Consider the following 72089-nt stretch of genomic DNA (forward strand, 5'->3'; position numbering starts at 1 on the left):
CATCCACCCAAAATAAGAATCTCGCACCTTCTCCAGGAAAATGTACTATGCTGAGTTCATAAAAGAGAGCTATTCAACAGAATACATAATTTCAAAATCCATATAATTCTGAATAATGCATGGAACATCTTTGTCAGTAATAAGGCTTTCAAATTAAGTTTTACTCTCAACTGATTTTCTTTCTGTACCTTTTCATTTCTATGTAGGACTCAAACTGTGAAATAAGCATTCACATTCTTACTAGTAGAGACACATAACAGTAGTCCCACCACTAATCAACTTACTCATGCTAACCAAAAATGTAACAATATAAAACCATATTCTCAAGAGCTTCTTTTGCTGCTGTAGCTTGGCCTGCTAAGGGAACCTTCAAGTAAGCTGTAATTTAAACATACTGGTGCTTCAAAATACCTGTACTGTCAAACACCACATTGCAGAGCCAATGAAATTTTTATATAACCCATGCCTTTATATAACTCAGGACTCACATATGTTGGTTTTTTTTGGTGTACTTTAGTCTTAAGTAAATGGCAGAGTATTACAAAGAACAGCAACAGTTAAAGGAACAAATAACAAAAGGCATGTATTGTGCTATAAAGTGTTGAATAAGGATGAATTTAACTAAGCATCAACAAAGGGCAGTTAAGTGAGATTCTGACACTCTGAATGTAAGGGTCCAATCTATTCCAGTTACAGAAAACAGAAATAGAAAGGATGGAGTTTAAATAGGGAGCTGAAGAAGTCTTATTTTTACTCTCTCTTAAAAAGTCAAAAGAGATGCAACTGCTGCTACATTTGAGACAGACAGGTCTCCTTAACTCATTACTTGTTCCTCCTATGCTTGGAATTGATTAAAGGTTTAATTCTCACCAATTCAGTAAACTTAATCTACATCACTAACTTTCCAGTTCATTAATAGATTAGACATGGAACAGAAATTTCAGTTCAATTATTTAGAATTAATCTGTACACATCTGGACAGTTGAGAATGAAAAGGGTCATCCTGCTTTTTAGTGACATTTGTACTTGTCAAAGCTGTCATCCAAAGTATCACTTCAGATGTAAACATGGTCTCTTAATGTCTGCTACAAATTAGAACTTTCTCTGTATTTACAGCAAGATGTTTTTTTCAGTACCAGGCCTCATCTGGTTTCCTCATCTGTAGGCTCACCCTGTCAGCAGGAGGAAAGAGTGCAGAATGATAAAAAGAGAAGAGAAACCATAAGATGGTTTGGTTGCTGAAATGCAAGACAATCCCAGGATCCTGTTTTGCAATGATTTCTTTGTGTGTGCGTGTATGTGGAAATGTGCTGCAAGTCATTTGCTGTTGTTGCTGCTTCCTCTTCTTGTTCGTACAAAAATATCTGAGTAAATTTCAGTTTAACATAAATTCCCAAAACAATAAATCACAGCACAGTCTGTGAAGTTTTGAAGATCTATTCCTTAATAAAAGGCAAATAAAATAATGCTTTACGCACAAAGCCTTTAGCATAACTTCTGTCAATTCCATGGAATGTGGTCCTTTTTAAATATTCTTTTACAGATCAACATTCATATGAAAACGCCATATATCCATCTTCTGGTGAAAATTGGACATTTTCACTTAGGAATGTCTGTATTGTTCTAATGAGAAGGATAATTAGTGCCACTGATTATTTTAATTATCTTCCTCCTTCCACAGAAGCAGAATTTAAATTTATATCTTGAGAATGCACACTAGCTATCTCACAGAAAAAGGAATCCAAAGTGACTGATTAGATTCACAGCAAGCAGTTCCAAGGACTCTAATAAACAAGAAGATACACTTTCAGAGAGGTTTTCTAAATGTTGTTTTGCAAGCTTGCGTCATACTGAATACATCTTTTTCTCATACAGAAGAGCAGCACGCAAATTGATGTCTTCCAATGTCCAGGCTCATGGTTGTGTGTCTGTCCTAATACCTAATGGTCTGATAATATCTGGTAGCTCCTGATAATTACATACATACATCACACAAGCTGCTATTTTCCTGTGATTTACTTCTCAAATGATACTTTTTCTCCCTGTCTACATTCTGCTGATCTATCTTCATTATAAGTTGACAAGGGTGACAGCAGGTTATGTCACAACGGTGTCTGTAGGCTCCACACAAGAAAATATGCACTCTATGTGATGATCCCATGGAGAAACCACCTTGTAAATTTTTATTTTCCTATCTGCTACTTAAGAAAAGGCAATTAAGCCACTGCAAATCTGAGTATCTGAGTCTGTTGGAAAGGAACGAGGGTGAAAACGGTCAGTTTAAAGAACGTGTGCCTATTATGTGCATGTTCTGTTTCTGTTCTGGACGAAGCAGCACCGACAGCGGTACTCCCGCAACGACCCGCGCCACGCCGCGGCGCCTCTCCCGCCAGCACATGCAGCACAGGGGCGGTGGCGGGGGCCGTTGCCATGGTTACCACCCTTTCGCCAGCCCGACCGCGCGGGGGGGGGGCTCGGAAGTCTCGCGAGCTTTGGCGCGGGAGGAAGCCGCGGCGGGGGCGGGTCAGGGGTGGTTTTGAGGTGCTGTTCGGGCTGCCCGGGGGCAGCGGGGCTGGCGCGGAATTAGGGAGAAGTGGGGCTCCCTGGGAGCCGATCTGAGGGGTGGGGGGGCGACGCTGCTCTGTGGCTGGCGGGCGGGAAACCAGGAGAAATGAGTTTAGTTTACGATTGGGAACGAAGCGGTCTGTTGAAACACCGGCCTTCTGTCTCAAGTCTGCAAGCCTAAACGTCTTAGCGACTGTTCTCAGCGTTATGGTCGTGTGCGTTGCCGCTTGGCTTTCTGTTTTTATTCCGTTTAAAAATTATATCTCACTGTTTCGGCGTTGCTTGGCTTGTTGATAGCGCGTTTTTACTGAGCGTGCGTGGAGAGTGCAGCGAACAAACGGCGTTGTGTGTGCGCGTCATCTTACAGCACACGGGGTGACCTGAAAGGAAAACATGAAACTCACGGAGTGGGATTACGTTTGAAGCTGCTTGTTTAGCAATGAGTTCCTGCCCCCTCAGGGCTGCGCTGTTCCATTTTGCCCAGGTAGACAAAGCAGTAGGCTGGCTTATTTTTCATGCCATGTCCATACAACAGTCAAAGTCTTAATGGATGTAAGCCAGAATTTGAGGTTGGGATGTGTGCAACACTTCAGATACGCAGCCCTGAAAATTACAAGGCTAAACAGCATGCCTGAGCAATTCGTACTGGGCTCTGACATCACTGCCTGTCTTTTTCTTTGTTTATTTTGGGTTTGTTTTTTTTTTTTTTTTTTTTTTTTTGATGAACAACAGGTTTGAAGTCACTAGAACAGTCCTTACGCTTTTTTTCAGCTGAAGTAGAATGAATGACATGTTCACGTTAATTATAAGGAAGGTTACGTTCGTTTGGTTCTCTGTGTTTGTAATTTTAGCTCTTCCTGTTTTTGAAATGAACAATTATTTTCATGGTGGTAGACAGCACAGTGCTAGATGGATGCAGAGAGAGAGAGAAGGAGCTACTGAGAAAAGGTTCTTACTGAAGCTATTTCAGTCTTACAAATGATCTTGTAAGACAGCTGTGTTTTAGATTGTGATCCCTTGAAAGCTGAAGCTGTGAGGGGAACCTTATTACAGGATCAGAGTGTACAGCCACCTTTCAATTGCATGTGTATGCATTGTTTATTTATTTATTTAAATTTCTTCATATTTTTAAACAGGTTACCTTGAAGAAAATTCTGCGTTGCAGTTTTATGGTGTCCAAGCAGCTCATCTATTGATACTTAGTAAATCTGTAGTAAAACATCATCTGAGCTTGCCATCATCTGGATCCAGAGGTTACTTTCAAGAAAATGTGGACTGCCAGAAGTCTCTGTACTGCACCAATACAATTACTTGAGTTGAAAGAAGGCAGATTGTGCAGTTCCATTCTTCTGAAAAACCAGCAGTTCTGGACTGGAATTCTAAACTATTGTACCCTAAGAGCACCATATGGCAGAGCTAAATGCCAGGTAAGTATTTATTTCCATAGTGTTCTAGGTAGAAGTGATAAGCATCAATATACGATGTTGGTTTCTCTTTCTTAATAACCTATTTGCCTAAGTGTTTTTTCTAATCACGAGTATCTTTTGATGCCAGTAAGAGGCATCTCTATGATACAAAGATGCCTTTCATAACTAAAGGTGAAGCTGCAGGCAGCAAGAAGTTTCAGGAGAACCAGTGTTTTAATATGATTTTTCTGTGTGTGTGTGTGTCCTGTAGTTCTAAGCAGAGAAGGAGAAAATTTAACTTGTTTCGAGTTATTCTCTAGGCAGTACAGAATGATAACTGACAGAACTAATAAGTGGTGAAAGTCATTTAGTGAATAATAGGAGCAGAGTTCTCTGGAAAATTGTCTTTACTAATTCAGTATTCTGCAGAGGGCAAAAAACTGTGCTGTCTGTGCTTACCAGATTGGGAAGAGTAGATAAAAATGCATGAATTTGGTTATTAAAGAAATATGTGGATATAAACAGAGTCAGTGGGAAGAGACACAAAATTAAGGCTTGTCTTAGAGTCTTGACCATTCCAAATTGTAATGTTTATCTTTTTCTAGATGTCTAATTAATTTAATCTTTAAAGTATATATTACAACGTATAGCTTATAAATAGTCAAACTTTCAAATAGTTTAATAAAGGCTAAAGTATTATGGAAAATTCTTTCAGGTGGTTATATGACTATTTATAGGTCTATATAAGGATTGAAACTGGATCATCACTGTTGTCCTTTTTAACCCAGGCCATCCTATGATTCTATGATAAACAAGCTTTATTTTATTTATTTATTTATTTATTTTTTCCCCTTATATGTATTCTTTATTTTGCTTTTAAATGGTAATGTTTGATTGTAATGTTTTAGGTTTCCAAGATGAATGAAAACCAGTCAGTAATAGATACTGCAGTTGCTATTAGTGCAGAAGGAAGTAAAAGAACTTCTGGAAATAGTCCCACTGGAGAATATGATGGAAAACAACACACATTAGAAGGTATTGAAACTTTTTTCATTATCTTAAGAAGTGAGCTTTTCCTGGCTTTTCTAGACATCTTGTGTTAATGATCAAAATGATCTAAATCATGAACTTGACTGTCTGAAATCATGTGTTTTGTTTAATTTCTTATTTTAAGGGAATTATATGCAACTTCTATAGCTTGTAGGCACTAGTACAGTTTTCCTAAGAATCTTAGTGTCTACTTAGATTATGTATCAATTTTTAAAATTATTATGTTTCTTTTTTTTCCATCTGTTCAAACTTATACAGTACTTATTCATTGTTGCTGGATATATGCAAAACTTAGTTTTGCCATTCTCCTGGCAGCACTGTAACTCTTAATTAGAACAGTTTGCTGAACTGGCTATCATTTTGTGTGAGCCCATTTTTGGCTGAGAAAACAATCTATTGGGTATTTACTGAATGCTAATGTCATGTGGTGCTAGCGAGCACTTTTTTTCCCTTTTTATATAAATGAAAGAGTATTGAACATGTGAGTGGTGATTTTTAATTTGGCTGAATTTAAGATTATCATGTCCCTTAGTAATTACAAATATGACCTTTATTTTAACAGTGCTGCTTAGCTGAATAGTTCTTTCCATACCTTTGCTTGCTTTCTCATTCCTAATAACAAATTTTCAAATGTCCCAATATGCGTCATACATAATAACTCAAAGTACTTCTGTGCTTCAGGGTGCTTAGTCATTCTCATTCTATGTATATTTAATTTTTGTTTCAAAAGGCTTTCTAGTCAGTTGCTTAGGGCATTTGCAGCTTTTGTTTAGAAACAGGCTGACAAGGACGTAGTTATGAGTGGTTAAGGCACTGAGATCATAAAATGTTTATATAATTAGATTGCTCAGGAAACAAAAGTATGAAAAATTATTTCATGTTTATACCAACTAGGAAAACAGTAATCACGAAAAGTTATGTTGTAACATAACACAATTCTTCAGTACAAGCTCCTTATATGGCTTTCCTGAGATACAGTTGATTGAGGTGCAACTGGGTATAGAGATAGATGATTCCCTTCCAAATATTTTTCTCATCACCAATTAATTCTTTTTGCAGATGTGAGAATCCTTTAAAAAACAAATCCATGTGGTTATACTTATTCCTGAATGCTTTTGCATTACCTGTGGAGCTGGGAGTTCAAGCAGCCCCAGTGTCCAAAATTCTTATATTTATCTGCTCTTACATTATTTTTTTTTTCTTGTAGGCAATAGAACTATGCCTATCCCTTTAGCCAGTTAAAATGTTTTGAAATATGTCATTCATGTAAGATGAAAATATTTTTGGACAGTAGTAGCAAGAATACTTGCTTTGTCCAGTGCAAGTAATATTTCTACAGTGAATACACCATCCAGAGCTATGCTGAAATGCATTTGCACATCTTGTAAGTTGCACTGAATTATTCTTATTGGCTGTTATTCTTAACAGTTTAGCCATATGATAATTTTTTAGTTAATATCTCGCAAAGAGCAAGAACTTCCGTTAAACAATCAAAGAATATTCTGAAGTCTTGCATGTCACACCACTTTTAAGACAAGATTTCTGCTGTTTACCCAGGTGAAGAAATGGTCTACGTTGAGATGTGACAGTGTTCTCATTTGTGGTGCTCTGTTAGAAACTGGCAGGGAATAGTCATATTATACACTTGATTACATTTCTCCATATGTCTCTTGAGAATTGTTATAACCCTGCTGTTCCTTTTGATCAAAGAGCAGTGATTCACCAGATCATAAAAGGAAAAGAATGTTTGAATCATACTGTCTTTCAAATGTGCCATTCTAACTTGCGAATCAAGTACTGCCATGAAAAATTTGTAAGAATCAAAACAAATGAGACAGTTTATATTCATACAAAGGTGGGTATGTTGGTTTCCCTTCTCTGATTTTACAGGACATTCATCTAGTGCTGTTTCATCTCTTTCTCTTACAGAATACTTTACAAGGTGAAACAACGTAGCTTAACTACATCTGTCAAGCAGATAGTCTCTTACAGAACGGTGACTTTTATTCATCTGAGTCATATTTGTAGGATAACTGTTTTCTTACAGGTTTCTTGTTGTGGTTTGATTTGTTTCTCTGTATGTGTACACAACTGTTTTGTGGTGTTCATGCTTGTTAACGGATATGGAAATGTTCCATATGTGAAGGGGGATAAGGCATGGTTAATAAGTTGATAAACTACCTTATCATAGTGTGGTTCAGCAGAATGAATTGTCTTATAAAACAGTAAATGATATGCCCTGATGCCATGAGATCTCTTTTGCAACAGAAATAGTAATCCTTCTGTTTAGGCAGAGGGACCCATTAATGGTCTGATTTTAAACATGGTATATGTAAAGCAGTAATGTAGCATGTCTTCTTCTCTTGTGGTGTAGAAAGCTGCTGTTTTCCCACTACTTTAATTTCTGAGCTGAAGAGGCAACTTAAATTAAAATCTGTTGCTATATGTATGTGAAGCTTCATCAGTACTGACACTGTATTGTCTCTAAGTGGTTTCTAAAAGAAAAATTTCATCAGCTATGCCACCACAAACCAGAACAATCAGGTGTACTCCTGAGTGTACTGATGTATTCAGTCCCATTCTTACTGATTTGTATCCAGATACAACAACTTTGTATTTTAATTCAGCATGGACAATGTCCGTGTATCTGTGCAATATAATGGAGAATATCTTGCTCTCAGTTTTGTAGTCATTTTCAGAAGAGCTAATAGAATATATAGCTTTGTATATATGTGGTTTATTTAAAATAAACCACCTCTATCAATCTGAATTCTGTGCTTTTTTTCTGTACTTGACACCTTCAGATTGCATTCATGCTTTTATGAGCAAACTTTTGCTTTGTATTTATATTTTGCCTCAGTGTTTTTATATTTTTTAACAGTAATGTGTTTGCCTGTTTCCTTTCTAAATAAGGAATGACTTTATGTAGGAATTTATCTTTTACTAAATACTAGTACTAGTAAGTAAATGAGTTCCAGAGATGAAAGATAAAAATTATTTCCCTAGAGAATTCTACTAGATTCAAGGTTGTATGCATAATGGAAGCATGATGATATTTAGTGTTTCAGCATCCGTTGACACTTCTAAGACACTACTTCTGTATTTCTTTGATGAGATGGATGAAAATGTGCAGATATTTTATATATAGAAACATACTTTTATGTCTTGATTGAAGAAGGAATTTGTGCTAAGGAGCGTTTTAGAATGATTGCTCTCAGGTTTGGAGATGCTAAACTCAAGCTAATTGATATATTGGTTAATCAAAAGTGCTTACTACTCTAAAGTAAACAGTTTTTTAACATAGATATTATATATATGTTATGTATTCTTTCCCAAAAACACAGTTGTAAGTTGTAAGACAAAAGTAACTGATCCTCTTCCTGACTGCATAACTTTATTTCCACAGGAAAAATGAAACATGTCAATCTGTCATTTGCATCGTGTGGGTTTCTGGGTATTTACCACTTGGGGGCAGCAGCTGCTCTTTACAGGCATGGTAAGAAGTTACTGAAAGTTGTGAAAGACTTTGCAGGAGCTTCTGCGGGATCCCTGGCTGCCACTGTCTTATTAGCAGTACCAGAAAATATAGAGGTAAATTTATAAACTCATAGGTGTAGGACATAATCATCTTCAAAGATTATTTTAAAATATTTAAGTTTAAAAATTTTTGATTTTTAGAGGTAATGATAGAGGTATCCTTAATTTTTGACCTTCACCTTGCTTTTTGTAAAGGAATAGGACTCATGTGCATGTTTTCATCAGCAAAATCTGTGAAGCGTGGACAAAAACCCAAGTATTTATGCAAATGATGGTGCTCAGTTTATGGTATAAAATTGTGTGGACTGTGTATTTAAGCTGTGCAATTACAAACTTCGTGTCTGAATGTTGAGTTACATGCAACCCGGTGTGTCAAAATATATCTGTGTTTTACTTATTCATTGTACATGACGAAGTTGATCATTTTTTTTCTTGTCTGTAGGCAGACTGTTAAGCGGATGTGTAGCACTGTTCCTTTGTGGAAGGATATGTAAATGATGAATGACTCTGTCCTTATAGCCAGAGCACCACACACAGGCTCTAATTTTCACAGGCTCCTTACCGTTTGTTCTTGATTAAACAACTTCAGATAGGACATGTTTTAGACTCAGTACAATTTAAAACTTAATAGCAATAGCTGCACTGTATGCCAGGGGAGAATTAGCCCTCACAAACTTTTATTCTAGCATGTCACGTAGTTGTTAGTCCTGCTGTAAGGCCTTTGATACAGTCTCCCACAACATTCTTGCCACTAAATTGAAGGGATATGTTTGATGGTTGGACTGTTAAATGGATAAAGAATTGATTAAATAGATGCATCCAGACAGTTAAACAGTTAAGTGTCCAAATGGAAAACAGTAATGAGTGCTGTCCCTTATGGGTCTGTATTGGGACCACTTCTTCTTGACATCTTTATCAGTGTCATAGATAGTGGGATTAAGAGCCCAGTTAGCAAGTTTGACACTGAGATGAAGTGGTGTAGTTGTTACATAGAGACAAGGGGCTGATGGAGTGCATCTTTTAGCGAAGGACATTGTGACACTGGTGGATGAAGAAGTTGACATGAGCCAGTATGTGTGCATGCAGCCCTGAAAACCAGGTGTGTTTCAGGCACACATAAAAAGAAGTGTGGCCAGGAGGGAGATGATTTAGTCTCCCGCTCTCATGAGACCCCACTTGGAGTACTGTATCCAGATCTGGGATCCCCAGTACAAGAGAGATTGGGACCAGTTAGAACAGATTCAGAGGAGGGCTGCAGTAAATATCACTATATCTAGAACACCCTGCTGTGAAGAAAGGCTGAGAGTTGAAGTTGTTCAGTCTGGAAAAAAAAGAAGGTTCCAGAGAGACCTCATTACAGCCTTTCTGTGCTTAAGGATGGCTTATAAGGAAGACAAAGAAAACTTTTTATCAAGGCCTGTAGTGACAGAGCAAGAGGATGCAGTAGTAAGTTAAAAGGGAATAGATTTAGACTGGATGAAAGAAAGAAAATCTTCGCTATGAGGTTGATGAGCCTTTCTGAGAAAACACTGTTTTCTTTTTCTAGTTTTGTTTTGCTTGTTTTAAGGCTTAGATTTTGCTCAGTTTAAGGCTGCTTTTCCTGCTGTGCCCTTAATGGCTTTTCTTTAATGTACTTAGAGGAGTAGGCCTTGCTGAAATGTTAGTAGTCCTTTTAATATTTTTAATTATCATAAACGACATTTTTGAGAATGAGGGAGAAGACTGTTGGATAACTTTTTTTTTTTTCCCTAAGTTCCCTTATGGTTCAGTCTAACGAACATTAGGTAAATTTCTCCAGCCCTCTCTGTAAATAGTTCAACATCTTTTGATTTGAATATTGTCAGCCCAGATCACATGTTGCTACTGAACTCTTTGTTTTGCTATGATACAAGCATAACTTGCAGTTGGCCGTACTTCTGTTTTTTCTGTCTCTTAATAGCCAGCTCTTCTCTGGCTTCTTTTTACCTCCACCCCTGCAAATGGTTTCTTTATATGACTCAATATTAGCAAAATTCCATTCTGTTGTCAAGATAACACTGTATGTTACTTGTTCAGGTGTAGTCTGTCGTTTCTAATTAATAGTTCAGTTTCAGTTTCGCTTGGTGTAATACTTACCTCTGCCCCTGATTTCTTGTATGGTAAGCACAGCAGCTAGTTTTTTTGTTTGTGTTTTTTTTTTTTTTGTTTTTTGTTTTTTTGTTTGTTTTTTTTTTTTAAGCCCAAGAAAAATGTTTTTAATTTTTTTCTAGGCAAAACATTTGTTTCTAATCTGATTCAACGTAAAATATGTTTTTAAGTCAAAATACGAGAGGAGTTTTTGATTCTGGGAATTAAGCTTATATCAGGTTGGATTTTGCCCTGACAGTATCATTTTAGCATAAACTGAAGAATGTGTCATGAACTTTTTACCCCTTCTCATTTTCTTAATAACTTTTAGTCACTCTATTACATTGCTTAACTGTAAATTGAGAACTCTCTGGGAGTTAGTCAGAAATATTTCCTAATTCTTAGGGCATGTAAATAAGGACAGTGTTGTATAGTGAATAGAAAATACTTAATATTTTATTTTTATTTAAATTTCTACAAAATGTTCATATCTAGATAATTATTACATTAATGAACAGCATTTGTAATTGTTGAAATATCCACAAATATAACTCTGACATCAGGTAGATTTTCTTTTCTTTTTTTTGGAATGATGGCTGTGTTAGATAAGCTATAACTAGGACTTGCTCAATCTTCTGTTCTCAAACCTCTAATACAAACTTTTATGAACTAGAAGAGAATGTAATTCTGAAGATTTCTCGTCTTGACTATTGTTAAGATGTAACAGCTTGCAAATGCATTTCTGTAATATCTTGGATTTTTGTCACTGTTGAAAAGGCATGGGACTTCAGAGTAGTAAGGACAGATTTTCATACATATGATGGCTTATAGAATTACATATGAGTACCTATTTCTTTCAGTAGTATGTGATCATGTTAGATGTCAAGTTTACTTAAATCAATAGAAGTAGTTACCATTTCTAAACATGTTCTCAGTCACTATTTGAAATTTAGATGCCCTGTTTAAAGCTTCTGACACTAAAAATTATAAATAATTCATAGTTTCAAGGAGATGTGCCTTTTGACAGCAAGGACTGAGAGTCTAGGAATATGATCTGTTCTTAGCATTTAGATGGAAAGTAGTTTTGTGTTATTCACTTAGATTTGCTGTTGTCCAACTCCTTTTTACTCTTATTTCCCTGTCACTTCAGTTACTTTATTAAGGCACTTCAGTTACTTTATTAATTAAATTTATTAATTAATAATCCTAATTATGAGATGCTTCTATAATCTGTAGCAGTTTGGGGATTTCTTCTGTCCCCTTAGAGAGAGGCCAAGGTGCTGAAGGTTTGAATCACTGTCTGAATATGCTTCTTTCTTGTGGATTTACTACAGAAGCCTTGGAATAAACTGAAGGCCTGTGGCATGTAACTGGTTTTATATATTTGAATTAGATTCAATGGTGAATGAAGTGCTGCCTAGACTAGAAGTGAAAATTTAACCTATGTGTAATGAATTAGTGGCCATTGCTGTAAGAGATGTGGAAGTCTTAATTTTTGCTAGTATTTTTGATAGATTTACTAGTAGAGCATTTAGAAAGTGGGTGCAAGATCTTAATTTCTGCATTTTATGGGTTTATGAGTTGTGGTGCACGCTTCAAGCTATTTGTTTCACGGTAACTAAAACTAAGCATTTAAGCTTATGTAAGAGAGCTTTTCTGGCTGTAGAATCTACAGCCCGGTTTTCTGGTCTTTTTTTGTTCATTTGTCTTCCATCAGTTGTAGTAAACATAGTATTTCATTCATTAAATGTATGTCAATAATTTTTGTTTTTTATCAAGGAGAAATTATGATGTTTTTAATGCTTACAGCTGTCTTAAGATACTAATGTCTGGTTTTAATACAAAAGTAGTCTTTAACTCCTTTTACTTTCTTAGTGTTTACCTACTTTAAAAGGTGCTTGGAATACGAATCTTCATTTCTGGTAATGGTATGATCCAGAGAACTGTTTATTGAGCAATAGTAATACCTAGAAAAGTAGCCTTGAACTTTTCTTGTCTGACAGAATAGTATGTTTGGGAGGTTTGGCTTTTTGTTTTGTTTTGTTTTTTCTCCATTTAAATATATTTGTTATTAATGAATTAGAGATCTTGTTACATATATTCTCTTACGAATTAGTTTGTGTGACAGGATCAGCAGTTTATTAAATATATCTTGATGCAAACCTCTCCCACGTGGGAAAATATCTTAGTTTGGCCTTGTAGGTTGTTCTTGATTAAAGTGTTAGCTGTTAGTATGGTCTAGATACCACAGTTGAACTTACTTTCTATAATGAAAACTATGATGAAAGCATCTTTAATGGTGAATATTTTAATTTTCAGAAATGTCAGCAGTTTACCTATGAATTTGCGGAAGAAGTCAGAAAATTGGACTTTGGTGCAGTAACTCCTGGTTACGATTTTATGAAAAGACTTAGGTACCGATCTCAAAGCATCTATAAATCATTTCTGTGTGATGCCCTCTAAGTAAAAATGGAGAGTAAAACATATGGTTTTTTTCATTCTGTGGAGAGCTTTATCCCTCAGTGTAGTTGTAAGATTTTTACATGTGAATAATACTCAGTGCTTTCTTTATTCTAGGGAAGGCATAGAATCTATTCTTCCTTCTAATGCTCATGAGATAGCTGAGAATCGGCTCTATGTGTCCGTTACTAATGTGAGAAATGGGAAAAATTACTTGTTTTCAAATTTTGCCTCCAGGGAGGATCTCATTAAGGTAATGATTTTGCATAGTTCTGCTTTAAATAAAAGTAAATGATTTTCTTCAGTGCGTAAGAGTGTTATTATTAGGTGTATAATAAATATTTTAATCAAATAGTCACTGATATTACAGTGCTGCTATTTAGGTAAACAACAAGCAGAATTTGATTCTGGAGATTTTGCTAAAATTTAATCTGTGTCTTTCATTTGTTTCAGAAGTATTACATTGTAGGCAAGGCCTTTATAAAAATAACAGGATAGCTGTTAATTACCAATAAATGGTTGGCTGTTTTGTAGGGGAGAATAATATAAATAATCCTAAAGTTTTATAACAATTCTGTGAATCTTTTTGTATCTCTTGATTCACTGATATTCACTTAAGTTCAGTTGTAAGAGGGAGTGAACAAAAGGAATTCCTGTCTTGAAAATAAATCCCAGTACTTCGTGGGGAATAGACATAATGCCATATTAAGTATCACACATAAACTATATTTTAACCATTATAGCATATCTTTTATGGCCCATCTCTTCTCTTTTGAATGCTGTTTTAAAAATCTAGATCAGGATTGTAAACATAAATGGGTTTATGAAATGGTAGGAGGAATTCACATGCACGTAAAGGAAATGTTCCTTCTAATAATCGGTTGTATTGTAGTGCAGGATATAGCAGGAAAAAAAAAAAAGGAGGAAATATAATAAGTAGGAAGTTTTAAGGAAGAATTCCTTTTTTTTAACATTTTTCTGGATGCTTTGAGGGTTGGGGGACATTATTTTACTGTTTTGTCAGGGAAAGGGCCTGTTTCTGAGGAAATGTTTCCATTCTTCAAAAGTAGAAGACAAAACCTTTATGTTTAAGCTCAGATAAATACGTGGTTCTTTAGATCACTAGGAATAGAAATAGGCAAGAAAAAGTGTGAGGTAAAGCCTTAATTCAAATTTGTATGGAGCGAAAAAGTGCTTAACACTGAAAGTAGATTAGTTTGTTGTAAAAATGGATACAATTCTAGAGAGACAAAAACAACAACAACAAAAAAAAAAAAACCCCACAAAATAACAAACTTTTATGTTTTTTTTCCATAATCTCTATGAATTATTTGCTTGTTTGGACCTGATGGCCTTTTGCCATTTTGCTCCTTGCGTTTCTCATTCACCCTCATGCATGTGGGCCAGATTTACCTGTACTGAAATATTTGACACATCTGACATACCTGGAATATCTAGCTACATACAGATCCCATATCTAGGTAGCTCATTGGGTTCACAAACATATACATAGATGCACATGCACAGATTCATAGATATTCTTAGGAATGGATAGAAAGGTATATGAATATGCATACCATATTTCTGTACGTACCAGAAGAGGTGTCCTTGTCTAAAATAAATCTGAAAACTGCTCTAGACAGCAGCTTGTAGAAGAACAAGTAGTAATTTGTTAATACATTAATATAATGTATTGAACTAATGAATGATGTGCATAAATGAATTTCCAGACTATTTATAATGTTCTGAATATGTGCAGGAAAATATTTATTGGTTCAGAGTTGCCTTTTCTTCACTGTTCTTCTCCAGTTCTTCTTTCTTTTATCTAGGTCCTGCTAGCAAGTAGTTTTATACCAGTATATGCTGGAATGAAGCCAGTCGAGTATAAAGGAGAGGTAAAGTTTCACTGTGTTTAACTATTTTTTTTTTTTCCCAACAACATCCTTCATTTATGATATAATTGCCTGATCTCAGAGATGTCAAGTGGGAGTTGCAGTTTAGTTCCAATAACTTTTTTTTCCTATATAAATATAATAACATTTCAAGAATAATTTTGTTTTGGTTTGTAATTATTAGAACAACAAAAAAAAGTCTTTCCAAAAAGTGTTACTACTTCCTTTTCGTTCATCATACACGTCCAAATTCTGCATTTAGCATATCTTTCATCCACGCACACACATGTGCACACACACACACAAAAACACAAAAACAACACTAGTCATTCTAACATTCATATCTAACAGTTATATTTCTGTTTAGGGACTTTGAGTTCCTTTCTGATGTCAGAAAACTTCTCAGTTTTAGAGCTTAAGGGGCACACATGGATGTTTGTCGTTCATTCTGACCCTACTCAAAGGGGAGTGTCTTTGTTAAACTTCGTACATTATTCTTTCAATTAACAAATTGAAAAGCTGGATCAGAGATCTGTCTAAATTGACTGAAAGAATATTTTACTGGGTGCACACTGCTATTAGCATTTACCAAAGTTCTGTGGTATTTACTGAAATGTCTGCAGCCTCTTAGTGAACAATTCTCATTCCTGCCTGGCTTTAATGTTTTGCATTCAGAAGTTAAGTCAGTGATGTATCAGGACAGCTAATTCTGTTATTTGAAAGCTGCTTGTCCTTACCAAACCCTCTTCTACACTCACATCAGATGTATCAAAGGTACTTGAGAAGGAGAAAGAGATTGCTTTTACTTTTATTTGTTGGAATGGATTAATTCGGGATGCCCAACTTTTCTCACAAAGTCTACTTGTGGCTTGGGATTTATTTATTTAACTATCTATTTATTTATCTATCTATCTATTTATTTATTTGAAATGACTATTTCAAATCGAAGTGAAAGTGACTACTAGTCCAAAACACTTTGAGTACTGTGAGAGCAAAATCTTAGAAGCTGTATTGCATTTCCATGGATTGGTGTAGTGAATGACAGGGTGTGGGTAGGTAACTGGGCGCCCAGATATTGCAGAATAGAGCTAAGCATATGGAACAGGCTACGTATGTCACCTGCGTGCACATCACCAAGTCATCTGTGGTGGGGATAAATGTGCTAAGTTGCATGTTAGCATAGTTACCACATCAGTCTGTTCCTAGCATGTTTTCTTCTGGTTTGATAAGCCCAAAACTACCCTGAAGCAAAAGGATGAAAGCATGTGTAATATAAAGAGAACATCTGAGAACTTGGCCTGCTAGTGATCTTAACTAGACTGGGCTACATTTTTGCCTGGATCAAGTATTTAAGATTGTCTGAAACTGCACTTCCAGTGGTCTTGTGCTATGCAAACTTGGACATACTGGCTTTTGTTAAAACAAACTTTTACTAAAAGCAGCGAGACACCTTTCTTGTGTGTGATGGGCAAAATCTGCTCCAAGTAAAATTACCTTATTTTGAGTTAAGTTGGTGTCCTCTGAATGCTGGGAAGATTGATCTTTGAACTGAATAGATGTCCCTTAGTGATTGAGTGACTGTTACGTGATGATGAAGCTGTAGTTTCAGTCACTGTAGTTCTTACAGGATGCCTTTGTAAAAGTTGCCTACTGGTAATGAGTAGATTCCATTAGGTCCAGTCTCCATCTTTAGCTTCTGTATTTGTCTTGGTTTTCATTGCATATTATTTTAGAACATTTTCTGTCTTTGGACTGTACTTACGTAATAAAGGAACTTATTCAGAAGTTATGTGGAATTTGCTTCGTCAGCTATGAAGCATTTTTGATGAATTGGTTAATAGAATTGCAGGAAGCTGGAGCATTGCATCTGTTTGTTTTCACGTGGAAATATTCTGGTTTTAACTGTAACACGGAAGACTTTGGAGCCAAAATATTTTGATAGAGAAATAAAAGTATTTTGATAGAGATTTCTATCTCTAGATACTCTGATAGAGTTTCTCCCAAGTTGAAAGAAAAAGAAATGCTACAGAGAGTATCATTCAGGAATTATGTAATTTACACAAGATAGTGCTTAACAAAAGGAATTGCTTTTGTCTCAGTAATGTTTTCAAATTTTCAAAGAACTCTTTAACTTGTATTAAGGGGAGAGGGAGGAAAAAATAAATAATCAGAATTTGTAAGTGTAGAATATCTTAAAGGGTGTAAAAAGACTAAGCTAGACTTGTGAAAGGGGTTAATAAAGTCTTGTATTATGATATCTTAAATTTGGCCTAGATAGCAATTTCACAGTTCTCGTTGTAGAAATCAGAATTTAAAACAAACAAACAAACAAAACTTCAAAATTCAGGGATTATTGTATATAAATCAGCTATCTATGGCCAAAAATAAAAAGAAGCTCAAGAATAGATTAAAACTGATAGACATTGGTGTTTCAAGGTGCATCTCAACTTTACTCACAGTATAGTACAGTAGTACTACTGTAATGGAGTTTGAGAAATCTGAAAGGTAGTTTTAGATGGCTTTTTTATACCTTGTCCTCTAAGGCAAAATAATCTCCATACTTGTCTAATTTTTTGTGGAAAATGAAGGAATTCAGTCGAGAGTCAAGCTCTTAAAGCTGATTATGAACTAATAGGATAAGAAGGGTCATATTTATATTGAATATATACATATATCTGTAGCTTACATTTTAAGCTAAGGAGCATAAAAGAAATTTGAAATGTCAGATTTAATCCAAGAAAGTGAAGAAGTGCGCAGTTGTGTGAATAAAATAAACAACAACCTGATTCTTGCTGTATCTCCATATGAAAAGGTCTTAAGTCCATCAGGTATCAGAAGATACGGAAGTTGACAATGGAATAAGGCGCTACTGACAATAAAATCATCTGATTGCATGAACTCTAACATGGCACTGGGGAATTAAGAGGGGACTTGTTTTAAGTGAGAGTGAAGGGTACAGCTAAGAACGGTCTATACAGTTAAATCATGAACCTCGGTGATTTGAAGGGCTTCCAAAGGCCAGACATTGTAACCTGAAATTACACTTTCTGTATCACAGTTGTTACACAGAATGCAAGTATCTTTCCAATAGTATGAAGAGAGTTTAATTTGTATACCATAAACAACTTGCCAGTAGCATATTTTTTTTTTTTACTGGGGATGGCTTTTTTGCTGCTTTTGTGACTAAATTCCTGTAGCATTTTCATAAATTTTGTGAGAAAACTTTCATTATTTTAGCAATTTTATTGTGGTCACGATACCAGGTAGACTCAACTCCTGTAGAGGACTTGATTTGTCTGCTCCCTCTCAAGTACTGTGTGTCCAGCTCCTTTCCACCTTAATCATCTATTTTCCAGCTGTTGCTGTTTTGTGTTGCAGTTTTTTCAGTATGCAAGAAAACAAGACATTGTAGGAGAGATGAAGTTACATTTGTTTTAGTTGATGCAGGCGTTTTCCCCTTCACATGGACATTTCCCAGCTCCTACTTTGCAACAGATTAAAGCTTATAAATATATATGCTGTGTGGAGTGGTTCAGGTGTAACAGTAATGATCTTACATTTTCCTTTGTCCCAGAGAGTGTAAAAATATACTTTTTTTTTCTCAACATTTTGTTAATAGATCAACTAAACAAGACTTACTCACGTGATTAAAAATATTTAAGTGTCTGGGAGGCTTATGAATATGTTTCAGCATTGTCAAATGCTCATAAACAGAATGCTATGTGCATTGTCTGTTCATAGATTTTAATGCCTGTTATACTTCAAGTTGCTTATTCATTGAGAGGAAAACTTTTAGATTTCCACAAGAGTGCTGTAGAAGAGGTAGGGACAGAAAAGATAAGCATTCCGTTATTATTATATTGTTCTTAAGCTATTTTGAAAATTTTATTTTGCAGTAGAAGTGGGTTGATGGTGGCATTACCAATGGCCTCCCTATCTTGCCTTTTGGACGTACGATTACAATTTCTCCTTTCAGTGGTCGATTAGATATCTGTCCACAAGATAAAGGACGTGTGGATCTGTATGTTAAATTTGCAAAACAAGATATAATGGTGAGTTGCTTGCTTATTTACTAACTTCAGAAGAGGAAAAGGTAGTTGAGCAGTTTGTACTTATTTTAAGCGTTTATTTTTTGTGTATAATTCTTTCTTATGTAATATTTTTTGCATTTTCTGTTTTGCATACAAAAAGTAAGCTTTTCCTTAGACACGAAAGAAAGAAAAATCTAGTAAAAATTTTGCCAGAAATGTTGAAAAGCTTGTATCTAGTACAAAATAGAGCAAATGTGTTGTAGGCTGTTCAATCTGCATAATCTAGACTTGCTATAGTATCAGCTACTCCTCTAAAATACTGGAGGGAAACTATCTCATCTGTTCATAGTTGTTAAGTCAGCTGCTCTGAGTTTAAAATACATATGTAAGTTCTATACTTGAAATTATATCCAATGACTTGACACTTTGTTGCTCAATTGAGCTCATGTTAAGATTTTAAAACCTGTGACTGCAACACTTTTCCAGAAATTTTGTTAGATGTTATAGGAATGCTTATGTAGGCCAAGGCTGATTTTTATGACCTTTTCATTGTTAACATTTCTGTTCAGGCTTTTCCTCACAAATTTTTATTGTAATATATTGCATCCTTTGTTATGATGGAAGAAAATACTGAACAGCAGTAGATCTACCACTATTGCCCAAAAAACTTTATTAGAAAGGAAAAAAAAACCAAACTGGTTAGCAACAGTTGCTATACTTTTTAAGTGTCACTTAAACTGTGCTTAATATGTTTTCTTAAATTGGGTGAAATTAATGATCTTTAATGTTCTAAACTGGGCCAATTTCTAAATCTTTGTAGTCTTTCACAGCATTGTAGTACTTGGTAAATGATCATAAAGAATGAGATTATTTACCTTACTGAAAATAAATGTGTAACTTTCTTTGTATTTTTTTATTATTGCTTATGTCCAATACTTAGTTCATCTACAGGAAGAAAATGAGTTGATGAGTGGAATAATTTTGAGAGTAAATTGCAGAATTGTCTTGCTTCTGTGGTCATCCAAATGCAGACTTACGTAAAATCTCAGGCAACATTTTAGACTATTGTTTTTGAAATATCTTTGGCTTTTAGAGCTGCAAAAATGTGAAATAAATAGAGTACATGACTAAAATAGCATTATTTGCACTAGGAAGTGATAAAAATCTTTTCTTGCAGAAGAATACGTGTCAGCTACTACTGTCTGAGGCAGTTACTAGTGTGTTTCTGCACTTAAACATTTCAGAAACTCTGGGCAGTTTCACAGTCAGCTTGTCTTAGAGGTTGTGAATTTATTGGTGCGTACACAGACTATTTGTATAAGTTTGCCTTGATTTTCAGCAATGTGCCTGAATATGTGATTTACTAGCGTAGACAGTTTTAAAATATGCTAACCTAAACATGTGACAGAACATATAACAATACTGTCAAGTCTGAGATAAGTTGCTTTCATAAATCAATTTCTAGCACCTCTCTCTTTTGCAGTTGTCTTTGGCCAACCTAGTAAGACTTAATCAAGCTATGTTCCCACCAAACCAGGAGAAAATGGAATCACTGTACCGAAATGGATTTGATGACGCTGTACATTTTTTACTAAAAGAAAACTGGTTTGAATAGGCAAAACATAAAAAATAAAACCTGATGGCTTTCAAAACACAGCTATAGACATTCTAACTCAAATCTAAGAGGTTGTTATCACAATTTCTGTTTATTGAAATAAAAAGTCCCATTCGGAATTGCATCATCCTCTGCCAGGAAAATATCAGCTCCATTCAGAAGACCTGTATAAACTCGTCTGATTGAGAACTGTACTTGACTAGTATTTGGCTTGTTTGAGAACATTCAAGTTTTGATCTGTTTTGCTTCAGAACTGGACTTTAAAATGGCAATTGTAAAAGCTTCTGTTACCGTAATTATACAAATTTGGAAGACTTTTCCAATGTTATTTGAGAGACTAATCAGTGTTGTATCTGTATTCCTCGCTTAATATAGCAGTTGTGCATGCTCACAGAGTGCAGTATTGCTAATCCAGTTTAGTACTTAAAGCATTTTGAAGGATCTGAACTCTTAGCTCTAGCCACAAGAAATAAAACATTTGCACTTTTGATAACATTTATTTTTTTAAACATTAAAGTTTTTGTGCTTCTCAGTGAATGCACTTTCTCAATTAGAAATACTATTTCAAACTTTTGTAACAGAATTGTGATGTTTTGTGTTCACTAAAAATATCTTGTACAGTGGAGTAGTTATTTTTACTGTGTTTTCTTCTGCTGCTAAAATTGAATGAACTTATTTTCTTGAAACTTCTGTGAAGAACTTATTTGTAAGTTTCTCAGAATGCTTTATTCATAAAATAAATGTTTTATTACAACCTGATAAAGTGCCTGGATATAAATTCTTTTACCATTCACCTTGCAACGATTTCCTTAAATGCAAGTTCAAAAATTTTGGTTTTAATGCCTAAATTCTAAAATCAACAACTACTTAAAAGCAAAGCATTTGTTTCTTAAGTGTACTTTTTAAGATGAATTCTTAATGTTTACAAAAATTTGAGATTGAATTATGTGTAGCACTCCTCCAAAATAATTGAAAATCTAGGGAAGTGAGTATTGCAGTTAAATTATACATATTTTGTAGCTGTTTGAAGGCCTCTTAGTGTAAACAACATATTCATATGTAGATGATATCAGGATAGGATTCATGTGGTAGGATTGAATTCTGTTGCTGTTTTTGCTAGAAAAAATAATAATGCTTTGCATCAACATTTTTAGATGCATGAGGTTCTGTATTGCAGTGAAAATAGAATATAATTTCCAGATACGTAGGACTCCAGATATGTAGGACAGCATTTCTACAGGTAGAGCTGAAATGCTTTGATGCTACAAAGACACTTGTGCCTTGCTTGCCTTCATTCTTACTTACACAGAGGAGAACTTTTAACACAGATAGAAATAGTGAATAATGCTATTAAAAGATTGTTGGAAACTGATTTGCTATAGCCTAAAATTGTAATTCAATTTCAATGCTTATTTTGGTACTATGGCAGAATCTTCTTTTCCATGTAGCATTGCTGATTGTGTTCCTAACCTAATCCTTTTTTTTTTTTTTTTTTTTTTTTTTTATCTCTCCTGTGTATGGTCTTACTGGACAATGACTTTTATGCATCTTTATTCATTAAATATGTTCTGTTTCAAAGGGAAACATCTAATAAAATGAGAACCTCTTAAGCTTTATTTTCTGTTATCAGTAGTTATGTTTTCAAGAAGTGAATATTAGCTTTTCTATGTGAAGTCAATTTACTTTGTTTGTGTGTGTGTGTGTGTGTGTGTGGCTTTTGCTTTGTTTCAAACCACAATGCAAGTTCTGCAGTTTGGCATTTTCTGGCTAATTTTGCAGGCTAATAGCTAGATTTTTCTCTTAGTGCATCATAAATCTGTTATAGTAAGAAAGGGTTCTGACCACTTTATTAACATTTTTCACAAAGACCTAAGGTAGTAAGAAGTTTTCTTTCTCCTCTTTAAAATAATGCTTTAAAGAAATGTAAATCCTAAGTTCTTAAACAGATTCTGTTCATTTTCTGTTAGAGGTGTTTCAACTGAAGTCCTTGTATGGCTGAAAGCATAATTTGTGCTTGCTAGAATTTCACCTTCTGTTAGACTTACTATGTAAGTCTGGCTGTTTAACTTTTTAAGTTTTTAGTGTCTTAAGCAGTTGAAGGAAATCAAACTTGCCAAAACTCGTATCTATTTTCTGCCTTCATGCTGCTGATATGTGGTTGCTGTCAAGATACAGACTTACTGCAGAGAGTCCACTGCAGACACACAAAGATCATTAAAGGACTGGGACATCCTTCTTATGCGGTGAGGCAGAGATTTATGGATTTGTTTAGCTCAGCAAGAAAAATGCTTATGAGGATCTTAGATGAGTATAAATAGGTGATGGGAAGGAATGATAAAGATGAATCCAAGCTCTGCTCAGTGTTGGTCAGTGTCGTGACATGGCAATGGGCACAAGCTGGAATACGGCAGGTTCTTTCTGACCATCAGAAAGCACGTCTGTGCTGTGTGGATGCTGGAACACTGACAGAGGCTGGAGTTCCCCAGAGAGATTGTGGAGTCTCCTATGGAGATCTTCAGAAGTTGCTTGGGTGTGGACCTGGACAACCTGCTCTTAGGAGGCTCTGATTGAGCAGAGGTTGGACTAAATGAGCTATTGAGATTTCCTCTAAGCAATAGTTCTCTGATTCTGTAATTTACTGTACGATCAGAATTGCATATAAACTACTATATTGCATATTGTATATTGCATATACACTACTATATGTGTGTTAAAAAAAGTGTAAATTAGAAAATATAATTTTTCATCTACCTGCTATTAAAAATTTCTTGTGTTCTAAACTGGATTCAGCCCTGCTGACAAAAAATTTGCTGACTGCTACATAGAAAATAATGATTTTGGTTTTTTACTGTCCTTATGCTGTTGGTGTTAGATAGCAGCACATATGCCCTGTTATTTGTTTTCAGACAAAACTTTGGAATGTTTAACCTTTCTGACTTGAACATTAACTCCAACTTATTAGGAAACATTACATAGAAAATAGCTCTGGTGTTTCTAAGAAGCATGTGAAAAAGTGTAAAAACCGTGTTGACAATTTTGAAGGACCATTGATCTGAAATGGAAGCAGTGCTGTAAAGTGGAAAGAAAACAGCCCCATTCTAGTATACCTGTTATCTGAATGAGATGTCTTGAAAGGCATTTGCCCTGTGGTTATGTCTGCTAGATTAAGAATGAACCAAAATGCAAGATATGGAAAGTTCCATTGAATGCATTAATGTTTTTGTGCTTCTTGAAGGTAACTCTGGTTCACTGACTTCTGCCTTCATATGACTGCATCTTCTTTTAAGGTGGATTTCACACCTCATATAGGATCTTCTCTAAAGCTACATGTTAAGATATATAAAAGATCCCTTAATATTTAAGGTAATTAAAAACATAAAAATAAAATTAAAAAAAAACTTTAAATAGAAGAGGTTGGTCATGTTTTATAATCAACAATTTTTTTTTTTTTTTTTAAAGATTTTTAAAATAGGAAGTCTGAGGTGCATCTGAGAAACTAGTTTCTCTGGAAATTTACATATTTTCATCCCAAATTAGAGTTTAAATTTCCGAATCTGGAAACCTGAATATCTATGACTGAAGATGCACTCAGAACCCAGTTTGAGTAGAGGAGAGTGAGGGAGACCATTATTTAGTTCCTGCTATTCAAATTTAAGACATTTTTTTGATTTTTTCATGACTTCATGACTGCTCTCCGCCTCTCCAAATACACAAGCATTGTTTGTCTGTCCTGGAAGTAATACTTAACTGTCTCTAAGTGAATCAGAAGTGCTTTCAAGAAAACGAGTCCAATATCAGTTTTTAAAACTGTTTTAATTAGTATTTTTACTTGCAGAACAGGCAAATAATTTAGAAGAATGCAGTACTGATAAAGCTTTACTGATAAAGCTCTACTGATAAAGCTGAACTTCACTAGCAGTGTGCATCTACATCATAATGTACAGTCTTGAATATTAACTATGACTTATTGCCCCCTTGAGTAAAAAAGAGCTTACTCTTTGTTTTATATTCATAGTGTATAAGGCTGTAATCTCTGGCGTTTTAGCCTATGAACATTTTCCTTTCATAATTATATTTTCAGTGTTAAAAAAAAAAAACAAATCTTGATACACAGTACTCAGCTTATAATATTTAATCATTTGTGGAAAAAAGAAAAATTCAATAACTCAAATAGAGTTTGTTAAAGTATTAACTTCTCTCAAGTCACATGTACATAACTATTCCAAGGCACAACTTTCTCTGAGCACTTAATTATTATGCAAATTATGGTAAGCTCTTTCTATGAAGTTTAATTCTATTGTTGCTGTTTACATGGACTCTAAAAGCATCCTAAGTACTTTAAAACAACTTTTGAAGATATTTTTAATCCAAATAGCTTACGCTGTGTTAGATATGCCAGAAGAAGAACAACAAAGTCAAGCTCTTCATCAGTAATTATTATGTTTTCTTCAGAAATTGTAACTATTAAAAACATATTCAGTATTTTCATTCTTTTGAGAGAGGCATGTACAAATGTGCACTATATCAGTAGCACAGCTGGCTACACAGCCAAAAGTAGAAGTAGTTGCAGGGATGTATAAATATGAGGGCAGGATAAGGAGCTGGAAATAAGGTCAGGCAGTACATCAGGAGAAACTCCTCTATGACAAAATCTTTTTTTTAAATTTATCTCAGCAACAGACAGGTACTGTAATACAGAATTTGCCGTTGCTTTGATGAAGCAAAGCTGTCTTAACTCAGATAAAAACAAAATTCTACATGTCCTTGAGTTTGAAATGGAAAAAGAAATATATCAGCATGCATGATCAGCTTTCTTGGCATTGAAATATTAATATATTAATAGCTTTATCACTGTTTTTGTGGTAGCTGTGCACTCTAAATATCATTGCATTTGTAGCTGCATAGAGAATTGATTTCATTAGTTTTGAAGTAAATACATGAATAGATGAAAACATCTTGAACAAAGAAGATTCCAAGTTCACAAAATGACTTGTGTGTATGTTTCTTCTGTATCCTGAAATAGTACACATCATTCACATGCTCATAGCATTACAGTTACAACTGTGAGGCTTGTTTTTCATATCACTTTCCTTTCAATGTGACTGAAAGTTCTTATTAGTGACATATCTTCATATTCTTGGTTAGACCCATTATTAACTGGTTTGGGTGGCTTCTCATAAATCCATTCACTTGGCAGGGTAGTGCTGCTATCTGTATTTCTTGAATCATTCTTCCACTTTTTACAGCAGTGATGAATCTGTTGCAATATTCCAAAAAATATATTGTTAAGCTATTAATTTGTTTTTTTTCCACTAGATACCTCATTTTTCAGAGAATACATTCCTTACTTCACTAACGTAGTGATGAGTATTTATTCTGAATTGTTCGTAAGGTTGCATATCACAGTCTCAATAAAATACTGAAGAACTGATTTTTACAGGTAGTGGCATAAGGGTAATTCTCACTGTATTCAAGAAGTAGAATGTGAGTCTGACTTTATATCAGTATTTTCATTTAATATTTCTTCAATGCATGGTACTATCTTTTAAGGTGCGTAAAAGCTTTTATTTTATTTAAACAAACAACTTGGTTAGGGTGAAAGAGGTTTGTGGTTTTTTTTTTTAATATTCGTCCTGTATTCTTATGTAGCTTAAGTGATCATTCTGGAGAGTTGATGGGATAGATATCTTCTTTTGGGGAGAATCCATAACTGACAGCTCTAATGGCTTCCACATAAAATATGTACAATTTTCATGCATGTTACATGGGAATAGCACATTGTTATGCCCTAGTCTTGATTTTGAAGCACAGAAAGAAAATTTGACAAAAGTAAGGAGAAATACAAGAGAAATTTAAGCTAAGAAAAGACAAGTGTGACTTCTTCCTGAGATAGCAGCTCCTTCCAGAAGGTACCTGAAGTGCTCAGCCAACCCTGACACACCAAATTTAAGTAGTGGCCTAGAAGTGTCAAAAAGCCAAGGGACTTTTGAGTGATCTAGTACCTCTTTCATTATTTCACACTCTGATTTTGACACTATACACATTTTCATGGTATGGCACATTTGTCATGTAGTGAAGAAATGACCTGTAAGAAATTATAGACTCCCTGACTTCAAAAATGTCAGTGTCTTTCTCTTTAGCTGCTGTGCTGCCTTGACCCTGGCCAGCAGCCAAACACTCATGAAGCTGCTCACTCACCTTCCCCTCCCCAGCAGGATGGGAGAGGACAAGAAGAACAAAAATGAGAAATCTCCCGGGTCAATGCAAGGGCAGTTTGATAGGTGAAGGAATGAGGAAGAAAATAAACAACCAAAAAGTCCTAAATGAAGCAAGGGAAATCACTCACCACCTCCCTCCAGCTGACCAATGCAAAGCCAGTCAGAGAGCAATGGTCATCTTTTTAGCCAACAAAAACCCTTTGTTCTTCCTCTACCCCTGATTTTCTTGATGAACACAATGTTATGTGGTGTAATATCCCCTTTGGTCAGCTGTGGCCAGTCATCCTGGTTGTATTCACTCCCAGCCACTTGATCATCCTCAGCCACCAATTTGAGGAAGCAAACTGAGAAATGGAAAATAACTTGATGATGCCATGCAAATGCTGTTCAGTATATTGGTATGCTATCAATACCTTTAACCACAAATCCAAAACACAGCACTGTATAAACTCAATTCTTCATTGAGTTTTTTCAGTGAAAGTCATCCCTGCCAGACCTGGTATATTTTGCTACTACTGATTGTACTCACAGTGACTCATTTTAGGAAAGATTTATTTGGCTGTTTTTGCATATTCAGATGCAGAAGTGCATTTTGGCAGACTTTACTGCTATTGTATCTTAGCAAATTTTGTTTGTTTACTGCCTGAATTGTGTGAACATTTCTGATTTTGATGTGGTTTTGAAGTAACAACACTTAACAACTTGTTTCTAAGGAAAACAAAACCCGTACTTTACTTGACCCAGAAGGGCAATCAGATACCATAAGTGTCTGTAGGTCTTGTAACTTGTCAATGGTGCTGAATCTTTTAATAACAAAATCAGCAGAGAGGGAGCTGTTGCTATAACTCTAGTTTCAGTAACACTTAAATGGCCCTTTTAACTGTACAAGCTGAGAACCTGTTAAATTAGTTACCTATTGCCTCTTGGTCCAATTTAGCCTGCAGCTCTTAACTTCTGAGGAACTCTAAAATATTGGTTTTTGATGGGAGAGGTTACTGGTGATGAACAAGGAACTTTTTAGGTCTCTTAAGTTACTATCTTATACGTTTGCAATTAAGGACCTTGTAATTATAAGTAGAGCCCATTTTAGTACTGCCCATGCCTTCAGAGACTGAGATTCTAATTTGCATCATGTTATGGCACAGCTCAGCTTCATTTCCTTCCAAATGGTTTCCTTCACATAAAGTATATTCCTAAATATGACCAAAATGGAACTATTGTTTGAAAGCTTTCTTTTTAGTTTTTGGATCCATAAGAAGAGGTTGATTAACATGATATGAGATAGGGAAGAGATCCACAAGTAGGAAAGAGAAAAGATTTCTGAAGTATCATGGGAAGTATAAGAAATCACTCTGGGCTTAGACAATTTTGTATCAAAAAATATTTTCTTCTCTTGGAAAGTATTTTCTAGTTGTCAAAGCTGGCTGAGGAAATGCCAGGTGGGGACCCATCCCAACTGGTGGGTGGGAGAAGGCATAAAGCCCTGGCGTAACTGTTTGGTTGGCTGAAACACGTGTAAAATAAGCAGACATTAATGTATGCCTGGTGGAGCACATGAAATTAGGAGCTGGAGCCCAAAAGTATGGAGGAAGCAGGATGTGTTTTGAACTGCAAATCATTTAAGAAATTATTTTTTTCTAAATTATCTTTCATTTCCAGGTGAAAATAAAAACTTGGTAACATTCAGCAACATCAAGAATAGCTTCTTCAGCAAGCTTTGAAAATGGTAGCTTTTACTTTTCTAAGTATCTCCACTGCCAGAGCTTTCTTTTATGGTCATATCCTCAAATATCCAAATACAGGAGATTCTACCTCTAAATCTTTGGTTAACAGAAAAGAGACAGACTTTTTACTTTGCCATAGCTGCATGACCATCTTTCTTTCATTTACTTATAGTATCTTTCCATTAAAAGATGCCACCCATCTTTAGGTCTGTAGTATTTATTTCTGAAGTTGTTACTTACACCAAAAGCTATGATAACTGTGGTGACAAAGAGAGTGTATCCGAGAAGAAGGAACCAACACCACCAGGTGGGTTCTGATCTTACACAGTTTTTGCACGTGAAATCTGAAAAGAAGAGGAAGAAAATTAAGTATTTGAAAAATTAAGAAATAGTTGCTTTTCTGATACGATTTAATCTGAAGGATTAGTGAAGACTGACTAGTCAGCACAGTTGTCTTTATCACATTTCTCTTTTTTTCTGGACTGAAAGGTTATACTTCTCATGAAGGAACTATTGTCTTCTTTCTACTTCAGTGATGAATTTTTTAAACTGCTCTGAGCTAATTATAAAATGAATAGTAAACAAATTTCACAGGTGATAGATCCAAAAACATCTTTATTATATTGCACATACTTAAGTTATGATGAAAAATATGTTTTGGGTTTTTTTAATAAATAAATTAAACATATGGTATGGTATATAAAGTTAGAAGGAGCTGTTTTTCTTTAGGGATTCAGAAGAACTGCATTGGGAAATTATTATATATGAAGTGAAATCTAGTAACAGAGAGATGCTTTGTAGCCTTTAGCATGCACTAATCAGATATGCCTGCAAGTTACAAGCAAAAAACTTGCCTCCTCCAGAATTATTTACCTCAGACACTGAGGTAATTGTCCCCTTCAGGATTACAGAAATTGTTTATATAAATTGAGGCTAGGAGAAGAGTTATAAAGTGCTGAAAATAATTTTACAATTATATGGAGAGAATCTCGTGCTCCTGCATATCTCTACTCTCACATACACTTCATAAAATCACCCACATTTCTTAATTTACTATTAATTTTTCAGAACCTGGAGGTTAAAGAACAGATTGCATACTTCAAAACAATAATGCTGGCACACAAGGACTGAGGAAAACAATGAAAAGTGAATGTCACGGATTTTTATTTTTGTATGGAGCAAAGTCTCAGTAAATGTTTGTGGATAATACTGAGAAAAAAATATTTCGTATTCTAAATATATAATGTATATAATAATACAGAAGATTAACCCAAATACTATAATACACAAAATGTTTTATGTATATAATATGTATTAATTATTGAATCAATGTTTTATTGCCCACAGTCAGATTCTCAGATCATGACTGTAGATTGCTTTTTCCCCATCCTTCTTTTCACAGCACTGAGTGGTAGAACAGAAATCAGTAAAACTGATGGAATATTTAACTCACTTTGCATCCATTAATACAATTGCTTTGACTATCAGATACCTCTTACCGTGCACTGTCAGCTTGGTTCCATTTCCACATTTGCCATGGGTTTTCTGGGTTAGTATCACATCACAGAAATATGAGTTGCTGTCATTCTTGTCAACATTGCTCAGTTTTAAGATAGAGAATCCCCTGAATATGTCCTTGATAATGTGTACGCGTGGCCTTCCTGCTCCTGAACTTGACCGAAGACTCTGCTGGTTGTCACAGCTGGGGCCCTTCCTCCAGTACACAACTGGCTCCTCATTCTCCTCCTTGGGGTATTCAAAGACACATAGCATCCACACAGTGGAGTTAAGGAGCACACTGGCATCTGTGGGGTATTGCAAAACCAAGAGCTCTGGCCCACTGCTAGCTGTAATTAATAATTAATTAATTGTCACATTTATTAAGGTTAATGTTCTAGTAATATTCTTCTTAGTCCAATACATTGTTATTTAAATATTTGATTGCAACTTGTTTTGTGCAGGAATAATTACAAACAAGGAAATGAAATTATGACTAAATGAAGTACAAATCAAAAATGAAATGAATACAGCAGTAAAAAGTTGTGCAGTAATATACTGTATTCTTGTATTAAAATAAATAGAAGAATATTCAAGTTTACCCACATGCACCACTTCTCATATTTTCTGTACAATGCCAAAAGTTTTGTTTCTATGCCATGTCAATACAAGTCTTGAATTTCCATAATTTTTCAGCTTCATTAATTCTTAACATCATATCTAGGTCCTTTGCTGGTTTTTAATTTTATTTTTTTTAATTCTTTATAAAATTTTATGTGAGTACTGTGTGCAAATAAAATAACCATATGGAACTAAAGCAGAAGGATGAGGAAGATTCTGGAAGATCTTCTTTATGGAAGATTCTATCCATAGAATAATGGATATTTTGAGAATGATTTCTAGTATATATCTGTTGTGCAGACAACAATGAGGTAAAGGACAGGAAGTATGCCTGAACACATCTATTACTGAGCCATGAGCAGGTAAAGTACAAAAAGAAAAAAAAAAAAAAGAACAATCCAACAACAACAAAAAACCACTTATTAGTTAAAGTTAGATTGTAATGAACAGGTATTAAATGGAAAGAATTCTGAAGGTTAAGCTGATAATACATTTAATTACTCCCTCTGCCAGAGGGTTGGAAGATATCTAGTTCCATCCATGTGCTGTGGGCAGGGCTGCCACCCTCCAGATCAGGCTGTCCAGGACCCCATCCAGCCTGACTTTGCATGCTTCCAGGTATAGGACATGCACAGTTTCTCTAAGCATCCAGTGCTTGTTCATCACCCTTATCACAAAATGTTTCTTCAATTAGGACTACCTTCTTTCAGAGTAAAATCGTTTCCCCTTGACCTGACACAAGAGGCCCCTGGTAAAAAATCTTCATCTTTTTGTAAGCTCTCTTTATGTCTTGAAAGGCCACAGTGAGGTTTCCCTGGAGACTTCTCCAGACTAAACAAGCCCATCTCCCTCAGCCTTTCTGCAAGAGAAAGGTGCTCCAGCCGTCTGATAATCCTCTGGATCCATAAGGATGAACACTGGGAAATTTTTGTGAATAACAGAATACCCATATCAGATACCCACTTGATACCCATATTTGATCAGCTAGCAGTGACACCTCACAATTTCTAGCAACTTACATGACTAAACCTTTTCTCCATTTGAGTCTCATCCTAAATTATTCAAAATTTTAACTAGTAATAACAAGTCTGCTTCAAAGTCAGTTATTTTAACTTTAAATAATTACGTTGAAACTCCAACACTTAACCCTATTCTCCCTTTGTAGTCAGTTAACAGAAATAAGTTAAAGAAAAGCTTGATTTTAACGCCATAATAAAGATTTAAACAGATACAAAAAAAATTATTTTCTCATCTAATGTAAAAATAGCATCTAATGTAAAAATATTTCTCATGTTCAGAGAAATATGTTAAAATTCTGTGAACTGAGTCATTTTCATTCTGAGAAGGTGAAATCAGATTTCCATTATAAATTATGTTATATTTATGGAACTGCTTTGAAATGAAGCAATTTGTCATATGCAAATATATATGTATGAATTTTTATACTGAGTATAAAAAATTGGAAAGTAATTACAAAACACAACAAATGGTTTTAAATCAGAAAAAATAATGTTTTAAAATAGTTGAATACCTTTGTTTTATATGTTATATTTACTAGAATTTTTATCATTATAAGACATGTAAGAAATGTATGTTCAAAAAGAACATGTGTTGTACTTTAAAGGGATTTGGTTTTCTGAGATCTGACATGAAACCCATTTTAAAATGTAATTAACCCATAGGTGTACAGGACCTTTCTGAGTACTTTCTTCATTTAAGTATAAAGCAAATATCTTAAAAAATTTCCTGCATCACACTCATAGCAACATTCCAAAACCCAGTGAAAACCATTCTCAGCTTAATCATTAATATCTCATGCATTTTCATCATATCATACAAAAAATTGATACAAATTTTATTTTTGGCACTTTCATCCCTAATTAAATATAAGTATTACCTTTCTTGATTACTTTAGTTTTGAAGAATTCTGGAATAAAAGCTTTTGGTAGGGTTTCTTTTTGTTTTTGTTTTTTTCTTTTTTCTTTTTAGAAAGTTAACAAAACAACAGCAAAAGATCTACTTACCTGTAGTGTTAACAAGATAAGATATCATAAACAATATGCCAATCCTCATCTCTTTTTTTGGGATTGCTAATTGACTGGTTTTAAAATCTCAGATGAGACTCCAAATAGCACAGCTGCAAACACCTAGCTGAAAATTAAAGTTCTCCAAAAAACATGTTTTTAACCTTGTTTCTAGGGGGAGGTTCTTGTGGTTTTACTCACTTATTTCCCTTTCTGCCATTGCACATCCTGGACATTGCAACAGATCAACTTCTAATATTGTAGTTTCAAACTTAACTCTAGTGTGACTGTTTTTCCATTCTGAGATTTTTCTTCAGACAGCTCAGAGGAGGAGAATCGGTTATATGTGGTGAGTTTGGTCAAAGCTGCCCACCTTAACAAAACATATATATATATTGTTAATGGCAGTGATGATGTAATACAGCAAAGTTTTCAATAGACACCTCCCTGTAATGCCCTTAAAGCCCTGTTTATGCCACTAGCACCAGATACATGAATGTGACGTTGCTCTATCTTTGTAGCTAGAAAAATAACATACTGCAAAAATATTTCATAATAAATATTATTTCTCTTTGCTGAAGTGGTACTGAATGTCTACTAATCACCATGCAGTCCAGCATACATGAACATTAGCTGCCAAAACCCTCAAAGTGTAAAAGGCGGCGATGTGGTTTCTGTCCTAACATATACCTTTGCAATTCACTTAAGACCATGAGATCAGCTAACTTCCTTGCAGCTCACATTAAATTTTATCCCACACCATTACCCCGGGTTTTATTAAATCTTGGTTTCATTCCTCTCTCCTGCCTACTGATCTGAATGCCTGGATTTGATTAAGGATAACTTCCATGGAAATATCCAGTTTTGACTTGACAGCTTCGAGAAGAGCATCTGCAAATTCAGTGGTTAACTGCTGCAATGACTAATCATTCTCACTCACTATGAAAGACTATGTCTTCATTTCTATTCTGAGCATAAAGCTACCTCCTTTTTTTTTCTATTTTCTTTTTTTTTTTTTTTCAAGATGATACTTAAGATTTCTTAAAACCATTTTATGAAGCATTAAAATCAAGTTCCTTCTCTTCTGCTCTTCTGACTTAATTACAGATATAGGACTACTCCTCCACAGTGCTGATACTTAATGATACTTCAAAAAGAGTGGGTAGGAGCGATGTGTTTGTGGCATAAGCACTTTCATGAAGACAAACGAGAAGACTTTTGTACTTACTGCACAGAATTTATGTGAGTGAAACATCAAGAAAACATGGTGAAAGATTTGAAATAATGAAGAACTTAAATAAGATCAAATCTAAAAATTTTACTTTATGACATACAATAGGAACTATTAAAATGTCTTTGTAAAAAAAAAAAAAAAAAAAAAAAAAAAAAAAGTGAATTTACTCTCTAGCACTGCGAAGAGATGAATTTTTAAATATTTTTATATATTTCCTGAACAGTAAGTAGCTGTCTGGGAAGAATTTTAAGCTCTGAAACTTAAAACAAGTTAATAAATGGACAATGACCTTCTAACCTCCTCCTCTAGAAAGTAGTGTATAACTTTAATATAAATTGGAAGACTGAAGTGTAGACCTTCTCCAAGACCACCTCATGGAGATAAAAATAAGAATCAGCTCTATTAAAATATCAGAGATATAACAACAAGTAAGAACAATCACATTTAGACTTCTGTCAGTCCTGTGTTTTTTCTTATTGCCAGTTTGAGCTATAATGTCAGGGAACATATAAATTTATCTAAAAATATCTTTTTAATTATCTGCAGAAATGATGATTAGTTTTAGGACTATAATAGAGACAATACATTTTTAAAAGGCCTAGATTCCAGCTGATTGATTATTGTCCTACAGGACTAGAAAAATATGAATGGATTTATCTAGTAGGCTGTAGCTTCTCTGTCAGCAGTGTCATTTTCACTATGTTAAATGGGAGAATTAAGAGTGTAACTGCATGTCTGTGTCACTGCTCTATGGTTGTAGTATGGAGGAGTGGCATATTCTAAATGGGAAACAAATATGCAATCTGTTTTAAAAATTTATAATGGCATCACAAAGAGATGAGAAAATAAATTTTGTGCCAATTTCTACTGAAGCAATGAAAACAGATAACATGTGGGCAGAAGTAAACAATTTCAAAGAGTAATGGCTTTTCACCAATCCCTATTTGGAAGTATTTATCTTTGAAAAGCAATCAAGCATTTTATGAATGTCTATAAAAATGCAGATGAATATAGCTGTTTGGAAAGAAAAACTTATGCCTTGTAATTCAACTATTACTCCAAGGTAGCTACTGTACAATATACAGCTGCTTAAAGCAAGCATCTCCTTAGCATGCCTTAAACAAATAGGGTAACTTGCATCTAGTTTACAATTTATCATTTAGTCTTATTCAGCATAAATTTCATCCAGAAACATTATAGAAAACTTCCTAATGGTAAGCGTAGCAGAGCAGATCCTCTGGGGAGATGGCGGACCTCCAGATAAAATGGGACAGACCTGTATCCAGAACAACATGAGAATAGTGCATATGACTTCAGGATTTCTCTGTGTTTTCTGATCAGTTGTACAAGATGGGAGAGAACAAGCACAGACAAACAGGCAGAAGCTACTTTAAGTCCAATGACTCCTGAAAGCCTGAGAGAAAATCTGCCGTTTGCCCAAATAGTAGAAGATACGTAAACTCCTGCTGGGTTTCTGCGTAGAAAAGCATTGTTTAGCCTATTGGAAAGTTAGAGACAATGCAGGATCCCTTCTAGTAGTTACCAGAATAAAACAGGAGCAAAAATGAAATTCACACTAAAAGCAAATACTTGAATGGCACCCCACAGTCACAATTAGGAGAGAAATGAGATGGATGAATTACAAGAGAAACATGGAAAGAGTATTTGGGCTCATTTGACCAAAACTACTAGCTTAGGTTAATTATTTAACTGTTCCTAATCCTTATAGCCAAAAAAATAAAATGCAACTATATTTTCCTTTCAGAATATTTTCACATATCTCTTTATTAACCACTATGTGTTGAAAAAGTTATTAATCTTTTTGGTTGGACTTTGGCAACAAGATTTTCTGCATAGTTCCTCTTAATAAGAATGTATGGTTGAAATTGACAACAGTGTATATCAGTAGTGGATCTGCAGCTTGCAAGTTGAATTTAGAGCCAGTTGTGTATGAAGTCAGCTAATCTCAGACTATAATATAATATGTTTCTAATAAATAAAAAGCTAAAGACTTTTATAACACAGGTCATCAGGGGAAGATAGCTATATTAAACTTTTGGATTAATCTGAATAGTTGGAGATCAGGAATTTGAGACTTTCCGTGTATAGGAATGTGGAGCCTGCTAGTACTTCCCTGTTCTCCTGGGTGTGTCCATATACAGAGATGGTTTTAACTTTGCAATGAAATGTTCTTTCAAATTCCGGAGGGTTCTATATTCTTAATGTATGAGTGGAAAAATCTTGAGACTGTTTGACCTGCCAGTATAAGCAAAGGAGGCGTGGCTAGATTATCCATTCAAGTCTATAGGATATTTCTTTTGATCTGCTGAGGGGAGTCTACAGTATATATGACTTATTCTTCCTGGGATTTCTTTTCTTGAATTTTGCATGGAGGGATCCAAATATGAGTAAAATGCTTAACAAACAACCCAAGCAGGATAGTAACATTAAATTCTGGCAGGCTTCATGCAGCCTTACCTAATATATCAAAATACTTTTGCCAAAGTCAATACAGAAGCTCAGTGTTCTGGTCCTGGATATACCCAAATGCGAAAATTCCATAGTTTCTCTAATCACGTATGTGCTTTTGAGATTTAGCTATAACTTCATACCAGTCCTTCACACATGTTCAGAGTCTTAATGCGCATGACCAAGTCTCAACCAATTTTAAAAAAATGCTATAATAAAAATATTTTTTTCCTGATACTGTACAGAGCTTGCATAAGAAATGGAAAGCTGCAAATCTTCCTCATCATAGCAAGGTAGAATTCTGCATTTCAGAAAGCAACACAGTGTGCAGTATAAATCAAGCTATTATAGAGTTTAAACATCTCTTGGCTCTTCATCTTCATCTCTCTCTCCACATTTCCTTTTCTCTCTTTTCCATTGAACACTGAATAATTTTATCCTGTATAGATCGATATTGAAACTTTAAAATCACAGCTATTTAAAGGCAGCTACTGTAAAGAAAAAACCTATGTGATTTTCCTATTCCCACTGAGAAATCAGTTCAGTGATGAAGCCACAGATTTTTACACAGATCTTGGTTTATAAGCTGTTAACTTCACAAACCTGTGGGGGAGGATGTAAGTCTGAAATATAATTGTACCTTGAAGAACAACTAGTTGCTCTGGTACTTATGTCAGTGATGCTGGACTAGTATTGAACAAGACAATCACTTCAACTTGGAGAGCATGATGCTGATGCCTTTTAAATCCCATTTACATTCATTACTGTAATATATATTTTACTGACACATCAAGCAATGAACTTCTATCTCTACAGAAACTATATTTCACACATAGGAATAGAAAACTCGAGGAAAGGAAGAGTAAGGAAATATTAAACAGAGAATAAACAGAGAAGAAAGAAGAAAACTTCCTAAAGATAAGTGTAAAACCACCGACTCACATATATTCAGTGTCTTTAGATAAGTGGTACATAGCCTACCACTCCCAGACAGGATGCTTCTTGTGAGCATGTTTGGTTGTTTTTTTTGTTTTGTTTTTGACACTTGCACAAATGAAACTATCTGATGAGGCTTGTTTACTGTAAGAGACTGAAGGCTTCAATTCCTTATAATAGTACTGTCATCAGTAACAAAAAATTGTGAAATTAATAACATTTGGATACTTTATTTTGACTTATCTGTAAACTAGTAAGCTGTATTGTCATTAATTATACACTATTTTATGAAGATCCAAAAATGTAATTTCAACAGTTGAATAAATATCCACTTCCTCCCCCTTGGGGCTTCTTGACTCCTTGTAATTCACGTAATTGTTTTTTTTTTTTTCTTTTTGTCTGCTTTTTTCCTTCTTTCCAGATATCATGAGGAAATGAAGAAGAAAACTGACTAGTTTTTTGACGAGCTAGAGTTCCAGATTCCACTCTTAAAAGTGAAAAGTATTTAAAATAATTACATAAATGAGTGTCCTGGGGGCACAGTAAAACTTCAGCATAAAACTTCAGATATCTGTACATATATCCAGAAGCTGGAGCTTATAACAATAACTTTCTGTTAATTCCTTTGAGGAAGATTAAAAATCGAGGAAAAAAAAAAAAAGCTTTAATGTTGGAGAATAAAGTTAACTCATAATTGGATTATATTAGCAGTGTGATTCATGAAAGTTTGTGCTACCACAGTCAGACTTTATCTTTTTCTTTTTCCCTTAATAAATATTATGAAGATTTTCCAGTGCTGGCAATCTTCCACCGTCATCTAACATACAGTACCCTCTTGAAAGTAAGGACCTGAAAATTAATATGGCTTTCTTATGAACATAGCATATGCTCAGGAAAAACCACAGGTGTTAATAATAAAGCAACTAAATTACTGTCTTCTATCCCTGTGGAGAAGCCAGTAGCAATCTGGGAAACAAACAATCAAACAGGAGGTAATTCAGATTCTTACATGTGAGATAAAACTGTAAAATAGTTGGGTCTTACATTAAACAGAAAACATTTTATGTGTTATACTGTGAAATAAACATTGAAAATGCTTTACCAGCAGTGATTGGAGAGATAAAACTCACTCTTTTTACTTTGCTTCCTTATATTTTAAGGTTAGAAGACATTGGTTTTTCTTTTAACATTAAAAGGGAAGTGAGAAAATGTAAAACGTAAATACAAAGAACAGATTTGTTGGAAGTGATACCCTGAGATCTGCGAGGAAACATTTTTGGTGGCCAGTATAAACATTTAACATTACATTTAAACCACTCCTAAAAACACAAGACGTCTTGCATTGCATTGCATAAAATATTACCTTTTATAAAATCGTTTTAATCTGTTTTGATTGTGGTGAAAGTTTACCTTTCTTTAGCACAATTCCTTTTCACTCTCTTAAATTTCCTGTTTGAAATAAACAGTTTTCATGTGAGTTAATCCTCAGTGAGTTAAAAAGTATTTAGGCTTAATTTTCCCAGTCTACCACAGTGCAATAGGGACAAAACTTAAAAACAAGACCCAAAAGGAGAGTTTTTCAAAACTCTTCTGAGTTTATTCAGGTAATAAACGGCAGTAGAAATGCAAAAGTCCTGGCTTGGCTAATTCTTTTCAAACACTTCACTATCTTTCTAATCTAAGACTCTTTCGGTGTAAAATAATCCCTTTAAGGGCCCAGGCAATCTGGGAGCAATCTAGTCCAATGTGGCTGAGTTCAGCAGAAGCACCCACTACCCACTACAACTTTCATTCACAGACACAATCAACAAAATGGAAGTTACTGCGACCCATGCGTCTAGCAACAGCCAGTTGCTAGAGCATCTTCAGATGGAAAGAGGGACTGGAGTTTCATTATGAAAGTATTTCAGTGTAATGGAAGAACCCTCATGCATAACTGCCCGCTCTGGCAAGCCTAAAACTATTTGAATCAATAAAAATACAAACGTTTCTTCTCTCCATAAAATTCACAGCATTACTAACCATTCTGAAGAGCATTTATTGGTTATCTACTAGTTTTAAGCACAATACTAAGCAACAAGGAAACCTTTCCATTTTCCTCCATCATGTAATGCTTCAGAGCACCAGAATGCAGAAAGCTCAATTCTCTATCACATGATCTTTTTTTGGTATATAGAAGGGAAACTGTTTCAGAGTCCAATTTGATACAGCCTTTGAGGCAGGCATACCAGAGTCTTGAAGGGTAACCATGAATGGAAAATGTGATGTGCTGATAGTATTTATCTCTCTTGCAGGATCTCTCTTCTGTCTGTGATGAGCACACATATGTTTTCCATCAGCAGATAATCGCTGGTAGCATCAACATCTTTGTGCTTCAGAAACTGAGGCAAAGATACTTCTGATGATTATAAATCCTGATATCGAAAAGGAAAATTGGGAATTATTCAAATTTTCTGTAACAATATTTAGTAATGAAAGGTGGCTGATAAATTCATCGTCAATAATTTACCATGCAAGGGGTGAGTGGGTAAACTAAGAAAGATGAAAGTAGATAATGCTTTCATTTATTTTTCCCTCCCCTCTTCCCTTTTTCAGGTTTCAATTTCATTTTGTGCTTTGCATGGGATGCTTGTTTCCTGTTTGAAACATTTGTAAAATTGTAAGAGAAAAATCTTTTCTCATCTTTTGAAGTTTTCATTTTAATGGTGTCCAAAGCTCATGGGTAGCCTCTACTGGAACAAAGTTGTATATGTAGTTGAGGGAAAGCAAGCTAAGTCTGTATTCTAGCAGACCTGTTACTATCATCTAGTCTACCTTCCATCTGAATTGGAAATTATACATTTTATTTATTCATTTTGTGGGATGGGAGGAAACTGTTAAGTTAGCAAATATAAGACCAGGAAGTTTAAAACTGTTAACACTACACTTAAATTGTAATGCGTATGGTCCCAAAAGTGTTTGAAGAGAAGAGAAAAAGAAGGAAAGAGAGAGAGGGAGAAACGAGGCAAGTGTAAAATGTATTATGGATGATGGAGAACTGACAGATCATTTTGAAATTGCTAGAATCAACTACTGAAGAATGTAACAAGTTCAATTTCACCTCCGTGTCGAAAGTCTGTACAGTGTATTAAGGGAAAACAATGTCTTAAGCTTTTTAATCTTTCCATTTTCTCTTCTGTGATGAAACTGGAAAAGTGTTTAACTTTTCAAATATTGTTAAGTATGCAATTATTTTTTTCATTATAGATATGTGAAATTTAACTCTGAGAGCTAGAAAGATGAGGTTAAATGGTTAAGATTTGATCCATGTTAAGAGAATCTTCCTCTCAGTGCAAGGTATTGACATCAGGCTGACCAAGGAAAATTTTCTGAAGATGATTTGTCAAAGCAGGTCAACAGGTGGTAAATAATTTCCAAAATGCTATCTTTTGACAAAATTTTCACTAGCCATAATTTCAGTTCAACCCAATATCCACTGTCCATTACTTATCTTAGAGTAATGCTATTGTCATTGATTATAAACAATTATGTTTTACTACTTTTTCATTGCAGTATTTCTTTGGATCATGTACAATCAGTGAGTGTACAATCAATAGGTATACAGAGGTTAGGCTTAGTAAGATTATCTCAGTGGAAAAATAATCAAAATAAATGGAAATACTCACAGATGTTGTAAGCTCACAGTAAAACTCCACAAGGAGCAATCTCCAGAAGGAGATCCTTCTGTGGTGGCAATCAGCACTTAAATGGGTCTAGGAGAGGTGGAGCCAGGCTCCACCCCTTCTGGTAGCACAGATGAATTGCCTTCACCTGTGCTCCCATGGCTGACTCATTGCTTGCCTCGGGTGGTCAATCAGAGATTCAGGACGTGATCAATAGTTCCCATACAGATCATCACTGCAACAACCCCAGTGTTTTCTAGTACTGTCTGTTATAACCTTATTCAGTTAACAGTCTGCCCCTAGCTGTTGTTTTATTACTAGTAGCAGTTGAGATATGAGAGGTACATAGATCCCCATGGCAACAGCTTTAAACAGAAAGTAAACAGATATGTCCCTGAAATCTTCAAAAGAAACACCTTTCTAACCAAGGAAACCACATGGCCTCCATGTAGCCCCAAAATGAGTAAGTATTCCTTTGAACCTCTAACTAGACTACCTGTTTTTAGAGTGGCAGGATAGGTTTGCTTAAAAAGACACCAAAGATTTATCTTTCCTTAAGATGAAATATTGGTTTTGTGGCTACTTCATCATAACAGGCTCTGCCACTAAATCTTACATTGTCTTGTGTGGCAGAATATTGTTACAAAGGGAACTGTATTATATTTCCTAACATCAATATATTGTCTGAACTTCTTTATCTAAAAGACTTTTTATCAGTGAAGACATTCTGGTAATAAACTGTAACATTTTGTGGCAAAAGCCATAGCAAATTCTTGCACAAGTTTACCCTTGGCAGAAAGAAGTGTTTCAGGCACAGGTTCCCTCTAAACTTTCCACATCCTTGTACCTACACTGCATCATTTATAACAGTTGCTGTGAGAATACTGTATGCTCTGCCAATTGTCTCTAAGTGAGATTCTGATTCTGGAGAAGCTACAATAAGATGTTATCACATTGGCTTAATGTAGAGGTTAAGCCAAGTTTGTGTGTCTTTATAGAGAAGATTGAATCAAGTTTTCTTGCTCACCGCTGAAACTTTCGCTGTGTTCAGGCCTACTGCTCTTTCTGACTTTTTTCAGATGCATGATCAAAACCAAATGTGCCACTCTCACAAAGAGCCATAAAACCCTGGTAGAAATACTGCTGCCTGCTGCTGGCTATTGAAGATCCCTTACTGCAATATCATTTTTGATGGAAGAAGTTGCTCCCCTGTAACTTCTCAAGAGTAGCTACCAGCAGTCTTTCTCCTTAATGCTTCTGACATCTCTAGACCTAGTTGTGATGCTGTAGATAATCTCATCTGAGGGTAGAGATCAGAGAAGCTTAATGCCAGGAAAGGAAACGCTCCTTGGGAGCTGCTCACCGAGAAGCTCTGAGTGCTCAAACTCAGTTCATGTGTGTCACAGAAAATGCAGGAGTGTGCAAACACCCAGAGCAACACCAAAAAAGCGCCAAGGAAAAAGAGTTATGAGTACTTGGAGTTGAAACATAAGTCTTGCTCGACTACTACCAGTATTTTTAAGTAGAAGAAGTACAGCAACAGTTATGAGTTGCCTTGTAATTTGTGACACCTCTGATGTTGAGATCCAGGACTAATTTTCTGTTTAGATTTCCTTCCCTGTACTATGAAATTACCTATTGGAAGTATTTGGGAAATAGCATAATATGCCCATAACTACCGTTGGATAAAAGTCTGTCATTTAATTGTGTTCTCTGCTATTGTTTAAGGAGAGATTTCTGGAAGAATCTCTCATGGCTAGTAATATGAGAATTTACAAGAAAAGGCATGTGATAAGCAGGCCATTGTGCTGAACATCTTCTCTATTCATAGAATCATAGAAAGATTTAGGTGGGAAGGGACCTTAAAGTTCACCTACTTCCAATCACCTGCCATGAATACGGCTGCCCCTCCACCAGCTCAGCTGCCCAGAGCCCCATCAAACATGGCCTTGATCACCTCCAGGGATGGGGCACCACAGCTTCCCTAGGCAGCTGTGCCAGCACCTCACCACCCTCTGATTAAAAATTTCTTCCAAACATCTAACCTAAATATCCCTTTTTTTAAGGTTAAAACCATTCCCCCATTGTCCCTGTCTGTTTCTCTCCTTCTTATAAGCTCCCCTCCAATACCAGATGGCTGCTAATTCCCCAGAATCTTCTCTTCCCCAAGCTAAACAGACCCAATTCCTTCAACCTTTGCATAGGAAAGGTGCTCCAGCCCTCTGAGTTTCTTTGTGGCCCTATTGTTGTGAGAACGTTCAGTGAGTATTTTTTCCCCTTATTGCTCTATTATTCATCAATTTTCTTTCTCTATTTTCATGCTTTCATCTCAGCATTCATATTTGCCATTTATTCATTAGGCACATTACAGAACAAACCTAATCTATCACTTATTAGATGTGCATTGTATAAAAAATAGATACTTGCCACCTTTCTAGACTCCTACAATGTTTACAAAGCAGAAGCTTTTGCTTAAACTTTCTGAATGCTATAGATCTAACTAAATTAACACACTTGCATTTCTTGATCTAGTTAATCCTTCTGGACACAAGATAGTCACTGCAGAATTAATGAAAAATGAGTTAACTCTTTGAGCAGTGAGAATGGAATTATACACTTTTCCTTTCTCTAGTTTACAATGTGCTATCATAAATTTTTGTGAGGTTTGTCTTTTGAATGATGACCTTTAAAGCCCGAATGTTTCTCTAATGCATTTATTTACTTTCAATTTAATTTCATAGAAATATTGAAGAACACTGGTAACAAAATTGATATTAAAGTATGTGTATCAACTGGAACGTTAAGATCAAAGTTCAGAACCTATACATTACATACTTCAGTATTTTAATATAACTTGGTATTTTATATTGTCTCAGAGAACTAACAAGTGAATCTCCATACCAAAGCAATTAAAGTGATTCTCAGGAATCATGAGGCTTTTTATCTTTTGTATCTTATTTTTTGGCTGCAATTTGAATTTACTTTTCTGTCTTAAGGAAAATCTGTTCTTGCATCTACAGACTGTCAAGGAAATTCCTATAATATTGGCTGGTGTTTAAAAAAAAAAAAATCAAAACAACGGTAACAATTAAAAAAATGAATATTTAAATAAGTTTCAGAAATAAGGTATTAAAAAACCATATTGCACCCTTTTTGAACTGGGACCACATTTTCTTTTTGACTCATTTTATTCTTCATATCTATACGGATACAGGCTTGAATTTAAATTTATGTATTTATATTTATGTTGTAAAAGTTCCATGCTATTGAAAAAAAAAAAAATCTATTCTGCCTGTATTCAATCTTTATTTTTTCTTGAATTGAATGTTTTTTCTCCTTGGTTGGTTCCTCAAGCAATGTTCAATTATTCTACAGAGATTGTTCTATAGGAAGTCTTGAACGAGTGGTGTTAGCAAGCATGAATACAGAATACGTGCAGAATTTAAGAGATATACTATGACTCCTAGTTAATTTTCAGCTGATAATTTTTAGTGTCTTTTTTCACATCCTGTTTTATGAAATATAAAGAAATGTACCTACTAGTACAAAATATTGTAGTATAAGATACATATGTGAGACTGAGAAAAGGAGCAAGTATTTTTGTTAAAAAAAAAAAAGCAAAAAAATCATTTGTTTATTGTACTGTTAGTAACAATTTCCATGGCTTTGGCAAATACAATATTTGCACATATGGTAACTGTTTTTTTGTTGTTTGTTGTTGTTTACTACAATTAAGTGAATCCAAAACTATTACATGAGCATCAGTTTTGTTCACCAATTAAATGCCTTTCACAATATTTTCCCCACAGCTTCATTCTATTTATCAAGTGCTGATGTACTTTCTATGCATCTAAAAGGTGAACATCTGTTTGTATGAAGGAGTTCCATTAGACCATAATAATCTCCGGTTAATTGCACAGCAAATATTTATTTCTCACACATCAAATTAATGACACAGTGAGAGAATAATCACATCAGCTTGGCAAACAGCATCTACAGAGCTATCTAAGACATCCAAGACAGTCTTGGCAGAAATCCTACATTTAGAAGAATTGTGTACCTTTGAGAATACTATCATCATTTAATTACCAGATGATGGTGTTTTCTGGGCTTTTTTTTTTTTTTTTTTTTTTTTTTTTAACATGGGAGGAATACTGTTAAAACTTTAAAAAGAAAATAATAATCTGAGTATTCTAACATCCATTTCCACAATGTAATTGAAGAGTCATTATTTTCAAGCTACTGCAAAACTCATTTAAAATAAGATTTGGCCACTTCAGTCACTACAGCAGTGTCTGTAACATTCTTAACAGCAGTGTGGATACTTTTCATGTGACTACAGCAACGATTGTTTCCTACTCCTAACATATTTTCGTATTCTACTCTCAGTAGGCTGTGCCAGTATTCTCTATGCTATATAGTTAGTAAAACCAATGACACTATATGCAACTGACAAAGGTCAATGATGCATAGCAGAATAAAGTTTTTTTTTGAGGGAGTGGTAATCCAAACTATCTCTGACTATTCTGTTTTATGTCTTTGCTATAAAATTCATACCATTTTTCTTAATATAAATTCTGAGAGACTCATAAATATTTATTTTGTTTGTGCAAGGTTTTCTTTTTATACCACATTCTTTTTCTGAAGCTTATTCAAAAGTAGATGCATGGTATTTCTATCAAATATAAGGGCTCTTAGACTGTGCATAGAAACTCAATTTTAATAACTAGAAAGAGTGTTCATTTTTCTTGAAGTTAATTGAATTTGATACCAACTACCTGGATTTACAAACCCTACTTTTTATGAAACTGAGATGAAAAGACTGACACATGCTTTGTTTTCTTCCCCCCCATCCTTTTTTTTTTTTTTTTTTTTTTATTTGCTCTACCTTGAAAGTATTCAAGTCTCAATAAGAAGGTTGCTCTGAAAGTAATGCCTTCTATGTTATTATGTTGGCCCACAACATCAGAGGCAGATGTTGACAATATGGTAGTACAGATTGAACCTCTGCCTAATATCCCATTACATTTTGTTGCTGTGTGACAGATGGCAACAGAGGGACAGAATGGTGTCTGACATGGAAGTGTGAATGAAGCAAAGGTATTGAATTTAATTGCTGCAGGCAGAAAAAAATGCACCCATTGACATTCATCAATGCATGCTGAACGCTTATGGATACCAAGCAGTGGATATGAGTAGGTTGTGCATTTCAGCAGTGGTGACTGCAATGTTCCAGATGGCCATGCAGTTTTCAAGCACAACATTCAGGCTTGTGTTTATCACTGGTAAGAAAAATAGTGTTATTATGATCTTAATATCTGTTGTAGCTTCCATTGAAATAAACAGAAGGTTCGGAGTGACCTACATGTATGCCAGGAAGTATTCACTTTTTATGTAAATTGTGTTCATGAAAGTGGACAATTTGTCTTAATTTCTCCCTGGCTCTATAGAAAAAATGTTATAGGTTAAACTAAAAGAATTGCTTATAGTAAATAAATAAATAAACCCTAAGAAGAAAAAGGTTTGTAAGATCCATGGGTGCAAACTGTACTTCTGAAATTTTGATGATTTTGATGTCTATTGAAAATTGATCAGTTACCACCTTAAAGTCTTGTGATTTCGAAGGACTTGGATTAGTTAATACTTCAGTTTTCATTTTCATGTGTGACGTAGATTAGAAAAGAGGACTAGCCACAATATATTATTTTAGTCAAATTTAAATAAAACAATCTGATTTCTTACTCTTTCGTCAAGTTTTTTTTTTATTTGCCCTCAGGAACAAATGTTCCTTATTTAAACCCAAAACATTTTTGCATTCTAACAAATTAGTGCACAGATTTGATTAAACAAACGATGCAAAAACAAGCCTTAAAAATAAATCTTCCTATATTCTTAAGTATGTACATATATACAGAAAGACATACAGTACATAATTATCTTACTGCTGACATGCTGTTAAATTCCAGAGACATAGTGTGAAACTCAACATCTGAAAACTCTTGTTTCTTGAATTCTTCTTGACTGTGTTGTTAGTCATCAAATATCCTTATGTTTTGGAAACAATGAATATTATAGGGAAAAAGAGAAAAACACCTCAGCAACTGTATACCAGTATATTTTTGGTATATGCATTACTGCAGAACAGGACAGAGAAGCATGGCATGAAATTTTCATTTGATTTATCTAGGAGATGCTATACTTAGTTTTTACCAGGGATTAAAGAGACCATCCCAAACTCTTACAGCATAAAACCTTGTTATTGCACCATCAAATACAGTAGAGTTAAAGAACAATGCAGTAGCATTAAAAGCTTGGTAACATTCAGAAAATGCCTGGTTAAAACAAAAAGTTCTTGCTTCCCTCTCCATTTCTCTCTCTTCCTCTTTCCTGCTCCCATGTATTACCTATGCTGTCTGTTGTTATGGATGCATATTTTTTAGAGCTGATGACCTGATCTAAATCACATACACAGAGAAAAAGCAAGCAGAGAACAATAATAACAGCATGAAATAAAAACAGTGATTTGCCATATCAATTTAAAGTGAATTTTAATATTTTTATTGTAAGAAATTGTTCATAGGGATAACAAAAAACAATAGACTAATATAGAAACACTGTTAGTTTGCTTCATATATGTTAGAAGTCTCAACACTGTGAAATTGAAAGCAGAAAATTCTGAGCTGGTCGTCATTTCAACCATATTGCAGTATTAGTGTGTTTGTTAAGTCATGAATATGGAAGATCAGAGAAACAGAGTGAGGGAGAGGGAGAGGGAAATGGACATGTTTCCAATGAGAAGGAGATGGAGAGCTTCTGCCCAGAAAATGATTTCTGTCTCCAGTTCTGATTACAACAGACTCATCTTCCTGCCTAAATCTTTGAAGCTGGCTGGAGAGACGGGGATTCCCTGTTGCCACTGAAAGCCTTAACTAGGTATCTGAGCCACAAGAAAAATGTGTACAAAAAGAAACATTGGACAGAAGGCAGCAGACTTGTGAATGGCTTCAATCAGAGGAGAATTTCCACCAGGTAGATTCTGTTGTAGTCCTGTTGCGTTTCAAAAGAAGATATTTGAGTGGTATTTTTCAAACCCCTTGACTGGGATAGAACTTTCCTTACTTTTTTGTGGATGGAAGAGCAGCCAAGTTACCTGAATGCATCAGTCTTACCACCTAAATATATAGATAGAAATCTCATAAATTGTTTTGCAAAATCCTGTCTTCTTCAGAGCTTTTAGTTTGAAGTGCTCCTTAGCAACTGCCATTCAGCAGAGCTAAATCTTTCATTGTATAAATAATACACTATCACAGAACGACAGGAAGATAAATCTCCCAAGTTTTTGTCTCAAAACTTGAACAAGCTTCACATCATTATTTAACTAAATCTATACCCCTACAATTCCATCTTAGTCACTGAAAGGTTTCTATCACTTTGTTTAACTGAAGATGTCACTAGGATTTTAACTTGTCAGTGCAAAAGGTAATGGCATAATGAAAATCTATCAGTTATTGTTGTGTTTCAGCCACTCTTGGTCACACAGTGTCTTAAATTCAAATGCAGGTCTCATACAGTCAGAGTTGCCTTATCACACACTAATCCCTGAAGTCCAATCAAGTAGAAAAACACAATTATTATTCTAATCTCCTACAGATATTCCAAATCTAAAATGAAACTGCTACCAATTCTGAGGCACAAGATACCTTATTTTCTGTTACTAGGTTGATACTGAATGCAAACTTATCTGTTCACCTATAAAGTTTACGCTGTATAGAATGATACTTTTTTTTTCTTTTCTTTTTTGTCTGTTTTGTCTGTTGATAAAACTGTAGAGTGAGTCTGTGAAAATGTTTCTTCTGCTTTCAGCCAGACTGAAATCTCATTATATAGAATGGAATCATAGAATGGCCTAGGTTGCAAAGGACCTCTAAAATCATCTAGTCTTCAACCCTCTGCCATGTGCACTGTTGCCAACCACTAGACCAGGCTGCCCAGAGTTATATCCAGCCTGAATATTTTCAGTCAGTTTTCATAAATTTATAGCCATAGTTCTTTAGGAAATTGTAAAGATCTTTTGTAAATTAACGTAACAAAATCCTTAACCTAATGAAAGTTGTGTTAAGTCCCCTGAAGCTTGATATTCTCATTCTCTCTCTGTCTCTCTCTCCCTCTCTCTCTCTCCTGCTGTTTAAGGATCATCTTTTTTTTTTTTTGTCTTGTGTGATGTGGTGGATCATGATGGATCAGTGGTTGTTGAGAATGAGCTGCTACAAGAGTACTATGAGTGACTATAACCTATAGACTTCCTTAGTTTATGAACTGAAGTAATATTAGCAAACTGGAGATGCTTAACAGTTTTTCAGTCATTGAGTTTTTAATTTTTTTGTTGTTGTTGTTGTTTTTTTTCCCTATGATTATGGGGACCAGTACTAAAAGCCATCTTGTGAATTTTATAGCTAAATATACATAAGCAGCTAGATACATATATCTCTATCATTAGATATAGTTGAATCTATATGTACATGTAGCTTAGATATACCCAGGATATAAAAGATTAAAAAAGAGCCACACAGCCAAAAAGAAAAGAAAAAGAAAAAAGAAAAAAGAAAAACAAAAGAAAACAAGTTGAATCTCCAGAAATGTTTTACTAAATACAGCATTTGCTCCTAATTCAGACAAAATTCTGAGATCTACCAGAAGACAACTCTGTGTTTCATGAAAGTCATTGTGGGATATCATTAATCTTTATATTAATCTTTACCTATGAAAAGTTATGTTCTGTAGTTAGAGTTCTTCTGGAAATTGAAAACACAGTGCATGAGAGGTCATGATGATGAAAAACAGGAGAAACCCAGGGCTTCCTTGAAAGGAGATCTATCTTTCAAAGAAAGCACAGTAAACTAACCTGTGTTACACTTAGAATTGAACTTAACCACTTAATTACTTAATTCTAACTAAATGAAAACAGTTAAAAATTATCAACTTTTAAATATAAATGTGTTAATACTGACAAAAAAACATGCACTCACAAAAAATAAACCCACAGAAAAATCCAACAACTAAAAAGCCTCCTTGAGGCCATAGAAGATGAAGTGTATGTGTGTTGCAAGAAGTACTTTACAGCATGAAAAACAACTCATAAAATGATGCATCATCAGATAACCATCACATCAAATATTTTATCTTTTCCTGTTACACCCAAAGCTCTTCCTGCTAACTTGTATTCTCACACTTGCGTCTGCATACGTAACAATTATTTTTTGTATAGTCAAACTTTCAGCTCATGGCATGAATTCTGTTGATTTAACAGTATGCAGCTCTGACTGATCCAAATATGTCAGTGTGAAAGGGAGAAAAGAAGAAACTCCTAGTGTTTAAAGGATAGAGGATGCTGTATTGCACAGCTGTAAGAAATTAAATAGATTGTAATATAACTTAAAAGTATGTTACTTGTCAAATAACTTGTTTCAAATAGAATTTTACTGGAAGACCTTAATCAGTGTTTAATGCTGCTTATGAAACTTGGTGCCAAAATTCTTCTAAATTCAAAAACAGTGTTTATCACACAGAGTTCTTGCTGCTAAGCTAATAGCCTGTGTTGTTTGACAAATAACGCATTTGTAAGTTATTTAACAATCTATTAAACACAGTTTTACAGATGATTCCAGAGTAGCTGTCGGTTCTCTAGGTAACTATAAGTAAATCTGATAGGACTTGCCTTACTAATTATTTACTATATGTAGAAAATATTTCTTGTCCTCTTCAATTCATTTTGGTATTTTCTGCAATGATATTTTTACGAGGATTTCTTTCATCGCAATTGCTAAGACGATCATTAGGGATATCATGATAGGTTTAACATTCCCTTCTTGTTAGATTCCAGAAAAAAATGCTTATCTGCACTCCTTAATATTAATTGAGTATCATGTTCAAAGTCAAGATTTCTTTTTTGTATAAGGTGGAAGATGCAGCCTGTTGAAATAGAAAGCCTCTAAGAAGGATGGTAATTTGCATAAGAAAGTAATATACTAAATATATGCTGTTGCTCGTGTGATATTATACTTAAATACTTGTTTAGTATTTCACTAAGGAAGAATACTGCATTAAATATCTAATTTCTCACTACTGTAGAAGAGGGGAGCTAAGTGATCTAGAAATCAGCATGCTAAGAATGATATTCCTGGAACCGGCCAGTACAGTGCCTTATGATCCAGCCCGTGACAGAAATCATAGGTCTTTCCAATCTAGTATTCCCTTCCTGTAGCTGCTCCTCCATCACAGAAAGAATTGTTTCCCTTCAAGATGTACTTAGAATTGTTTCTGGAAAATGAGGTAGAACTGAACTGAACACAATATATTCTTTCTAAGATTAACTTCATTATTTTTTATAACAATTTTTAGTAAATGGAGTACTTATACAATGGAAGAATGACCTGGCTATTAAGTACTACTCTCTTCCCAAATTTGCATCACAGTTTTAGATGAGTCCAGTTCATAGAACTTGAAGTCATTCTTCCATTAAAAATTATGTGCTATATTATCTGTCTTAAAAATTGCTGTTCTCTGTTCAAAACAGATCTATAAATGGTTGTTGCACAATCTCACATTGATTATAGCACACACAACTTGCTTAGATGAGCATTTATTTATTTATTTATGTATTTGTGGGATTGCTTCATTATGAACTTAGAACAAAAGTACAAATATGTATGATATAAAATGTAAAATAATTTGTTGGAGCTGTTTATATGCCAACCATATCTGTCATACAGAAACAATTGATTCATTTCTGACATTAAAAGTCATAGATATCTGAGAGGACTTACTCAGCTCACAGCGGGCTTTCTTTCTTGTTTCTAAGGATTTGGACTATGCTGGAAACTCAGACGCTGGCACTGACTTCCCCTTTTCAGTCTTGATGTCCTTAGACAGGTTATGTGACATGCAAGGAAACTGTGCCAATACAAACTCTTTCACTGGGAAAACAGTGCAAGAAGCAAGAAGGTTGAGACCTGTATGCCTATTTTAAATGGAGAGATCACAAAAATACCAACAGGTCCTCTATTTACCCAGCTGACCATCCACATCCATAATTTCTTTTTATTCTGTTCAGTTTCCCCTATATTCTGAAAGCTTGTTTCAACTTAATAACTTGTTAAGGAGGCTGGTCTGAAAAGCCATGTTCCTGCTGGACACGAAGAGCAAGGATTAGTGTTTGTGAAGACATATAAAAAATACTATTATCTTGGAAAGAAACACTACGTTCTTGGCATCATTTGCCCTTTCTCAAGGTTAAAGGCATTGTTTCAATCATAAATTCTTCATAAGAAAACTCTGAACAGACATAGTTTAGTCTCCGGAGAAGGAAAGTCTGGTATATTTCCTTTTTAATACTAATTATGACCAACTTAAAATAGTAATACAGCAGTGACCATTTAGGGCAGAAAGGTCTCTAAAAGCAGCTCAAGTTGTGTATTATGATTTGTTTCCTAGGTACCTTTATTTATCAATTATCTATTTATATATATATATATGTATATGTAATGCATCTTTAAACATCTATGTGTTTGTCTGATGCTATTTTTTTACATTAAAAATATTAAAATTCAAGAAGCAGCACACAGTTCATGGGCAATGATCCTGGGACAAGAATTTACACTGGCTTTTGTTGTACTGATGCATTCCAGGAATCAGTGACTGACAGCCAAGGGAAATAAAAAGGAAATAGCACTTTTCTTTACCTCACCCATTTAGGACTATTTACATGTTAAGCACAAATAAGCATTTGTACGTAAAGTATTAGAATGGTGCACAGTTTCTTTCCTTTGTGTATTGATTCAGTGCTCCATGCCCATGCATGAAGGCAGTTCCTTTAAGTCAAAAATGAAGCCATATCAGGTTATGAAGATTTGAATTTACAAAATTGTGCTACTGATGAAATTGAAACAATGAGGTCCTAACTACTTCTACTTAGTTGCTTTAACTCTGTAGCACATACAAAGGTAAAAGGTATTTACTTCTCTCTTAAACTAGTACATTGAGATATAAAATTACATTCACAAAATAAGATATTAGACGTAAGAAAGAAGATGTTAAGAAGAAGAAGTGGGTTTGGTTCCTATTTTCCTGTTTTTTTTTTTTTTTAAATTCAGGTCTTAGACTTGCTTCAGCTTTGCCCCAGCTCCAGCGAGGTGTCCAGTGCTGGGGCTAACCCATACACTCTGCTGCCTACTCCTGATGTGGTGGTGGGATGGCACATGCTGTGAAGGCCCCTGAGGAGCTAAGGGCAGCCCTAACAGTCTGGATGTGCCCTGACAAAAGGTGAATATGGCTAGGACACTGAAAATATGTCTGGGGAAAAATGCTATCACTTTACCCTTTCATATCCTTTTGGTCTTCAAAGAGTTGTTGTTGTTGTGCAAGGTGAAGTCTAAGGACATTTACGTAGTTGCTTTTATACTATGCAGGCATCTCCAAGAAATGGCAAGTACCATCCATGCGTGCCACACATCAACAGGTATTTCTATAAAGCTTGAAAAGGAATTAAAATGTTTATCTGTATTTTACAGAATTGCTTAATGTCTCCAGATCAAGGCAGTAAGGCCAAGTTAGACTCTGATGCACTAATTATTCTGCTATTGAGACTGTTTACTGTTGGATAATAGTATTCCAGGAAAAAAAAAAAGACTATGAAATAATCTATTCTGCTTGTATAATAGAGTATATCGTAACTGTTACTTCTACTGCTAGTTTTTGAAATCTTATTCTTGAGGAGCAATCAGGTGGTTAAAAATCATTCTGGAGGAGTAGTATGTAGGTCCTAGTGTGCCAAATGACTGTTTTAGGAACTTTGTCACTTGAATTTGTTCTAGCAAAGAATTTTAAAATAGTCATGCTTGTGGAACTGAGGAGACATTGAAAATGAAAGAAAAAGGAGGTGTTGAGGTATTGGCAGTGGAGGTTGAGGTTGTTTTCTGTTGTTTTTATTCTTGTTTTGACTGAATCTGTAGAATACAAAAAGAGTAAGTTGATGGTAACTCAAGTGAGACATAAATCTAATAAACAGAAGTGGTCTTTTTCCACTGGATCAGTCTCTTTCAATTTCAGCTTCCTTTCAGTCAGAGCTGTAAAAGCTAGAATGCATCACTGTGGTATGTGAATTCAAGAGAAAAGAGAGCTGAGAAGGAATACGCTCCTTGCCTCTTTGCTTTGTTTTTTGCTTTTTGTTTTTTGTTTTTTGTTTTTTATCACTATCCTGAAGAACTTACACTGTGGAATCACTTGCTGTTGTTTTTAAATGTAAGGTTTCCTTCTGTTCAGGAGAGGAAGCATGATCACAAAACTATGGGAATCATAAGTGCTGATAATGCAATAATCTTGCACCAGAAATTAATCTGAATTCATAAAGTTGTATTTAATAATTAACAATTGTAAACTCAGTTGACAGTGAAAATTAGAAGCACTATCTTTCTAATTTTATTCTTTACTAAGAACTGGCAATGCCTAAACTTTGGAAACATGCATTTTGTACCATGTATCAGTTACAACAGTAAGGATTAAGGAAAAAATATTTTATTGAATAAACAGAAAGAGTTAATTGGAACCAAAATTAAAGCCAAAATAAATTAAAACCAAAATATCTCAATCTTACTGTGTGAGAAAGTTTTATTTTCTTTTTCAATAAGAATTTTAAATCATCATGTAATAGTTGATCACCAAAACGAGAGAATTTTTCTCCTTTTCTTCTGTGTTTGGTTGGAATGTGCTCTCCTTGAGTACTTACATTAATATACAAGAGAGTATGTAAATGTAAACTGGTGGTATGAAAAGACAGTAAGAACAGAGGCTTTGAAGACAGAAGTCTTAGTATGGTGCTTCTCTGAACCCCTTCCTACTCTGCCTCTCCAAAGGACCTGAACTGGATGTTAGTCATATTGAAAGTATGTAACCCTTGCATATTTGCATAACTGTGGCTATGGGATACCTTGTGTGGGCACCCCATGTATTTGTCATGGATTTTTTGCCTCTACCAATCACATTTACTTGTTTCTAAACTGGTTTGCTATGTGAAATTCTTGGTTGCTTTATTTTTATTTTATTTTATTTTATTTTATTTTATTTTATTTTATTTTATTTTATTTTATTTTATTTTATTTTATTCCCCAAGTATTTTTAACCAGGTTTTATCTTAGATGGTGGGAAATCCAGTATGGCCACATGTTCTTTCATGGTTGAATTAGTTATACTATTTGTAGTTGCAGTTTTATGGCTCATTTGTTCTCATTTTTATTTTCCTGTACAGTTTTTGTTTCTTAGCCTGTTTCAAAGCTGCTTTGCTTTGTCCTAATCAATAACTGTTATGTGGTCTATTTCCTTGGTGGGAAATAGACTTTTCAATACTTGTTTCTCACACATGCTATAGATGCGAAGGCTTACAGGCTTCCTCTGCAAAAAAAACTGAACAAGAAACATAAGAACTATTAAGAGTTCAAGTCTGAAGGGGAGGACGGGCATGCAGAAAGTATGAAGAAAAAACTACTTATGGAAATTTCTCTGTTAGATTTAATAGGAGTTTCTTTTGGCATGTGACTTCTCCTTGGTCTGTGCAGGTAGTTTTCTTGGAGCTGAAGAAAATTTACTGAGTCAATAGAGAGACCCTCTGAAAACAATGAATATGAGAAGTTTGACAATGTCTTGATAGAAAAAAGGAGTCCTAAGAAAACAATTTAAAAAAAAGAAAAAAAAGGCTTTGAGATTGGAGGAAAGGAAAAGTAGCATTTTTTCCACCATCCTTGGTTAGGGAAAAGGTTGATTTAAAAAATAAAAAGTTTCATGCTTTCTTTTTTTCTTAATTTTCTGCCTTTTCTCCTGTGTGACTTATAAGGAAATAGCATTTCATTGCAAATGGCAGAATGAAGGTAATATCTTTTTCTTTTCTGCATCTAAGAAGCTTACTTACTACTGACAATGAAATCTGTTCAGTATAGCTAAGGGTTAGAATAGCTATTTTTCTAACCATACAGGAAAATTTTTTGCTTTTGTAGCTGAGCTGACAGTACAAGCTGGAGTTCTGTGTGAGACTTGAAACAGGATATGGTGCTGCCATTGCCCGGCATATTAAAACAATATAGGTAGTCACAATCTTGACTTCAAGCCTGATGAAATGGATCATTATTTACCTTAACACAGACTATTCAAAATGCTGGTATCAGACTCCCCTTTAGAGACTCCCATTACTCAACCAACCAGAAGAGTGATATATTTTGATGCATAATCTCAGGGCCCAATCAAAGGTGCATGTGATGTTGAATTGTGCAGGAACTGTGGCTTAGTAAGAGAGACAGTGTTTATATTGTGCTATCCACTCTGAAAATTTCACACAAGACTCACAGAGGATGATGTCTCCTGGGGAAAGAAGGTCTCAGCCTATCCATGTCTTTCCAGATTTTTGAGCTGTGGAAAGCAGTCTTTGCAAGCTTAACTGCATCGAGGTTTTATGATATTCGTAAATGTAGAGAAGAAGCCATTTGCATGAAAGCATACTACTTCTTGTATTGCAGCTGCAGTTTTGTGAGAAGCAGATGAATTGTGAGCGTAACTTGTGCTAGAAAGCGCTGTAGACACAGAGAGTTATCATGAGATGCTAAGTGTGCTTACAAATTTATTGTCCCCAGAGCCTGAACTCATGATGGGCCAATCTATTGCTACAAATTGCTCATTAATTGGTTGTTGTTTTCCTTGTGTCTTCAAGCTTTTCACTACAAGAAAAACTTTGCTTCTTTGCAGTTGGAAAGTCAATTTCTACTGGGGATGTTCTCTGTTCCTATTTTCTTGTTCACTTAAGAAAATCTTCTGTCAAATCTGCTACAAACAGTGGTTTTTATTGCATACTGGTTTGCAATGTGGGATATTAAAAGAAAGAAAATAAGAAAACAAAATAACAAACAAATACTCTAACCATTAGTGGGCTTTTGCCACTGGTTACAATATGAAAAGATTTGTTTCTGGTGTCGAAATCTGAAATCTGTCTTACATATTAACATAGCTGGAAGACAGAATAGGCAGTTGCTTTTGGAGCAGACTTTGGTAATTCTCTTACTGTACAGCATTTTTGTCTGCAGGAAACAGAGAAGTGAATGAACTCATCAATGATCAGTCACATTGTCTTATTGGCATTCATTACTATCCATCTTGCTTTTGATAAAATGATTTCCTTCTTCACTTCATTATGTTTTGATTATACCTGTCTATGCAGCTGGTGATCGCTACAGTCGTTGAATACAAAATGAGTATGGTGATGGATAGTATTTATGATATTTTCCTTCCATTTGTCATCAGTATTATGTGGTGCAAAGGTGAAAAAATTCTCAGATATTTTGTGGACTGTGTTGACAGAAACTACTTCTGACTGATCAACTCCTTATATATATATTGTTCAAGGTTACAATAAGCATTAAGCCAAATAACACCTAAAAAGTATCAAAGTAAAGGAACTTAGTATTAAAACTAAAGGAACTCAGTATGAAGAAATTGATTTTTAACCTATTTTTGAAACTGAGTTATTCAGAAGAAGATTTATCAAAAGTCAAGTTGTAGCTGCATAGCAATTAATCAATTAAGGAGTGTATTTACAGATTCCTTAGATGTACCATACACAGATTTTAGTGGGTTTTTTTTTTTTTTTTCAGAAATACTTTTACATGTGCATTTTAATGTTGTGTCTATTAAAATATATTTCACAATGTATTGATAATATATTGAAAATGCTCGAGGATTTTAATGCAAAGAACAAAAATGTAACAGACTCAGTTCTGCTTGTTCAGAATGTATTTACAGTCATTTTTCTTTCAGATGAACAGTTATCTTTCCTATCTTTCTTTTTAAGTGTAAAATTGGTGCTAATCAGCAGAAAGTGATAAGATTGTGATATCTGAGTATCCAATAAGCAGGGGTAATCATCTTTTTTAAGTATATGTGATATTTACTGATTGTCTTTCTACTTGTGTCTTCCATTTTTCAGTCCTTTTTAAAATTTGTATTTATTTATTTATTTATTACGTTCCGTGTGGGATTTCAAAGTTTCTGAAAGATACAACAGTTGCAGGTTATCTTTGCTAGGCTCATACAGAAAACGTAGACATCCAAGGAAACTAAGTTGATGCTAGTTATAAATGTTTTCAGAACTAAATAGGCCTCAATCTCCTATTTACTTGTCAGCCATAGCTTTCACTTACTTTCTCTTAAAAAAGAAATTACAGCTATTCATCTGAGCTTTGCATTTTTTTTAAGTGCATTTTTTCTGAGTATTAGTAACCGCCCTGCTAGTAGACTTGCTTCACAACCTAGTGCTAGAAGACCTCATATCCTTTCACTACATTGCCTTCTTTCTTGTAGTCTCTAGCCTGTTCAGAACTATTCTTTTTAAGGAACATGATCAACTCTCATAACCTAAACCAGCTTTGAGATTGCTTCCAACTCACTGAAGTGAAAAGAGAGTGAAAAATCTTCATAGTTCATGCACTTTGGGTTTGTAGAGCATTACTCTGACACTGAAAGATACATATTTGGTTATTGAGACACACCAAAGAACAAAGGAAAAAAAAATCGTATCTGGGCTTTATGGCTCCTATATTGAAAAATAGTGTTTTTAATAGAAACCGAGGAATAGCATGAGTGCCTGAGCCAGTAGGCACAAGAGTGTATGTGAAGAAAATCCATTTTTTCAAAGCGATATGCTAGTTAATGGAATATTTGCATTCAAATGAAGAACTTCAACTCTTGAAGTTGAAAGGGAGCAATATAAGTGTCTACAAAAAAAGTATTTTTTGCTTGTGCATCAGAAGGTTAGTTTTGTCTTAGTGAAGAATTTATACTTCTGTATCTCTGTATAATAAAAATTTGGAAGATGGATAAAGTCTGCTGTATAAATACTTTTTTTTTTTTTTTTTTTTTTTTCCTAGAGGCAAGCAATACCTGATCTCATACAGTGCGCAAAGGAAATTACTTTTTTTTTTTTTACAGTACATGATACTTAAAGCCATCTGGGCTTTTTTCCAGAAGTACTAGCAGCATTGGAATTGCACTAGACACAGCTTGAAGTTGAACTTAGGACTGAACTCCATCATACAGAAATTGCTTTGAAAACAGAAAACTATAGGTTACAACAAGAAAGAGTAAAATAAAATCTTGTGTTAGTTTATTTTCCTTGTGCTATTGCTTTGCAGCTGTAAAAAGAAGGACGTCTAACTTTCTATTCTTTTTGAAGTGTGACTTCAGACTTCAGTAAAGTTACAGCTATTTTGCAGTAGTACAAGGAGTAGAACAAATATCAAGCTTGATTTAAAGTCAGTCGAAGATGATTAGGTGCAAAATAGCATGCATCTCACATGACCCTTATGCAGTTTTTGTAGTTAAAAGCTAAGACACACTGCGGCTTAGAATAATCTCTGCTACTAAGGAATCAATATCCAATTGAAATATTATGAATGGAATATCTGATTCTAAGTATATATTCAGATTACTTTAGTGTTTTCTTTGGTGTTCAACTCCTTTCAGGGACCATTATGCTCCAAGATCAATAATTATTTTTCAGATATAATTAATGGCTAACTTTTACTGTATGGACTCATTTCTGTAAGCCCTTGGCCAAGATTTAAAATAAAAACCTCCCTGAAGTGGAAAAGAAAAGAGGATTTATTTAACTTCTGCTGTGTTTTGTATTTTTTCCTTTTATAACAGTGTTAAAAAGGTTCTGAGCTTGTTTTAACAGTGTATTCAGAATAAGGATATCAACATATGGTCTTCAGTGGTATATACAATAATTTTAAAAAGTATTCCGTAAAATATGTTTCTATTTTCATTTTTACTTATTTGCTTGGATTTACACAAGTATAAATGAGAACAGAATTAAACTCTGAAGTAAGCTGTGTCCTCTCCGTCAGTGAAGTAAAAGGAATAATTTCAGAGCTGCACTCCTGCGCTGCATAATCTCACTTCCCCAGCTCCAAGAGTTCCTTCAAAAATCCTCTTCACAGAAAAGATGCCTCATGGGTTTTGTGGTAGATAAAGAGGAAATAAATAATTAGTTGTTCCCTTACACTTAAATGAGACCAGGAATAAGCCTCTATATGGATGCAGAGTAGCAGCAAAGAATCAACTTGGTCTATGTATGATCTAATTCACTATCTTGGAAAGTACATTTTCTTGTAAATTGTCAAAACATGACGGCCTAAGAAATCTGCCCAAGTGTTACAGATTACCAATGCAACTTGATCAGGGCAGTATTTTAGTCTCTTTCTCTAGCACAGAAAAAATGAAAATATTGCTCTTCCAGTTGAGTATGTTAACAAAGAAAAAACATTTATATACATCAGCATCCAAGTTCCTTTGTTTTGTTTCCTATAGAACCTTTGTGCTATGTTCCTGCCCAAGGCTTGCTAAAGGGCACAGGTATTTAAAGTTAAGCACTTCTTTTTAAAAAGATACTGTAGGGAAACAAGTGGATCACGTCTGAGTTCTGAATTATATGATGTTCTTTCAACAAAAGCTTGTATCATTGGTCATTGGTCTCCATACAAACAATCAAACTGAATGATATGGGACTGAAAATTTGGTTTTCTATTCCTTGTCTGGTGAATGCCAGTGGCATTTTGACTGGGTGAAAAATATGAGTTATTTTGTAACAAGCAAATCATATAAACACAGCTGTTGTGGTAGAAATTAATGTCCAAATGACAGAGAAATACTTGCTTACAGAACCGAAATTGATTTGGAAATGTGCACAGTTAACTATTCAAAGCAGACATTGTTCAGTTACTTATTTAAAAGGAACACATATGAGGGCTGCTCTGAAAATAATGCCTTCTGTTTTGTTATGTCCACCCTGTCAGAAGAGGATATTGGTGGTAAGGTAGTAGCAGAGGCTGAACATTTCTTCCCACCAATATTTAATTGCACTTCATTGCTGTGTGGCAGATGGCAGCAGAGGAGCAGTCTAACAAAAGTGGCATCTGACATGGAACTGTGGATGAAGAAAAGGTATGTAAATGAATACCTCCATGCAGAAAAAATACTAATTGACACTTGCTGAACATTTCTGGAGACTAAACAGTGGATAGGAGCACAGTGAGGCAGTGGATGATGCGTTTCAGCAATGGTGATGGTGACAGTGGTTCACCTCAACTGGTGTGGATTTTTATGAGCAGGCTTTTGTTCCCTCTTAGCAAAAAGATGTAGTTAATGATTGTTGATAATATTGAAAGCTAGTGTTTTGTAGCTGAGAAATTGATCTATCATATAGTGCTATTGTGCTCTTTTGTATCTGCTGTAATTTACATGGGAATAAATTGGAGACACTACTTTTGTGGTGAACTACGTATTTTCTAAAATCAAAAAGAAACTGTATGTTTTCTGTTGTGCCTTTCTGCACCATTAAATGTTTGGTATCTTTTCACTTGAGTCTTAAATGCATATGTCTAGAGTTTATTAATGCTGATTTCAAGATAGTTACAGAATTCTAGTATTATTTAGTCTTTCAAAATCATTTTAAAATCCTCAGTATGTTTCTATTCTAGATTAGTATTCATAGGAAAAACAAAGAGCTTCATACAAAGCTGTGGAATCTGGTCACATCCAAATTCTGCTCTGAGTCAAACAGACCTGTATCTAAACACATTCTCCTCTGAGATTTTGTCAAAGTTTTGTCGAATACAAAGCTACAAACTTGGAAGTACTGGTAGCATTTGAAGATTTTGACTCCAGTCTTACCTGATTCCAAAGGATTCCAACATTATGTCCAAGTTCACTGATACTGTGCAGGTTAATAAATAAATTGAGGACAGACTGAGAAATTTTATTTCATGATTCATTCTTTGCAAGGTGCAATATTCAGGGTCCAATCAGGCACCATAAACTGAAAAGATACCATTTGCAAGCCATGAATATAGGAAATGAAATGAAGAAAGGATAAGACAAGGATAAATCTGCATAAAATCTTAGCTAAAAATATATATATATATATGCAGTTTGGGATAGGAAATATTGGGGGGAAAAAAAAGTGTGACTTACACAAAACTTCATGAAACAGTAGTATTCTAGAGATCAGGGTCCACAGCTGCCCTGGATGAAGTATGTGAGCTACATAATTTCTTTCTTGAAATTCTTCTATTCTGCTTCAAATGTTTTCATTCTCTTCAAAGCTAGTGAGGAATATTATTTTGGCTTAGCAGAAGGAGCTTGCACTAACAAGATTTCATCTGGAAAGCCTCACTGTAGTCTCCACAAAAATAGAGAAAGTATATTTTAATTGTGAAATGGAAATGTAAGAATTTGCTTTCATTTTTATCTACAGTTCCTTTGAAACTTACTCTGAAAAAGCTGAGAGGAATTGTGGGAGACAGGATCAAATTGTACAGAAAGAGATAAAAGTAACAATAAAGAATAAGTGAAAGAGCTGGAAAACAAACAGGTAAACTATTATAGAATGTGTAGCAAAATTTTAGCTTTAATAATCACTGGGTATATCGCAATGCACACCAGACCCTATTGCATATATTTCTTTTACCAATAAATTGGTAAACATCATCTTTATTTTGAATATACATTTCTGTTTCTCCAAATGGACTTTTACCAATGCTTTGTTTTACTGATAAGCACGATAGCACTCACAGTATTAGTTGCAAATTTTTATTTATTGTATATTTCTCTGTGAAATACTGTTTTCTTTTTTCTGAAACTTGTTGTTTCCAATTGATTCCAGCTCCTTAATAACAGAACTGTTATTAATGTTTCTTGTTTACCATAGAAAATGATCATGAGTACAGAAAGAATCAGCTAAGGGTTCTACACCTTCTGAGAAGGTGGTTGGAGGGTAAGTCCTGTTAGTGCTTGTGCACATATTGGTGAGGCAGGTTGCCTCATTCGTCTTAGTCTGAGAGTTTCACTACTGTAAACCATTAAACATTAGAAATACATACTTTGAGAGATTAAGTTGTAGTGTCAGCTTAGTGGCAGATGCAGCACAAAACCATGAAATAGATGAAAAGACTGTAATGTTTGCAAAATGATTACATAAGTATCTACAATACTTTTCCTCCACAACAAATTTAAAAGCATAAAATAAACGTAACCCCATGACATTGGCTGCTGCAGGTGTGCAGAGTACCAGGATCCAAATTTAGTTAGATGGAGAAGATGAGAAAATGTGGTGTGTATTTAAGAACAATTTATTGCAAATTCCTGGAAAAAGAAGAAATAGCTTGATGTTTGTTTGTTTGTTTGTTTGCTTCAAAATAAGGGATTATATTGTAGCAGAATTGATGTGAAATTTAATGATAATGTCTTGATATGTAATAGTTCTAAAGCTCTACTTGCCGATGCTTCAGTTAATGTCTATGGACCCATCTGGCTCTAACATCTAATGCAATGGCTTTCCTACTGACCTTCAGTGCAGTCATTTGTGAAATGATTTTTGTCTTTTTTTTTTTTTTTATGTGCTTGAAATCTGCAATCTCCACCCGCAAGACATGATTTAGGATTGATTTTCGTGCTGCTTAGAAAGGCAGTGTGATGATAGATGAGGGCAAACTGGAATATACCCCTACCTGACCCATACAGCTTGTGAAACTCTCTTAAATGCTCAAATGCCTGTTTCCAGCAAACCATGCCTATTGATCTTTTTTTTTTTCTCTCTCTCTAAATTGATTTCTTCTAACTTTCCAAAGAAAATAAAAAGGTATATATATGTAACACTTTGCAGATTAAACTGCCACCTAAATGAAGAAATATGTAAAGCCAGAATGCAATCACCTGGAAGGCAGTTCTTTATGAGGATCCAAAACAAGATTTAAGATAATGAAAATTCCTTGAGACCTGAATATTTTCCAGACTTGCAAATTGTACCAGGAATGACTTCTTTCACCTTTTTTTTTTTTTTTCCTTTTCTTTTTTTAAATCATTATTAATAAGAAAAATGCTGATTTTGGAAGAGGTACTTAGAGTTCCTTAAATCCTGAGAACTAAATTCATAAATAAAGGATGTTAATGTAATCTTTAATAAGTTTTAATGGTATGAAGATGAAAAGGAACCTACTTCTTAGTCTATATAGTCCTTGCTTGTTTTAGTTATATTGAACTTATTCATTGCTTAATCGAATTGTAGGAGACAATCTCATTCATTAATGATGTAATATTAGTTGACAAATGTATTTTCAAGTGTCTCATGTATACCAGTTTGTCTTGAATACATATTCAAATAACAGGCAAAAAAAAAAAAAAAAGATTTTACAGGTCACTTCAACTTGAGTTGAGAAACATTCTAAGGTGAAAGAAAATTGTGTAAGTTTAAAAATATCTGTAAAAAAAAATATTATAAACAAATCATCATAAAACAAATGTCCTTCGTATTTTAGCAGTGTGAAGAAATCCTGCAATATGATTTTTTTTTTAATTATCATTCTTCTTCGAGGGAAGAAGTAAAGATGTTAGAAAGAGAGAGAGAAATGAATGTGTAGAAATTATTTGTATGTTCCATATTAATCACCCAAACTTTCTCTTCATAAAGATTATGTCTCATTTGTTAGGTGTAGAGATATAATCAAAATAGACAGAATTAAGTAATAAACTGAATTTGAATGAAACTTTATCAATGCATATACTCTGAGGATGTATCACTGTGTTATTCACTATGCCAGTTTCTGCAATGTTTTCAAAAGGTGGGTAAGAGAATGTGGATATTCCCACGTGTATATGGAAAGACTTCACAAATACCTTTTCCTTGAAGATTACTAATGGTTTTATATGCTTGGAAGAATGACTTTGCACTTGTCACAGATCATAAAGAGAGTACTTCATTTTCCTATTCGTTCCTTTCTTGGGTAATTCTGTTCCATCTTATGTTTAGCAGAAGATTATGGAACATTGATTAAAAATTGTTTTTCTGTATGAGGAGTGGACTGTTGGTAGATTTTAGTATAAAAGGAGGGCTCTTTTTGATGAGAAGTTCCTTTCATAGAATCATAGAATGGCCTGGGTTGAAAAGGACCACGATGATCATTTAGTTTCAACCCCCCTGCTATGTGCAGGATCGCCAACCACCAGACCAGGCTGCCCAGAGCCACATCCAGCCTGGCCTTGAATGCCTCCAGGGATGGGGCATCCACAACTTCCTTGGGCAACCTTTTCCAGTGAGTCATCACCCTCTGAGTGAAAAACTTCCTCCTCATATTTATGAACCTCCCCTGTCTCAGTTTAAGACCATTCCCTCTTGTCCTATTACAATCCACCCTCACAAACAGCCATTCCCCTTCCTATTTATATGCTTCCATTTGGTCTAGCCTGAATTTACTCACCAAGGCACTACTTAATGCCCCACTTGCAGTGAGGATGCAGAATCCCCCGATTTTGTAGCTATTCATGAATTGGTGATGTACATCCAACAGTCAGTGTGATTAGTAATAAAGGTACAGTGTAGATAGTAAGGCCTACAGCCCTAAGGGACTGCAACAAATCAGACATGTCTTTTTTCTAGTATACCAGTTGCTCCTTAAGAGAAATAACCTGAACTGCAGCATTCACAGCAGAGAAGAAAGAAACTTGGAGGAAATAGATTTAACAGGCTATGACTTAAACTTATCTGATCACTGAAGGCTTTCTGAGCACTGGAAAAAGAAGCAGCTTTGTACCAATCATGAGAAAACCCAAATTTGCTTTCTTGATGGCAGTTCAGTAAAAAAGAAGCAAACTACTCTTACTAAAATTCTGATTGGATTTCTTCCTTTCAATTCCTTGCTTAAATTCTCAGGTGTCTGTACATTGTAAATCTACCTTGGCATTTCTTAGATGCCTGCAAATCATATAGACACAAACTCAGAACTACTTCCAGCTGGGAGGACAATGGTGTCCTTCACTCTCCCCACTCCTCTCGATAACCATGCTTAATAACGCTTTGTGGAAGCTACAATTCTTTATGACTGGACTCCCAGCTGGATGATAGAAGAGGTGAGAGATTTTGCCCTCAGAAGTAGGCAGTTTCAGCAGCTGGGTCAGACTAGGTCAGTCATCATAATCGGCAGGCATTCTGTAGTTTTTTTATCTTCTTACAATTTTCATCTCTTCTGTATGACCAGACCTTTTTTTCCCTCTGTATTCTATATGAAATAGTCTGAATAAAATGCACGAAAGGTACCAGGAACAGAATGTAGGATTCAGTGTAATCGTTGACCTTGAACTAACTCTTCCTTTTATTCCTTGTAAAACAAGAGGAGGCATATGTAGCAATAGCCTGTTGAGTACAGCTTCTTCTAGGAGATGGAAGGTTTCAGTTAAAAATGTACAAAGTTGATAACTGAACTGATTCCCAATCTTACACTTCTACAGAGATTTCTCTGAGTTGTTATATACAGCATGGCATCAGAGTAGCACCAAACAGGAAAGAAAAAGTGGCCTGCTTTTCATTTCTAAAAGGAATAATCTAAATCTCTAAGAAAATATTTTGGGCTAGGAATCACCTTGGTTCCCAATTCTAAATTCTCAGTTCCTCACTTAATTTTTTTCACCTGAATGAAAGACTCTACTCATTTTTAGCACTCTAAAACTCTGGTAGTATTATTAATATACTATATTAATATCTCACTGAAAATTAACTACAGATGTCAGTGAGCGTGAAAAGCAAAAAGCAATTTGAATAGGTGTCAGGAAGAAGAATCTAAGTGCAGATTTCAATCCAATCTTACTTTTCATCCTGGACACTTGAAAGGAACCATGACAGGAACTAAAAATAAATAATATGCCCTAGTATAGCAACTGTAAATAATTTGATTTAAATAGTTAATATCATTAAGAATTACAATTACATAAAGTGTATAGATAGGAAAAAATCAGGGAACTGTAAAAGACAGCTCTGAAGTATACTTAGAAAACAAACAAAAAAAAACTCATGCATGCCATTCCTCTGCTTCAAGGCATGTGAGTATTGGAGAGGATGGGAGGAAGACTTTAGGCTAAATACTTGTTATTTATTTTGGAAAGAAAACAACCCATGATGGCACATTTCACTATTAGTGAAAGCTGAAACCATATTATCTATGAATATGTGAATCACTGTGAAGTTGAAAAGATTAGACTGATGTTGAAATAATGAAAAGAAAAAATTATGGAAAGTAAAAAAAAAAAAAAAACAAAAAACCCAAAAAAAACAAAAAAACCATGTAGTGAAACTAATTGGCCTGGGATGTGCTTTTTTACCTATATGCTATTTATGGGAGATGAATCCTAATGACTTTGATTGTGCAAGACTGAATTCAATTAGAGACATGTAAGAATCGTGATAACTTGAAGTTCAGAAATTATTTCTTCAGTTACAGGAATCAGGATATATATAATTATTTTCTTGTTTCTCTTTTCATTATTTCATAGATTTCACAAAATGACTCCTGCCATTAGCACGACAACTGAATTTATGGAAAAAACAAAAAGAAGCACAATGCTTCTGAATACATTAAATTCTGTCAATACCTAATGCAATTCTCTATTTTCTATCACACTTCATGTTACAGTGTCCTTTGCTTTCATTTGAGTTAAAAATCTTTACAGAGAATGTATAACCCTGTTCGAGAAAAAGAATTCCCAATTTAACTGTTCAGACTGATGGCACTGTAGCTGCTGTTGAAAACTTGCACCATTTCACAGTTTAGTGTGCAGGAGCTATTTACTAAATGTGAAATTATAGCTATTAGTGTTGTATCAGGATTGTTATGAAATATACAAACAGATGAAATGTTGAACAAGTTATATATTCCTGATTCCTAATCCTCAAAGCATAAGCTAGACACTCAGATGCTGAGTCTTTATATTAGCCACTACTACATTGGCTAAACATTCTTTCTTTTCCAAGGAAAAGTTAAATGAATTAAAACAAAAAGGAGAAAAGCAAGAGTTCCTTTCCAGTGATGTAATACTTGTTTTCAGAAATTATTTGCACCACTTCCAAATGTCACTTCTCGATGATGATTTAAGGCACTGCATTCATGTGATTTTTCTCAAGTAGTTTTACAAATCTTTAGTGGCAACATTTCAACAGTTCCTTTTCATGGCCGCTGTACATTAGATGCCACAGTCAGAGAGCTTTTCATGATAAAAGTATTTATGAGCCAGGAAAAAATAAGCCATAATAAAGTGACTGCATATCTAATTATATGCCACTTAAATGATTCATAAATGACACACTTGGAATAAAGTTTTCATATTTTGAGATTTCTAATTTACAAGCTTGTCGCTTTCAGTTTAATCATTTTGCTCAGATAGAGTGAAAAATTGCTTAAGGTTCCTCTAATTGCCAATTCTTATTTATCAGTTCTAATTACACATAGTACTTGTATCAAATATCCTTTCCCCACTTCCCCCCTGCCCGCCCCCTCCCCAGATATACACAAAGAGCAACTTGTGGTACAGAATTTAAGAAAGCAGGCACTGAGTGTAGAGAACTATGATAGATTGTGCATGCTGAATATTAATGTGCAATACTTAAAATTGTTTTCTTTTGCAAACACTCCTTACTGCACTGCTCAAATGCATATATGCATTGTCAGTAGCAGTTTCCCCTTATTACAAAAATTTAGGTCAGAGATCTTATTTACTACTGGTTCTTCCCTGGTAAGCTGTAGGAGGTGATCAGAGAAGATGAGCAGAGCTCTATCTTTTGAATGACAGGGATGGGAATGGAAACATTATGGCAATCATAGTGAAATAATGGGAGAAGAGTTGAAGAGTTAATAGCACTAAGTTTTACCACAGACAGGTATCTTGGGGAGGATTATGATTCTGTGATTCTTTAATACAGGCACTTGCTAATTTAGTTCTTTCTGAGTTGCTTTTTATTTTCTGTGACTTTCCATAAAGTTCTGCTTGCTTAAATACCCTTACTCACAACTGAAAAAATGCAGTTTATCATGGGTACCCACAGGTCATTTCCTTTTTCAGCTCATTGGGTGGGAAATTGAGCTCATGCACAACCTTCCTGCCTAACTTTAGCTCTCATTTGGATGTTCTCTGAGCCATTCTTTCTACTTTACTTTCTTCTGCTGAAAATGACATGACAAAAATAGAGTAAGTTTTTTTTCTTGTATGGATGTCCTTATTTTTGCCTGGAAAAGATCTCTGGCTTATTCCAGAAAGAAGAATACAGGCTTATTCCAGAAAGAAGAATACAAATGGTTATATGATGATACTACTGCATGTTTGTTAACATTCTGAAGTGGACCAGGGTCAGAAGGAAAATATGATACTCTGTTGCTGGCCATGAGAATACAAGTTCTCTGTTTATCTGTTCCACCTTCACTTAACAAGCCTTATTCTTCCACAACCTTTTCACTTGAAAGCTTTCTGTTTAAATTGTCTGTACTTGAATGATCAGATCTTGGAACATAATACCATTGTCAAGACTTACAAGTAAAGAAGTGCAATTTTGCTTGGTTAGAAGGGGTTGCTCTGAGTAGCACAATTCAATGCAGAAACTCATCTCCTTCAGAGCTATTTTAGAAAGCCCTTCATGTGCAGAAATGTGACTGTGTGCTTCATAACTTCAGTTCATAGCAATTGCACTCAATAATTCCTAGGAAGAATTTCCATAGAATTTACTTGTTGTGACTGAAAATTGGAGAGACTCATAATTTTAAATGAGAAGATTACATTTCAAGATTACAGTCCCTGACATTTTAAAATATGTTAAAATAAAAAGGAACGCCTATTATGGTGTCATAGAACCATAACAAGTATTGTGAAGGGCTCATAAATCAGAGTTCAGGATTTCCTCTCAGAAATAGAGAAAGAATTAAAATTAAAGCTGATAATTATTCAATATGCACATTACTGTAGAGGATGACTGATTTTTTTAAAAATTATTATTATTATTTTTCCTCTAAAACATTTTTTTTCTTAACAAGAAAGAGATTTTTTTTTTTTTTTGAAAGACTAATTTTTAAAAACTCTTAAATCATGTGGTATATTGAATATTACTGAAAGCCAAAGAAGCAACGTTGAAAAATAATCTGTTACCATTTTATAACGCCGACAAATAAAACAATGAAGCATATTTCTTATGATATCTTATCTCAGGCAGTTTCACAGTTTGGTGTTTCTAACTATTGAATCTGTACTCTATGCTGCTTTTTCTTATTAGAGTAACAATTCCTGTGGTCCCTGAAGATAATATTACTGTCATGCATGGCTTTTCAAACACAGTGAGACTACTGATTCATTTTTATAAAGTCACAGCCATAAACTCTCTTACACTTGCCTGAGACCATGTTTCTTAGTAGCAGCATTCTTAGCGCATTTAACCAAGATATTTCAATAGAAATGTCAAAGAAAATGCACTCTACTACTAGCTGGCATATCTGAGTGCCACCACCAGTGGGCAATAATGGGCTTTTTATTCTCTTTTGAGGCTAAAGTGTGTCTGCAATAGAAGTAGAAATAGGAATCTTTATCACGTCTGAAAGCTATTAATTCCTAGCTAAATTTAGCCTGTTTCTTTTCTTTGTACTGCCTTCATGGAGCATGACTATCTCTCTATCCGGCATTAGATGCCTGTATAATGTTAAATATAATCAGTTCTTTACAAAATCATCTTTTCTCTATTCCTCTTCTTCTCATCAAACCTGGCATTCAAGCACTTTCTGTGCTATTGCAGGAGCCTTTTGAAGTGCTGAAAATGTGACAAAACCTGCAGCCAATACAATGAGCTAAGCCATTTAAACAAAGACATTGGCAGAGAGGGAGGGGAAGATGGAGAAGGCAAAGAGACACAGAGAAATGATGTCAGAGAGATGAAAATCTTGATCAAATCAAAGCGTGCTCTGTGACCTATCTATACACCAGTGCCTATATCTGTAGGTATGATTCAATATTTCAGCCGTGCTTCTTGATGAACAGTCTTTCCAAATTTTGTTTTACTCCCCTGAATCCCAGCTACATGTTTATTTTATTGCTTGCAATTGAATCATACTCTCTTATATTTGTTCTCAGTGTCTGCAAAAAGGGAAATATCACTCCAATTTTTAAGACAGGGAGAGAAGATCCAGGGCATTACAGGTCAGTGAGCATCACCTCTGTGCATGGAAAGATCATGGAGCATATGCTCCCGTCTTCTATGTGCTTCTGTGTCAAAGCACATAGAAGAAAAGGAAGTGATCCCCATGGCTTTACCAAGGGAGAATCTTGTGTCACCAATCGGATGGTCTTCTATGATGGAGTGGCAGTACTGATGGACAAAGGAAGGGCAACTTATATCATCTTCCTGGACTTCAGTCTACAGGGATTTTGACATGGTCCCGTGCCACATCCTTATCTCTAAATTGGAGAGATGCGGATTTGAAGGGTGGACTATTCAGTGGATAAATAATTGATTGGTTACAGCCAGAGGGTTGTGGTCAATGGCTCTAAGTCCAGGTGGAGGCAGGTAATGAGTGGTGTCCCCCATGGATCCACCTTTGAATCAGTGGTCTTTGGTACCTCTATCAATGATCTGGATAGTGGGATCGAGTGCACCCTCAGCAAGTTTTCAGATGACATTAAGCTGAATGGTGCAGTTGATAAAGTAGAAGAAAGACACACCATCCAAAGAGACATGGAAAAGCTCAAAAAGTGGGCCCATGTGAACCTAAGAGGTTCAGCAAAGCCAGCGCAAAATGTTATACTTGACTGGTGGCAAACTCAGATGTGTGTACAGACTGGGAGGAGAACTCCTTGATAGCAACCTACCAAGGCATGTGCGGGACTCTAGTGGACAAAAAGCTGAACATGAACCTCAAATCTGTGGGGATTCAAAGGCCAGCTTTGATGGGGCCTTGGGAAGCAAGATCTAGTGCTTGATTTAGTCAGTAGAAACTCTTCTCATGGCAGGGGATATTAAATATTAAACTGAAAGATATTTAAGTTCCTTTATAACCAAAGACATGCTATGATTCTATGATTCTGTAATACCTCTTTATTTAGGATCAGCTTAAACAAGACCTCTTTGTATACAGCAATTAATGCACAGAAAAGAACA

General features: G+C 34.8%; 2 protein-coding genes across 13 annotated transcripts; one reads left to right on the top strand and one right to left on the bottom strand.

Moving 5' to 3' along the window:
* The first annotated feature begins 2520 nt into the window (after positions 1 to 2520).
* Positions 2521 to 21425, top strand: PNPLA4 (patatin like phospholipase domain containing 4). 9 transcript variants are annotated; one of them, XM_052705764.1, is made up of 9 exons: positions 2521 to 2541; positions 3702 to 3992; positions 4880 to 5006; positions 8428 to 8612; positions 12984 to 13078; positions 13242 to 13377; positions 14954 to 15019; positions 18916 to 19068; positions 20531 to 21425. In XM_052705764.1, the coding sequence occupies exons 2-9, from the start codon at positions 3834 to 3836 to the stop codon at positions 20660 to 20662; spliced, it is 1053 nt and encodes a 350-aa protein (XP_052561724.1). In that variant the 5' UTR covers positions 2521 to 2541; positions 3702 to 3833; the 3' UTR covers positions 20663 to 21425. The 9 variants fall into 9 exon arrangements, with proteins under 9 accessions (XP_052561724.1, XP_052561721.1, XP_052561722.1 ...); XM_052705761.1 differs by lacking the exon at positions 2521 to 2541 and adding an exon at positions 2651 to 3049; XM_052705762.1 differs by lacking the exon at positions 2521 to 2541 and adding an exon at positions 2651 to 2780.
* A 3356-nt stretch (positions 21426 to 24781) lies between these two features.
* Positions 24782 to 41615, bottom strand: LOC128071709 (uncharacterized). 4 transcript variants are annotated; one of them, XM_052664696.1, is made up of 5 exons: positions 41051 to 41615; positions 39614 to 39799; positions 30097 to 30451; positions 28845 to 28948; positions 24782 to 25919 (listed from the first exon to the last, which is right to left on the bottom strand). In XM_052664696.1, the coding sequence occupies exons 2-5, from the start codon at positions 39708 to 39710 to the stop codon at positions 25903 to 25905; spliced, it is 573 nt and encodes a 190-aa protein (XP_052520656.1). In that variant the 5' UTR covers positions 39711 to 39799; positions 41051 to 41615; the 3' UTR covers positions 24782 to 25902. The 4 variants fall into 4 exon arrangements, with proteins under 4 accessions (XP_052520656.1, XP_052520654.1, XP_052520657.1 ...); XM_052664694.1 differs by having other exon boundaries at positions 30104 to 30451; positions 41051 to 41593; XM_052664697.1 differs by lacking the exon at positions 39614 to 39799 and having other exon boundaries at positions 30104 to 30451; positions 41051 to 41584.
* Positions 41616 to 72089: the final 30474 nt, after the last annotated feature.

The sequence above is a fragment of the Tympanuchus pallidicinctus genome, unplaced genomic scaffold (genome assembly GCF_026119805.1).
Source record: "Tympanuchus pallidicinctus isolate F22 unplaced genomic scaffold, pur_lepc_1.0 scaffold6, whole genome shotgun sequence".
Lineage (NCBI taxonomy): Eukaryota > Metazoa > Chordata > Aves > Galliformes > Phasianidae > Tympanuchus > Tympanuchus pallidicinctus.

Excerpts from the sequence above, each read along its gene's own strand:
- LOC128071709 (XM_052664694.1), bottom strand. The coding sequence starts at position 39,710 with ATGTGTGCTCATCACAGACAGAAGAGAGATCCTGCAAGAGAGATAAAT. Across the intron at positions 30,452-39,613 it reads GGTTACCCTTCAAGACTCTG|CTAGCAGTGGGCCAGAGCTC; the intron begins GTATGCCTGCCT and ends TATTAATTACAG. Across the intron at positions 25,920-28,844 it reads CAGTTATCATAGCTTTTGGT|ATTCATCACTGCTGTAAAAA; the intron begins GTAAGTAACAAC and ends ATATTGCAACAG.
- PNPLA4 (XM_052705764.1), top strand. The coding sequence starts at position 3,834 with ATGTGGACTGCCAGAAGTCTCTGTACTGCACCAATACAATTACTTGAG. Across the intron at positions 8,613-12,983 it reads CAGTACCAGAAAATATAGAG|AAATGTCAGCAGTTTACCTA; the intron begins GTAAATTTATAA and ends TTTAATTTTCAG. Across the intron at positions 13,079-13,241 it reads GATTTTATGAAAAGACTTAG|GGAAGGCATAGAATCTATTC; the intron begins GTACCGATCTCA and ends TCTTTATTCTAG.